Source organism: Homarus americanus, unplaced genomic scaffold (genome assembly GCF_018991925.1).
Source record: "Homarus americanus isolate GMGI-L3 unplaced genomic scaffold, GMGI_Hamer_2.0 scaffold17726, whole genome shotgun sequence".
Taxonomy (NCBI): Eukaryota; Metazoa; Arthropoda; class Malacostraca; order Decapoda; family Nephropidae; genus Homarus; species Homarus americanus.
Genome location: NW_024729145.1, coordinates 116,862 through 184,210, shown reverse-complemented (window position 1 = coordinate 184,210; position 67,349 = coordinate 116,862). Strand labels below are relative to the sequence as shown.

At 43.3% G+C, this 67,349-nt stretch overlaps 1 long non-coding RNA gene across 1 annotated transcript; it reads right to left on the bottom strand.

Moving 5' to 3' along the window:
* Positions 1 to 12,018: 12,018 nt before the first annotated feature.
* Positions 12,019 to 53,280, bottom strand: LOC121866344. The gene is made up of 3 exons (XR_006088962.1): positions 53,153 to 53,280; positions 43,229 to 43,246; positions 12,019 to 12,471 (listed from the first exon to the last, which is right to left on the bottom strand). It is a non-coding gene; the product is annotated as an uncharacterized LOC121866344 (long non-coding RNA).
* Between the last annotated feature and the right edge of the window lie 14,069 nt (positions 53,281 to 67,349).

Genomic DNA, 67,349 nt, shown 5'->3' with positions numbered 1-67,349 from the left:
CTCAGTGTGCTTCGTTCAGATTTTTGTGTGCTCCCCAGCACTTCCAGTGCCTCAGACACTCCCAGTGCCTCAGACACTCCTATGCACCCCAAGACTCCAGTTACCCCACTGGCACTCCCAGGTACACCTCAGCCTCCGAGGGTCTCAACTTCTGGCCTCCAGGTACACCACAGACTCCAGGGTGCCTCCGAGCCTCCCTGGTCCATCAGCCACATGAGTCCTCCTCGACACTGCCAGGTGCCTCAGACCTCTGGATTACACCCAGGCACTCCAGGTGCCTCAGCCTCCCAGGTGCACCTCCCCAGCCTCCCAGGTACCTCGGCCTCCAGGCCACCTCAGACCTCCAGGGCCACCTCTGGCCTCCAGGTGCTCCTCCTGACCTCCCGTTTTATCAGACCTCCCGGTGCCTCGGCCTCCCAGGTACCTCGGTCCTCCCAGGTGCCTCCTGGCCCCAGTCCCACCTCCGGCCTCCAAGGAACACCTCAACCTCCCAGGTGCACTCCCATGCCTCTGGCTCCTGGTGCCTCAGAGCCTCCTGGTGCCTCTGGCCTCCCAGGTGCCTTGTGCTCCAGGTGTCTGACATGGTGCCTCTGACCTCCCAGGTGCCTCCGGCCTCCAGGTGCCTGGCCTCCAGGTGACTCTGGTGCCCCTCGGCCTCCCAGGTGCCTCCCAGCACTCCAGGTACACAGGTGCCTCAGCATCCCAGGGCCTCTGGCCATCCCGGTGCTCTGTCCTGGTGCACCTCAGACTCTGGTGCCTCTGGCCTCAGGTGCCTCCCAGCACTCCCAGGTGCCTCAGCCTCCAGGTGCACCTGGCCTCCAGGTGCCTGGCTCTCCCGTGCTCCTGCCACTCCCAGTACCTCAGGCCTCCCAGGTGCCTCTGGCTCCCAGGTACCTCTGGCCTCCCAGGTGCACCTCTGGCCTCCCAGGTACTGCCCCAGGCTCCCAGGCCTCTCACCCAGGTACCCTGGCTCCCAGGTACCCCTGGCCTCCCAGGTGCTCAGCACTCCCAGGTACAGCCTCCCAGGTGCTCCTGGCCTCCTGGTTCACCTCGGGCCTCCCAGGTGCTCCTCTGGCCCTCCCAGGTGCCTCTGGCCTCCCAGGCTCACTCCCAGGTGCTCGACCTCCTTCCACCTGGCCTCCCAGGTGCACTCAAGTTCCTCTGGCACTCAGGTGCCTCCGGCCTCCCAGGTACACTGGCCTCCCAGGCCTGCCCAGCACTCAGGTACACTGGCCTCCAGATCCAGCCTCAGCCTCCAGGTACACCACCTCCAGGTGCCTCTGAGCTCTCTGAGTGCACCTCAGACACCAGGTGCACACCTCAGGTGCCCCAGGTACCTCAGGCCTCCCAGGTACCTCAGGGCCTCCTGGGGCACCTCTGGCCTCCCAGGTGCCTCGGCACTCCAGTGCCTCCCAGCACTGGTACCTCAGACATCCCGTTACCTCTGGCTCCAGGTGCCTCTGACACCAGGTGCCTCAGGCTGGTGCCTCTGGCCTCCCAGGTGCCTCAGGCCTCCAGGTGCCTCTGGCCTCCCAGGTACACCTGTCCTCGACCTCCAGGTGCTCCTCCTGACACTCCGTGATGCTCACTGCACTCCAGGTGCCTCAGGGCCTCCCAGGTGCCTCAGACCTCCCATCAGACCTCCCAGGTGCACCTGAGACTCCCAGGGCACCTCAACCTCCCATGCCTCCATTGCTCCTGGTGCACCTCAGGCCTCCTGGTACCTCTCCACTCCAGGTGCCTCTGGCCTCCCAGGTGCACCTCTGACCTCCAGGTACTTCAGCCTCCCAGGTGCACTCAGCCTCCCAGGTGCATCTCGGCTCCCAGGTGCCTGACACTCCCAGGTGCCTCCGACACTCCAGACACACTGGCCTCCCAGGTGCCTCTGACACTCCAGGTGCCTCTGGCCTCCAGGTGCCTGGCCTTGGGCACCTCAGACCTCCCAGGTGCCTCAGACCTCCCAGGTGCACTCAGACCTCCCAGTGCCTGGCTCCCAGGTGCCTCTGGCCTCCAGGTGCCTGGCCTCCCAGGTACACCCCTAGCCTTGGGTGCCTCTCACACTCCATGTGCCCTCAGGCCTCCCAGGTGCCTCTGACCTCCCAGGTACCTCGGACTTTCTGGGTCCTCTGGCCTCCAGGTACACCCCAGCTCCCAGGTACCTCTGGCCTCCAGGTACCTCAGCAGCCCAGGTGCCTGTGCCTCTGGCCTCCCAGGTTTCAGCACTCCCAGGTACGCAGCTTGCTCCAGGTACCTCAGACCTGCCTTGACTCTCCCAGGTGCCTCTGACACTCTGGTGCACCTCTGACCTCCCAGGTGCCTGTGCTCTGGCCTCAGACCTCCCAGGTGCCTCAGCCTCCCAGGTACCACCTCCCAGGTGCCTCCTCCCAGGTGCCACCTCAGCCTCCCAGGTGCCTCCACTGACCTCCAGGTGCCTCAGACACTCCAGGTGCCTCTGACCTCCCAGGTGCCTCGGCCTCCCGGTGCCTCAAGCCTCCCAGGTGCAACCTCCCAGGTACCTCCTGACTCTCCCAGTGCTCACCCTCCTGGTACCTCAGACATCTCGTGCCTCTGGCCTCAGGTGCCTCAGCCAGGTGCCTCTTGCCTGGTGCCTCAGCTCTCCCAGTGCCTCGTGCTCCTGTGCACTCCGTGCACCTCAGGCCTCCCAGGTGCCTCCCAGGTGCCTCAAACACTCCCGCCTGGCCTCCCAGGTGCTCGCTCCCAGGTGCCTCCCGGCCTCCAGGTGCCTCAGCACTCCAGGTACTCTGACTCCCAGGTATCTGGCTCCTGGTGCCTCTGAGCCTCCCAGGTGCCTCAGGCACTCCCAGGTGCCTCTGGCCTCCAGGCACCTCCTGGCCTCCCAGGTCCTCAGCCTCGTCACTGACTCCAGTGCCTCTGGCCTCAGGTGCACCTCAGCCTCCCAGTGCACCTCAGCCTCCAGGTGCCCTCAGGCACTCCCAGGTCTTCGAGCCTCCAGGTGCCACCTCTGGCCTCCCAGGTGCACCTCCCAGCACTCCCAGGTCTTCCCAGCTATCCATATGCCTAGCACTCCCAGTGCCTCTGACACTCCAGGTACCTCACCTCAGGTACTCTCAAGCACCTGCGTGCACCTCAGAGCACTCACGTGCCTGGCTCTGGTGCCTCGGCCTCCCAGGTGCCTCCCAGCCTCCAGACCCTCCTGGCCTCCCGTGCCTCAGACACTCCCGTGCCTCTGGCCTCCTGGTGCTCCTCTGACCTCCGTGACCTCCTCCCGGCCTCCTGGTCCTCCTCTGACACTCCCAGGCCCCTCAGGCCTCCAGGTGCCTCAGACAGCCTCCCAGGCATCTCAGGCCTCCCAGGTGCCCCTGGCCTCCAGGTGCACCTCGGCCTCCACCTCAGCCTCCTGGGCCTCGTCACTCCTGGTACCAGCCTCCCAGGCCTGTGCTCCCAGGTACCCCAACCTCCCAGTACCACCAGCCTTCCCAGGTGCCCTGGCCTCCAGGTGCATCCTCAGGCCCCAGGTACCTGGCCTCCATTTCAACACTCCCAGGTACCACTCCCAGGCCCCAGCCTGGGTACCTCATGCTCCAGTGTCAGCACTTGGTGCACCTCAAGCACTCCAGGTCACCTCAGACACTCCAGGTACCTCAGGCTCCGTTTTTCAACACTGGTGCTCTCCAGTGCCTCCCACCCCTGGGACTCCAGGTGCCTCTCACCTCCAGGCCTCAGGCCTCCCAGGTGCCTCAGCCACTCCCAGTGTCCCCTCCAGACACCAGGTACCTCAGACACTCCCAGGTGCCTCTTGGCTCCCAGGTACCTCATATCCTAGGCCTCCTCAACCTCCCAGGTGCACCTCAGCACTGTACATCTGGCTCCAGGTACAATGGCTCCCAGGTACAGCTCTGGCCTCCAGGTACCTCAGGCCACTGGTGCCCCAGCTCTCCCAGGTACCTCAGCACCACCGATGCCTCGACATGCCAGGTACCTCCTTACCTCCCAGTACCTCCCGTGCTCCCAGGCCTCTGGCTCCCAGGTACCTCAGGCCTCCCGGTGCCTCTGGCTGTTCCACCCAGCTCCCAGGTACCTCTGACTCCAGGTACCTCGCTCCCAGGTACTCACTGGCCTCCCACAGGCCTCAGACCTCCCAGGCCCCTCCCAACCTCCACCTCTGGCTCCCAGGTGCCTCAGCCTCCCAGGTGCCTGGCCTCCCAGGTGCACTGGCTCTCCCGGTGCCTCGCCTCCAGGTGACCTCAGACGCTCAGGTGCCCTCAGCCTCCTGGGCCACCTCTGGCACTCCCACCGTGACCTTGCAATTACCACCTGGCCTCCCAGGTGCCTGACTCTCTGGTGCCTCAGACTCCTGATTGCTCTCTATCCCAGACCCACCTCAGGCCTCCCAGGTGCCTCAGGCCTTGGGTGCCTCATGCTCTGACACCCCTGGCCTCCCAGGTACACCTCTGGCACTCCCAGGTGCCTCTGACACTCCCATGCCTCAGGCCTCCCAGGCCTCCAGCTCCAGGTGCCTCAGGCCTCCAGGCCTCTGACCTCCCAGGTACCACAGCACTGGGTGCCTTCGACACTCTGGTGCCACCTCTGTGCTCCAGGCCTCAGCCCTCCCAAGTACTGTCTCTGACCACCTAGCCTCCGGTGCCCCTCAGACCTTGGGCCACCTCAGACCTCCAGGTGCCTCGAGCCTCTCAGGTGCCTCGGCATGGGTACCTCAGGTGTCAGGTGCCTCAAGCCTCCCAGGTTACATGACACTCAGGCCCTCAGGCTCCCAGGTGCACCCCCTGGCCTCCCAGGTGCCTCTGGCCTCCCAGGTACTCCTGACACCTCCCAGTGCCTCAGACCTCCCGTGCACCTCTGGCCCGTGCCTCGGCCTCCCAGGCACCTCAGCCTCCAGGTACCTCGGCACTCCCAGGTACCTCCAGCCTCCCAGGTGCCCACCCCCAGCCTCTGGTGCCTCTGGCCTCCCAGGTGCCTCTGGCCTCCAGGTGCCTCGGGCACTCCCATGCCTCAGAACTCCCAGGTACCTCTGACCTCCCAGGTGCCCTCTGGCCTCCCAGGTCAACTTCGGCGCCCATGTGCACCTCTGGCCTCCCAGGTGCCTGCCTTCCTGGAGACCTCAGGGCCTGGGCTCCTCAGGCACTTGGGTGCCTCAGACCTCCCAGGTGCCCTCAGGCTCCAGGTGCACCTCTGACCCCAGGTACCTCTGGCCTCCCAGATCTCTGGCACTCCAGGTGCCTCAGGCACTCCCAGTGCCTGTTGCTCCTGGTACTCCTCCTGGTATCCAGGTGCTCCTCTGACACTCCGAGGTACTCCTCAACACTCCCAGGTACCTCAGGCCTCCCAGGTACAGCCTCCCAGGTACACTCAGACTCCCAGGTGCACCCTGACCTCTGGTGCCCTCAGCCTCCGCCACCTCCCAGCCTCCAGGTACCTCAGTACTCCTGGGCCTCAGCCTCCCAGGTGCCTCTGGCCTCCAGGTGCCTCAACCTCCCAGGTGCCACCTCCCAGGTGCACCTCCTGGTGCCTCTCTGTGCCTGGCCTCAGGTGCCTCAAGCCTCCAGGCTGCAGCTCCCAGGTGCCTCTGTGACACTCTGGTGCATCTCAGCCTCCCAGGTGCAACTCCCAGCTGGTGCCTCAGACCTCCAGGCCCCTCAGACCTCCCAGGTAGCCTCAGACACTTAGGTGCCCCTGACTCCTCAGGACTCCAGTGCCTCTCCTCCCAGGTGCCTCAGGCCTCCCAGGTACCTCAGCCTCCCAGCATGCCTCAGACACTGCGTGCCTCAGACACTCCAGGTGCACCCGCTGACACCCAGGTGCCTCCTGGCCTCCAGTGCACCTCAGCCTAGGTGCCCTCTGGCACTTGATTGCACTCTGACACTCCCAGGTACTGTGGCCTCCAGTGCATCAGCCTCCCAGGTGCCTCAGACACTCAGGTGTGACCTCCCAGGTACACCTCTGCACTCCAGGTGCCTCTGTGGTATTGAGCCTCCTTCTGTCCCAGGTACACCTCCGATCTCAGGTGCACCTCGACCTCCCAGGTGCCTCAAGACACTCCAGTGCCACCTCCTGGCCTCCAGGTGCCTGGCCTCCAGTGCCTCTGGCTCCCAGGCCCTCAGCCTCCAGGTGCTCCTGGCCTCCAGGTACCTCAGGGCCTCCCAGGTGCCTCTGGCCTCCAGGTGCACCTCCCAGCCTCCCAGGTGCCTCTGGCCTCCAATCTGCCCCAGCACTCCCAGGTGCACCTGACACTCCCAGGTGCTCCTGACACTCTGGTGCCTCAGACGCTCCAGGTGCCTCGGCCTCCAGGTGCCTCCTGACACTCAGGTGCCCATGACACTTGCTGTGCTCCAATTTCCACTGACTCCCAGGTGCCTCAGACACTCCCAGGTGCCTCTGGCCTCCCAGGTGCCTCAGACCTCCCAGGTGTATCAGGTTATCCCAGGTCCTCCGATACTCCCACGTGCACCCAGCATCCCAGTTACACCTCTGGCTCAGTGCCTCGACCTCCCAGGTGCCTCAAACCTCCCAGGTGCCTCAGGCCTCCAGGTGCCTCAGACCCACTCCCCAGTGCCTCCCCAATATCTGGGCACCACCTTTTCCAGGTGCCCAACATAAATTCCCTCTGTCCCGTTTCCTCCCCAGCCCTCAGTTACTAATTCCATTCCTAGGCCTCCCAGGTGCATCAGGTGCCTCAGACCTTGAGTAAGTTCAGGTTATCAGACAACGGAAGCCGAGAATGTGGTATCAAACAACAGTGGAGGTGATTGGAGTTAATATTCCTATATTGACAGGACATCCAACACAAAGGCAATGAATATGGATGATTGGAGGCCAAATAAGATTCACTAGTATATAGAGAAGGTAGGGGGCGGGGGGGCTCAGACAGGGAGCCACGCAGAGTTGAAAAAACTATACAGCTTTAACGCTCTTCCTGAGAAAATAATACTCCGCCTGGTTACATCACTTATCGTACCGATATTAGCTTACCCAGCAGTACCTCATCATACTTTGAACACCACCCTATTATTAAAATTACAGACTGTCCAAAATGTAGCCCTGAGATTCATCACAGGTGAAAGATACCCCTTCGCCAGAACCACAGCCGAGATACATAGAGACCTGAAAATAAGAGCCATCAACCAGCAGCTGCACACCCTGGCCAGCAGTCTGGCAAAAGATAGAACGATCAGAGCAATAACTCCTTCAAAGACTCCCACCAGACAACGACAACCACCATACATGGTTCCCAAAAAGTTTGCAAATCTCAAAAGGTCCATTAAAACCCCTGATCTACACGGCCAGGCAATAGACAACCTACCTAGACCAGCATCCGCCAGTAGAGTCGGCGGAATGTGAAATAAGGCCCTCAAAACACCCATATATGGGATACAGTAAGCTGTCTAGTGCCTGTACCGACAGCTACCAGCCAACCAGAAACTAGGTCTAAGAAAACCATTCATAATAACTAACAATAACTAACCCAGGACACAATTCTAAAGCACAATTAGCTTAGCTAACCCGTAACAAGGCGGTCAAGCCCGCCTCCTTCTACCTCCTAAATCTCGTCAGTTTCAGAACTACTAACCCCCCTCTAATCTTTCTTTCTCTACAAAAAAAAAGTATGAAGGTACTTTTGCGTCAACCAACCATTGTTAAGAATGGGAATCCCAAAACGACGGCGGATGGAGGGAAAAGGAGGGGACCTATGGTGGCATGTGTGTGGAGGGGGGGTCCAAATCATACAGTTTGTGATGATCATACAGTTTGTGTTGGAGTTTAAGCCATACAGCGGTGGTGAACGGGGAGGGGAGAGGATGCTATATATCAGCGGTGGTGGTAAAGAGGGTGGAGTCTTTTGTATTAGTTAAGGTGGTAAGGGAGAGTTCCCTCCCCTCCCTTCTTTTTTGTCGTGTATACAAACAGGATGGGGTGTGGGTCCCTAACATCAGTAGGCCTAGAAGAGGGAGAGGCGGCTCCCTGGCGTCAGTATGCGGAGGCCATATGTGTAGTGGCACATAACACACGTAAAGAGGGGAGGTGGTGCTAGAGGGGAGGTGGTGCTATGTCCATATAACAGTGAGAGAGGAGTGAAGGGGTCTAATAATGGTGGTGGTGGGAAAGGTGAGGGGTTCCTACATAATGGTGGTGGAGGAAGTGAGGAATTTTTACATAATGGTGGTGGAGGAAGTGAGGGATTTCTACAAAATGGTGGTGGAGGAAGTGAGGGATTTCTACAAAATGGTGGTGGAGGAAGTGAGGGATTTCTACATAATGGTGGTGGAGGAAGTGAGGGATTTCTACATAATGGTGGTGGAGGAAGTGAGGAAGTTTCTACATAATGGTGGTGGAGGAAGTGAAGGATTTTCACATAATGGTGGTGGAGAAGTGAGGATTTCTACATATGGTGGTGGAGAAGTGGGATTTATAATGGTGGTGGAGGTAGAGGTTCTACATAATGGTGATTGGAGTGAGGATTTCTATAATGGTGGTGGAGGAAGTGAGGGATTTCTACATAATGGTGGTGGAGGAAGTGAGGGATTTACATAATGGTGGTGGAGTGAGGATTTCTACATAATGGTGGTGGAGGAAGTGAGGATTTCTACATGGTGGTGGGAGGAAGTGAGGATTTCTACATAATGGTGGTGGAGGAAGTGAGGGATTTCTACATAATGGTGGTGGAGGAAGTGAGGGATTTCTACATAATGGTGGTGGAGGAAGTGAGGGATTTCTACATAATGGTGGTGGAGGAAGTGAGGGATTTCTACATAATGGTGGTGGAGGAAGTGAGGGATTTCTACATAATGGTGGTGGAGGAAGTGAGGGATTTCTACATAATGGTGGTGGAGGAAGTGAGGGATTTCTACATAATGGTGGTGGAGGAAGTGAGGGATTTCTACATAATGGTGGTGGAGGAAGTGAGGGATTTTTACATAATGGTGGTGGAGGAAGTGAGGGATTTCTACATAATGGTGGTGGAGGAAGTGAGGGATTTCTATATACTGGTGGTAGGAGAGATGAGGGGTTCCGACATAATGGTGGTAGATGATGAGGGGTTCCGACATAATGGTGGTAGGAGAGGCGAGGGGTTCTTACATAACGGTGGTAGGAAGGATGAGGGATTACTGCATAATGATAGTGGTGCAGGAGGTGGAGGGCTCCTACAAAATGGTAGTGGAGGTAGTGAGGTATTCCTACATAATAATGACGGAGGCGGTGAGGGGTCCCTACATAATGATAGTGTGGAGACGGGGGATATGGGGGAACGAATATCGGAAAGGTGTAAGGAAGACATGGAAAACTCAATGATGTAAGAGAAATTCCGAATGGAGGCAAAGGATGGAGAAGAAGAACGGGGAGAGGAATGGAAAGGAAGAACGGGGAGAAGAGACGGAAGGGAGGGGTGGAGGGAGAGGAAGGCTTTAAATATACTCTGCAGCAGAGTACTTCTGGAATATAACATTAAGGCAAGGAAGGTCGGTGACACACAAGGTTCAGAGTCCAGGGAAAAGATGTAGCTACCTGAGACAAGGTGGGCGGGGAGAAGCACCAACTGGGAAGAAGATAATAGTTATGGGGGCGGGAGGGATGATGGGTAGGGAGAGAAGACTACAGTTGAAGAAAAGGTTAAGTGAGGAAAAGGATGTCACATGGGTAACAGTGGGGGAGAAAAGAGGAAAATAAAAACAAATGTAAAGACGGAAGAGAAGAAGAGGGAATACTGAAAGAGTTTGTGAAATAAACGAATAAAAAAAGTAGAAACGGCCAAAATTTTTAACGGTAAAAAAAATATAGCTCTCCAGAATGCCACTAAAAATTGCCAAGAAACCCCCTTTGGAAATACCAAGTGGCTGGGCTAAGACGACCAATGTGCGACGGCTGGGGAAGCCAATACTGGGTATTTGCACGTCCGAATAACCAATATGGATGGTGCAGACAAGTCAACGTGGAAGGGAGTAAACCTAATAAGGCTGGGTTAGGAAAACCTATATGGCAGAGTTGAAACTGCAAAATAATGAAAACCATGGAAAGCCTATGTGGGACTACTGGAAGAGTCTATGGGAGAGTTCTCGACGACCCCCACTTAAGAGGATTGGAAAAGAGAACATGGAAATAATGGAGATGCCAGAATATGAATAATGGGAACTCTCTTAGGTACGAGGACTGGACAAGCTAGGGTGGATAGCTGAAAAATCCCTTACAGGAAAAGTTGGGTTGGTGCGTGTGGGTGTGTGCGTGTGCTGAGAGGAAATACCGATGTGGTGAAGAAAGATTACAATGACTTAGTACAGAATAGCCGGAGATACCAACAGCAGAGAAAGTAGTCAAGAGATGAAAAGCTGGGCACACCAACATTATAGACTCCGGTAGCAAGGAAGTTAGACAGAGGGGGGGCGGAGGGGGGAATACAAGTTATTAGCAAATGGAGGTACTGTATATTAAGTAATTGAAGTGAGAGAATATCACCGTGTACAGTCACTCAAAAACTCTCTCTACTTGTGTGTGTCTGTGTGTGGGGGGGAGGGGGGCGTCGATAAATTTCAGAATGAACACTACGACTCCTGTTGGCTCGGTAGCGTTGTCATAATCCTTCGTCCATTGTGTCATTTAAAAAAAAAAAAATTGTATCGATAGTTTTTGGAGTGATTGTACATTAAGGAATGGACCGCCACATGTGTGTTAGGGCAACTGATGTGTAACAATGAAGGAAATTAGCAAACAAACAAAAATACGGGAGTGTCAGTGGGTCTCACAAGCCTTGAACCCTTACGTACACTAGTGACAGCATGCCCGGCACGGGTTTCTACCGCCTTTCACTTTCCCAACTGTTATGTTAGAAACCCATTCTGCGGCAGGGTAGACTGGGAAAGTCCGACCATTGAACTCAAACCAACAACTGTCAGATGAGGAACAGTGTGTTCTATCCGGCTAGACCGCCGCACCCAAAGTGTCCAATAAATCAATAAATACAAGTCAAGATAGTCAGACCAGCAATAAACAAGGGCGACCAAGAACGACTATCACCAGCTTTAGTGACCACTGGCTGGTGTGCAAGTCGGTAGTACAACAAGGTGTCGGTGTAAAGAGGTCAAGGGTAAGGGAGAGCTGGGAGAGAGAAGAGGGGGTGAGGGAGGGAATACAATGAGGATCAAGGCAGGGTCAAGCACGGCAAGAATCTTAACTGGCTGGCAGAATCGCTACTCAGGATGTCTGTCAGTCAGTCAAGGTGCACACTATTAACGCAACTTAAAGCTAAAGCATGGGTCTGGGGCCCTTAAATGACGAGCAGTGACCAGTGAGACAAGACAGTGGCGGGACTATGGTAAGCAGTGAGACAAGAAAATAAATGGCAACGACGAAATACATTAATGGCGGCCAAAAAAAAAGTCGATCTGAAAACATATAAAAAATTCAGATAGGTTAAAATCATCCAGCAACAACACATGATGTCAGAGAATAAACTGAGCAAACCTACAGTTCAGTTCAGGTGGTGAAGGAGGGTAATCCAAAGAGTCAAAACAGAAGAGGCGAAAACGTGGAAGAAACATGACGGGAAAAACATTGAACGGTGATGGCAAAAGACACCTGCCTTGGTGAGTGAATGGCACTGTGTGAAGTGACAAGGGAGGGAATAATGGAGTTACTAAAGTAGATGAGGTCTTTAAACCAGAGTGAGAATTAAATTTGGTAAAACACAAGTTTGAGGGTAATGGATGAGAAAGGTGAAAGTAGACGTGGAAAAAGAAAGATGAATATGGAACTGTCCAGGAGTGAAGCGGAACATAAATGTGTTACTGATAAATATAATACGAGACTCTGCATCTATTAATATAAAGAGGCCAATACAGTACAGGGAAGAAAACAATTTCCCATTGGTCTCTTAAAAGTTCACCTACGGTAAGTGGTGCCACTATCTATAAAAATATTTTCATAAAACATGAGGTGAGTAAAACAAACCCAGAGGTGACAATTATGTAGAACACATTTAAAAACACATCGAAAGATAATGAGGAGCAGATGACAAAAGACTCCCTGAGGACAATATATTAACACACAAAAGTATTCAATGGAATTAACACAAGTTGATGAAACCAATACTTTTTAAGCGACTACAGTTCTGTACGTACGTACGTACGTACGTACACACACACACACACGCGCACATACACAATCTTGGGGAATCGTCTGACCTGCTGCTTACCTACGGTAATCAAAACTTACACTATACAATAATACAAGCTGGACTTGTTTGGGTTACTCTGATTGGTGTACAGGTAGGTAATATGGCTTATTTGTATTGAGAGTAAGTGAAAGTAAGAGAGAGATTTATCAACTATAAAAGAAAAGTTTAGACACATTATTGGTACACCGAGAAGAAGAGAGTAAGAAAATAACAAGTGTCCAGACAGTCACACGCGTGGTCAGGAGGCGAGGCAGCAAGAGAGCGAGAGTGGTGGACTGTTTACCTTTGTTCCAGGGTTCAGGTAGCCTCTGAAAAACACAAAGAGAAAGGAAAAGTCAGAGATGGAACGGGCAATAGACTATAAATAATATGGAGCGAGAATCAGCCTGATGCACCACGAAGATATAAAAACAAATTCAAAAAAATTATCAAGATTTAAGATGACAAAATGACCAGGCATTATCTCGCTTAGAATACTTAAAAGAGAATAAAGGATAATAAGACCATTTAATAAATGAATAAGTAGTATCAAACACAAGAAATTAGTATCTTATGTTTCACAGGAGAGTACACAAGTTCAACACCAATAAGATATACTTAAAAAAGATAAGTGAAATGTTAAATAATTTCGGCAGAATGGACAGGAGTTTGTTGTAAAAGTAAAGAATCCATAGTTCAGTATTGTATAGTATAGTGGTCCTGTAAAAAAAGAAAAAAAAGAAGCAGAATACTGTATAATATTGGAGTCAAATGTGGATTTTAGTGTGGGCGAGGACTGATACTGGTGAGGAGGGTGAACCAATGTTGCCTAAAGGGTTGGGTCCATCTTGTATCATGCAGGGGTAGCAGCTGTAGCCTCCTATTCCAAATCAGTAGTTGGTGGGCGGCTCTTTAGGACGGGACAAAACTTCTAGAGGCGCGTCACTAAAGACTCGAGGGATAGTTAGTTCTCTCTTGTCTTTAATATAACCACAAACCATAGAGACGAGGGACACATCGGGATTAAACTAAACAATAAAAAAATACAAAAGGGAACAAACATGTGAGGTGCTGTCCACTTCCGGTTGGACGCCTCAACAACACAGCCAACTGGAACAAAGGCTGTAACATGATGTATTAATTTACCAGTGAGCATACGACAGGTCACAGCACTGCCAAGGGAGAGCGAGTGAGGAATTGATGAATCGACAGAACACCACCAGATGTAACACACGGACAATCACACACACTTTGAAGGTCAGGGATAAGATGATACGAGAATATTATAGCAGAAAGTTTGGGTGGAAGTGAAACTGATTAACCCAAAAGTGGCAACATGAATAAATAATCAAGGCTAAGTGCTGTAGTGGCCTGGGAACGTATGAGCAGGTTGAAACAGGAGGGCTTTACAGCTCAGTGTGAGTGGCATGCTAAAATGCATTTCAAATAGTTTAGAGTCGAGAGTTGACGGAAAAGCCGGCGGAACAATGAAACATCATATATCACACATAAGGACAGTTCATCCTACACAACACATTCATTAAACATCTATTATAATAAACCCTCCCTTTTTAAAGAAAACAAATACTGTATAATGCAAAAGCATTATAAAACTCCTTTATGTTTACCTAACACTTGACCAGTGATCTGTAAATCAATAAGTGTATGGCCAGCTCACAATAATAAGTTTAAGACAAATACAATCCAGTCCTATCAATACAACTAAACATCAAGCGTCCTTTGACACAATTATCATAAGTCAGTCTTGATGAAACAAAACCCATTTCCTCTAACATGTCTCCATAAATATACAGTGTCTAAGAGTAACTGGGGTAGAACATAAGGCATACTTGTACACGTGACGTAAAAAACCCAGTGTTGTCATATACCCCAGACTGCTCTGTGTCATTTCATACTGACAAGGTATTGCGATACAGACCAATTCATTTCATAATGAAATAAAACTCGTTCGTGCTACTTTTGCAGGTAAGTCGCGATATCTACGACAAGAATCAACATGTTAGAAACAGTGAGAGGCAGTAACGTTGCCGGAGCAGCTCTCACTGCTCAGCGAGGGAGGACCCGGCACATACCGCCAAACCCTGTGAGTACTGTAGGCCTAAAACAAGTTTCTCAGATCGTTGATTTTGGAATACTTTCTTGGAAAATTAAGAGTTGAAAAAATAATAATAAAAGTCTGAAGCAAAAATGAAAAAAATCGTAAGTACACCATAAAAAATTCAAAACTGCCACCACTGTGTAAAAAAAATGGTGTCCTATTAATGAAGATTTCTCACTTTGTCTAACGGGTGAACGTGACGGCACGGCCCATTGGAGGCACAGCGAGCACAGAACACTGACTATTAATGAGGTGTACAGTTTGTGAGGAGGAGGTAGGCTGGCACTGCACTCTACCGTCTTCATGTCTTCACCTTCAAAGTCTGGCATCCATTCAAGGCTCGATGGCTTAACATAACACTCAGCACTGACTTACAAAAATTGCGTCACAACCAGATATTAAACGCTATAAAATGATGCAATTCAGAAGAACACCCACAGTCTGGAACACCCTACAGCCTGGAGCACCTCACAGTCTGGAGCACCCCACAGCCTGGAGCACCCCACAGCCTGGAGCACCCCACAGCCTGGAGCACCAACACCTTAGAGGATTGGTAAAAACAGCCCGACAACATTTAGAGTGGAGGACTGTAGTCGCCAACCCTCAGATAAGAAGGAACTCTGAGAAGAAAACTTTAAATACTAGACCAACTCAGGACAGTGGCAGGGATTTAAACAGGATAAGAATAGACTCGGGTAGGGTGGGAGATGGGTGCACCTGGCGGGTATGTACAGTATAAGGTGTGGCGTGATTCAGGGAAGGCGATACGAATTTTCTATCTACTGTATTGGAGGAGGAAGGTGGATCAATTGTGACTGATTGGAGGAGGATGTGGGGGAGGGAGGTGGTGGTAGTGTGGAGTATATGGGAGGAGGGTGGTGGTGGTGTGGAGTACTGTATATGAGAGGAGGGTGGTGGTGGTGTGGAGTATATGGGAGGAGGGTGGTGGTAGTGTGGAGTATATGGGGAGAGGGTGGTGGTAGTGTGTGGGGGATGGTGGTGGTGTGGGTATGGGGGGTGGTGGTGGTGTGGGTATGGGGGAAGGTGGTGGTATATGTGGAGTATATGGGGAAGGTAGTGTGGAGTATATGGGAGGGTGGTGGTAGTGTGGAGTATATGGTGGTAGTGTGGGGTGGTGGTAGTGTGGAGTATATGGGGGAAGGTGGTGTGTAAGTGAGTATATGGGAGAGGTGGTGGTAGTGTTGAGTATATGGGGGAAGGTGGTGGTAGTGTGGGTATATGGGGAGAGGGTGGTAGTGTGGAGTATATGGGGGGAAGGTGGTGGTAGTGTATATGGGGAAGGTGGTGGTAGTGTGGGTATATATGGGGTGGTGGTAGTGTGGGTATATGTAGTGTGGGGAGGTGGTGGAGTAGTGTGGAGTATATGGGGGAGGTGGTGGTAGTATGGTGGTGGTGAAAGGTGGTGGTCCAGGAGAGGGTATAAGTACCAGCCCGACAAAATTTATAACGTAACCTTTTTACAACAGCCCCTCCTCATATAAAACAGACCTACTTTTTTTACACCCCTCTACAACCCACCACCCTCTACAACCCACCACCCTTCTCACTTCTACAACCCACCACCCCTCTACTCCTCTACAACCACCACCCTCCTCTACAACCCCCACCCTCTACAACCCACCACCCCCCCTCTACAACCCACCACCCCTACAACCCACCACCCCCCTCTACAAACCCCCCCCTCTACAACCCACCATCCCTCCTCTACAACCCACCATCCCTCCTCTACGTAATACACACACCGAAATTATCATGTAACGTGTTCACTGACGACACTAAAGCTCTGGTCAATCTCTACTTGTAACACACAATATCAGCCAAGGCAAGAGATAGCTACAGTCTCAGTGCCAACGATCCATCTACTGCTGTACGGTAGACACAAACACTGAAGATGGTGGCAACTAATTTATCTACTGCATTATCTTCAGTTTTTTTGTACAACTGAAATAATTTAATGTACCGTATCAGACTCTCCGAATGTTTACAGTGTTTTGGAAAGTCGATCTATTTGATAATGTAATTAAGATTGCCGAATACGTTACGAATAACACAAAAATTCCCGGGAGAAATGTGAGCACCACGAGAAAATCAACAAGGGAACAAGTAACAGCTTATCTCCTGTCGTATCTTACGCTACTAAATCACAAACAACGGCACCCACAAAGGTCGAGTCAATACTGTACTGTATTGGAGGAGTCAAATGTGAAGGTCTCGACTTACAGGTAAAGTAAGTTTGGAGTCCAATAGTCTGAGCCTGGAGCACCCCACAGCCTGGAGTACCCATAGCACCCCACAGCCTGGAGTACCCATAGCACTCCACAGCCTGGAGTACCCATAGCACCCCACAGCCTGGAGTACCCATAGCACCCCAGCCTGGAGTGCCAGCACTCCACAGCCTGGAGTACCCATAGCACCCACAGCCTGGAGTACCCATAGCACAGCCTGGAGCACCCCATAGCAACCCACAGCCTGGAGCACCCCATAGCAACCCACAGCCTGGAGCACCCCATAGCAACCCACAGCCTGGAGCACCCCATAGCAACCCACAGCCTGGAGCACCCCATAGCAACCCACAGCCTGGAGCACCCCACAGCCTGGAGGAGACACGTTTGACTCAAAGTGCACACCATATCGCCCTTGACAGGAACACCGCTGCGATAAGGCCTGAACCAACACAATGCTCCACTCCTGAGATAAAGCAATAGCTAGCCAGCGACCGTCCCACACAGGAGACCTTTACTAGTATTTTGTTACATTGTAATTCACCTTCACCGCTGATTATTAACTACCTTACCATCTAGTTTTTGCCACAAGTTAACAATCGTATTATACACCCCAAAGGATGAAACTCATCAAATTTGGCAATCTTATCTTGAGCAAGTTCTACCGTAGCCAAAGATAACATTGGTCCTTTTGTGTGTCCAATACAAAGGTTATAAACTTTCCGTAGAGTCGACAACTAAAATTATTTACGAGTGTTTCCTGATCTATGTTCAACAACGCAAGTACGGTATTATGTTCTTTCCATTCAACACAAACACACGGAGCAGCGAGTATCTTATTAAAAAAGAATAAGCTGCAAAGGTTGTCTAGTCCATCCGGTGGCAGGTGATAATACAGTTCTCTCGTATGACTACTACCACACAGGGCTTCCGTAACATGAGCAGATTGAGCACTGTACAAAAATATAATTGCTAATATAATTTTTCAATGGATTAAAACCCACTACCAAAATATGAAAACGTATGAATCCCATTGACTGAAATTTCACAAGTCCCGATGTCCTGTTAGGCTAAGTTCAGTTTGCCTCTGGTGGACCTTTTTTCCTATAACTGCAGTAGACTGGCAGCAGGCAGACTGTGTATTCACCCGAGTCACGTACACTGGCTGCTTAACAAGGTTCACTCTCACGTGTACATAGATCACAAACATAAACACCAATTAAAATGCGAGTGTGTACAGCTGTCACGTGAGCTCCATGTGGGACCACCACAACCTCCTCGTACACAATCACAAACATTTGTGAACAAGGAGGAAAACTTTTCGTCTAATTTAGCGCGTCTTGCTCAACCCATTGGTTAAAAAAATGGCAAGAGGGAGGAAATGGAGACGGGATGGGCCCCGAGTTTGGAAATATCAAAGAATGCTGAACAACTGTATAAACTACAGATTTGGTCAAAGCCAAGATGTAACTCTTACTCCGAGTAAAGCTTCTGGTAATGAAACAACAAAAGAAGCATTATCACGCATATTTTTAAGACAACTTATGCACATTCTAACAGCACATACAAAGAAAAAAATCTCTCTACGAAGAAAATAACACTGAAAAAACGGCCGTGACTTCGAAGACGTATATCGTATCACTAGGATCAAGGCAACAGGTAATGTAAAGTTTCCCCTTAACTAAAGCATAAAGCACATGCTATCTACATGTACTACCCATACCTAAGTACATGGCCATTACGGTATACTCCAACCTCCCTCTCCAAACTTCCCGTAACCTCAGTACTTTTCGCCACCATCCAATGGGTAGCTATATAGTATATTCCATACTCGTAGCCCAAGTGTATGAGAAGACACAATAGTGCTGACTTCACCGCCACATCGAGAGATACGGATGTGTACATAGGCAGTGATATAAAAGGGTCATGTTGACAACTTAACTGTCTAAAAATTATAGGAAAAAATAGTGGGGGACTGTCTTTTTTTCCAGCTGCACATCACAAATCTCGTGACACGATAAATTTCAAGATCTGACAAGAGGATTAACGAAACAATAACGAGGATAATGACACCAACATTGATGAAGAAAATGATAGCAACGACAATGGAGACAAATGGATAAAACTCCTCCCTCCGGATGAAGGGGGAGACTTCACGAACCACGACATAGGCGCCCGCGGGGAAGAGCCAATCATTCCCCTGAATGGAACGAGATGGGGTAATACATTTTGAAACGTTGGAAATGACAAGCGCAGAATTCTGGATTCTCGCTCTCCTGCCACCTAGAGGTACAGTATATTACCCTAAACACTGTAAAAACCTTGAAACTACTCGCCCATCAACCTTACCAACAATTAATCCTAGTTTCATTTTTTTATTCCCTTAACCTTGATGAAAACACCAACAAATTCTTAAAATAATTAATAAGTTTACCATCCTGCTGCCCAACTAAACACCCACCACGATTCATTGTCAAAGTCGCCCCTCTTCATTCTATTCATTTAAATTTTGACCCACATAAACCACAGGTAATAACCTCCGGAAGTTCTTTAACTCCAAAACCAGTTCTTGACAAGATCACCCTCACCTCTCCCACCACCCCTCTATGGGCACCATTAATCTTGAAAGGTTTTAACCCATTGAGTGGCAGAGTTTCTCTCAGCTCAATGAAATTGTGTGTCGCTAGTCGAAATAAAATACTTGAGTGCGACACTACTCCTTAAAGGGTTAAACTACCGTACTGAGGCCATATACTACAGCACCCCAACTTGAATATGCATCCACTCACTCACACGAACAGTAGTTCAACCACTCACTCTCACACGAGCAGTAGTTCAACCACTCACTCACACGAGCAGTAGTTCAACCACTCACTCACACGAACAGTAGTTCAACCACTCACTCTCACACGAGCAGTAGTTCAACCACTCACTCTCACACGAGCAGTAGTTCAACCACTCACTCGAGCAGTAGTTCAACCACTCACGAGCAGTAGTTCAACCACTCACTCACACGAGCAGTAGTTCAACCACTCCACAAGCACGAGCAGTAGTTCAACCACTCACTCTCACGAGCAGTAATTCAACCACTCACACGGCAGTAGTTCAACCACTCACTCACACTCAACCACGAGCAGTAGTTCATCACTCACTCACGGCAGTAGTTCAACCACGAGCAGTAGTTCAACCACTCACTCACTCACTCGAGCAGTAGTTCAACCACAGTCACTCACACGAGCAGTAGTTCAACCACTCACTCACACACAGAGTAGTCAACCACTCACTCTCAACCACTCACTCACACGAGCAGTAGTTCAACCACTCCACACTCACTCACACGAGCAGTAGTTCAACCACTCACTCCACACGAGCAGTAGTTCAACCACTTCACTGAGCAGTAGTTTCAACCACTCACTCACTCACTCACTCACACAGTAGTTCAACCACTCACTTCACACGTAATCACTCAACCAGTAGTTCAACCACTCTCCACACGAGCAGTAGTTCAACCACTCACCTCACACGTAGTTCAGAGCAGTGGTTCAGTCACTCACACGAGCAGTAGTTCTCACTCACACGAGCAGTAGTTCAACCACTCAACTCACTCACTCCGAGCAGTAGGTTCAACCACTCACTCACACGAGCAGTAGTTCAACCACTCTCTCACACGAGCAGTAGTTCAACCACTCACTCACACGAGCAGTAGTTCAACCACTCTCTCACACGAGCAGTAGTTCAACCACTCACTCACACGAGCAGTAGTTCAACCACTCTCTCACACGAGCAGTAGTTCAACCACTCACTCACACGAGCAGTAGTTCAACCACTCACTCACACGAGCAGTAGTCCTCTAAATTGTGACTGGTGAATACACAACATTTTCTATTTTTATTGTACATTTCGTCAACACTGTTTAGATCCACATATTCCCATATATAAATCTTGATTGTTTGTCCCCTACAGCTATTATCTTTGTTGTTTTAAACATAAGAACACAAGAATTAAGGAAACTGCAGCGCCAATACTAGGCAGCCCTGTTTACACCCAACCGCTCATACAGTATATTTGCCCAACCTATGTTTGAAGATTCCCAGCGTTTCGAGTTAATGATGGTGTTTGGTAACTTGTTCCACTTATCCACTACTATTATTTCCAAACCAATGTTTACCGTATTGCCGCCTAAACCTAAATTTGTCTAATTTAAAACTATCTTACACTTATACAATTCGATCACATCGCCTGCCACTTTACATCTCAAAGATATGTAAATTCAGTTCTTTTAATGTCTATACACAAGGTCCCTAATGCTCAGGTTTAACTCTAGTCATCCTTTTCTAAATACTCACATAAAAAACAATGTACAATTTTATTTACACATAACATTACATACTGGTGATACAGCTACACCCGTCATGTGGTTTGATGCCCCATTCATCCCGACTACTACGGTTTCTTGCTGTCTATAGGTTTCCGCGTCTTTATTTTAACTTTGATATTTCTTTTTCTGTATCGTTTTCCTTTTTTTTATGTTCCATCTTCCTACAAACTGCCATACACCTCTACTTCCTACTTCGTCTTCCGCTGTGCTCTAATTATCCTTGCACAGTTTATCCTCATTTTTTCCCTGTTGCCTCACCCAAATCCACTATCAAAAGCAGGATAAACCCGGCAAGGCTTCACTGAAAAACATACTGGTTCTACTAACTCCGAACCAATGAACCAACCCGATGTCACCACAGACTTCAGCCCAAGGACCCTCCTCTTGTTTTGAAACTATCAGACACGAATTTCCGTAAGAAAGGAAACCAATGCGAGACTTGTGCGAAGGTTATCCTGTGTTAGGCCATTCTGTGTCTCCGCCTTAACAACACCACGACACGGAGATAACATCAGCGGCAGCCTACATGCCTCACAGATGGCGGAGTAATTCTTGGGTGAGCGTGTTAGTGGCAGTAGTCATGCCATGGTCCACCTCCCGGGTTCTGTAGCTACCTGCCTCTACTTATGTCTTCTCCTCAGCTCACTGGATGGACCTCTCAACTATGACATCAAAACTTTCTTCAATATCTCAAATTCTTAAGTTTCCTTCAACTTCTCCGTTACATACAAGTAATTTCTTCAGTTTTTCTTTCCAAACCGTCATCAGTCACTGTTTCAGCCCAGTTACACGGACAAACGCTTCTGAATCCCTTTACTGCTGTCTAATTGGCGATCGCTTTGTTGGTTCCTGTTGGGCCAGGTGTCTCCATCAATGTTACCCAACAGTGAGTACACTCATATTCCCAACAGTAAAACAAACACATGGGTAACAACTCGTTTCCATATTAAGCTAAAGCTCATTATAAATAAAGGCAACTGCAGTAGGCTTATTGGCCCACACTGTTGACATCCAACCCTTATCATTCAATATCTACCCGACGAGTTTCAGTTGATGCTGGTGTTTCCTAACTTGTTCTATTTATTCACAACTCAATTTCTGAACCAATGTTTACCTTTCGTCATGGCGCCTTTTTTTTTTACTTCCTTTCATGGAGCGCGTCCCAATTTTATCTATTTTGCTATTCCTGTTTTCTAATAGCCGTGAACTAGTGCCTTGACGGTGTTTGTATACCTGACGTGATAATTAAAGACACGAAGCGCTGGCGAGGATTCATGTAATTAATATATATATATATATATATATATATATATATATATATATATATATATATATATATATATATATATATATATATATATATATATATATATATATACCGAAGCAGCAATGAATCGAAGAGGTGCGTTAATCATTACCTGAGTGGGAGTGTCGTGAACCACTACTAAGAGGCTCCCACGACTATCATCCTGCAGGTGTGTGACATTCTTAGCACAGCCAAGGAGGTGGTGGTCCGCGTGTCAGACTCTTACGGTAAGTCACGAAGGTGGCCGTAAAGCACAAAGGCATGTCTGCCCTCCCCTCTCCCTCATACACAAACGTCATGTAATAGTGGAATTATTTATTACATGCGTGAACACTTTCTACTGCCAGGTCAACAGATACCTTAAACCTGCTCTTACAACCTCTACGTCTCACAGGGTTTTTTTTCTTTTTAATTAATATAGAGTTCTGAAAGATGGTCACAAAACATATACCTTTCAAAAAATAAAAGTAGAAAACACTTTTAATTTCAAATTGAAATTAGCACCCCAGCAGATATTAAACTCTAATCCGAAACTTTAATCAGCGATGGGTCTATACGGGCTACTTTCATTTGAAGTCTGCAAAAGAGGGTCGAAAAAAATATGAATTCTAACATTTTATTCGTCACTCGGGCTTCTTGGAGCATGAACTAGCGAGGCTCTCCCTCCCACGTTACACCGACACGGGATGTACGATAACTCTTGAGGTTTTTAGTACACTTAGGTAATTAAACAGAATATAGATAGACATAATCCGCGCAGACGTATAAATTTTTCGCCACGCTCAGTCCTACCATCCATCCCTCCCCTCCTAAATGGTTCAAAGAGATTCCGTCACCGATTCAGTATAAACCAAACTTAATCTAACCATGGCTTCATCGCCTCGAAAGTTGCAATATTATTTACTAAATTTAATAAATATAACACAGTATTCAATAGACCGGTGACGAGCTGTCTGCCCACCCTCTCAACTATTCAGGAGCCACAAAACAGCCTTTCAACTTAAAGAATACCGCCAAAAATAATTAAACACCCAGTCGCCGTCACTATTGTCTTTACAGATGAATATGCACCACTCACACCACCGATTATCATGACAGCAAGCTCCCTGTAACAATTACTATTACCATAACATCTGGTACAGTAGTTCCTTTGTGTCGCCGTCAGGTTTAGCGAACACATTCTCTACTTGACCACCCACGTGCCTTACCCCTAGCTAACGCCTGGTGTAGTGGAATCTACTACCTGCTCCTCCACCTGTTACAGTAAAGTAGGTATATTACGAGAAATATCTGTTACAACTATTCTATTGTGTAACTTCACCTGTTGGCTATCAGGAAGATATATATCACTGAAGCTGTAAACTAGCTACACATACACAGTACACACACACTTTTTTTTACCATAAACCACTCATATATGCAGTAATACGAGCAACATTTACCATACATACATGCAGTAATACGAGCAACATTTACCATACATACATGCAGTAATACGAGCAACATTTACCATACATACATGCAGTAATACGAGCAACATTTACCATACATACATGCAGTAATACGAGCAACATTTACCATACATGTAGTCTCGTTCAAGATTCTTCGAACACTGCTGGAGACAGCTGGCAACAAAAAGGCCGTTTGTTTACCATAGTACGTAGTAATAATTATGAATGAATGTAAAAGCCCAACCAATAATTAAGCAATGGGGGACCAAGTAACCAATCACCGATCACTTTTACATTCATACATAATTTTTAATACGTACTACAGTAAACAAACGGCCTTGAGTTGCCAGTTGTCTCCAGTGTTCGAAGAATCTTGAACGAGATTATACAATGTCTGCCTTTCACGAAAAATAATTTGTTCAACTTCGGTTTTTCACACAATAAACCGGACAACTTTCTAATATTCTTATCAAAATAGTAGGTTGAATTGGCCATCAATATCTGTGAAATGTAGAGCCGTGGACGGGAACACAAAGATTTATGTAACATCCTGGCTTTTACAATCAAAATACTGGAGCAAGTTGGGTGACCGTCGGCTGCCGAGTCACCGTGTTGTGTTAGGTAACTGGAGAATTCATGCAACAATGTGCTTCTCCTACACAAGTAAACCGGTAATGAGGGTTGGCGGTCGACTACTGCGAATCGTCAAAATACAACCACCGACCCAGCAGGCCTATTATATAGACAGGAACTGGAAAAATCCTCAGAATGTTACGCCCTTTAAACAATCTAAATAATGTACAGTAGTAGGGCTTGGTTGGCGGTGGGCTGGCGTTTGTGGCACCCACGAGAAACAAACAATGTGGGTAAACAACAAGCACCTACAGGTACGACCAACTTCAGATGGCAGCGTTTTACGACTTGGCAGGTCATTTCGATTTGATGTCGGGACGAAAACTAATAATTATGTGTACGTCATATCCTTTCCTAAAGGGGAGAGGCACAAGGCGAGACGCGAGAAATAGGGCGGAGGTTAGAGGAAGATGCACTTGGATGACGGGAAGGGGCGGGGAAACACGTACACTGTTTACGTTAGGTTATTAGAAAGGAGGATGGGGAGTTGAGGAAGTTCGAGGAGGATAGAGGGAGACAAAAAAATAAAGTTGGGGAGAATAATATTAAAGTGGGAAATCGACAATTGTTTGGAAATATGAAGATAGAATGAAAGAGTTGGCGAGTTAAGGAAATAAGAGGCGACGTAACGTGGCAAGAAAGTGAAATAAAGTGATGTTAAGATGACGGGACGGTATAGAAGGTGGAGTAGGGGGATGATAGGACAGTATGGAACAGGTCTGTGTAGTGAAGGAAAGGAAGATTTCACAGCGCCACAATAAAAGGTTGAGTGCTTTTCGCTAAAAATCAACTACAGGTACAATTATTTACCAAAACACTATTGCACCCACATAAAAAAATATATACATGTACAATAAATATATAAATGTGCTTGCCCTAACAGGAAATGTAGTAATGCCGGAAATGGACTAAACGTATGAACGAAGATGCAACAGGGCCTACTATACTATTATGGGCATAAAATGGCCCACACATACGCACCTATTTTACATATTCAGCAAGGTGGCTCAAGGGGCCCAACTCGACGGGCCCCTCATCCATCAGTGGAGAGTGATACCCCCACCGGGACAGCGAGAGTCTCCTTCCACTTCCTACCTCCATTACACAGGCGTGTGGTCGAACAACACTCCCCACCAGCGTTTATGTTGACACCTACAGTGACGTACTAATAGATCTATGAAAATTTGGGGGACGCATCTAGAGAAATAATACCGAGTGAACAGACAGTCCCCCACCACCTGTAACTCCCTGCCATCACCCACACACCTGACTTCCGGCCATCAAGAGTCTGTATCCATCCATACTGGTCCTCCACCCATTTGGTTCCTACCACCCAGTGTCCACCCACCACCACACTCCCTCGCCCAGTGTCCACCCACTACCACACTCCCTCGCCGTGTCCACCCACTACCACCTCCCTCGCCGTGATACCCACTACCACACTCCCTCGCCCAGTGTCCACCCACCACCACCTCCCTTCGCAGTGTCCACCCACTACCACCTCCCTCACCCCAGTGTCCACCCACTACCCCCTCCTCGCCCCAGTGTCCACCACTACCACACCTCCCTCGCCCAGTGTGCCCCGCACACACTCCCTCGCCCAGTGTGCACCCACCACCACACTCCCTCGCCCCGGTGCCACCCACCACCACCTCCCTGCTTGAGTGTCCACCCACCCTCACACTCACTCGCCCAGTGTCCACCCACCACCACCTCCCTCGCCCAGTGTCCACCCACCACCCACCTCCCCTGCTTAGGTATTACCCCACCCACCACTCCCTCGCCCAGTGTCCACCCACCACCACCTCCCTCGCCCGAGTGTCCACCCTAACCCTTACCACCACACTCCCTCACCCCACCACCACACACCACCACACTCCCTAACCACACCCCCCCCTCCAGTGTGTCCACCCATCACCTCCATCACCCAGTGCACACCCACCACCACACTCCATCCTAACCACCACCACCATGCTCCTAACTCACCACCAGTGTCCACCCACCACCACTCCCCTCGCCCAGTGTCCACCCACCACCACACTCCACCACACTCCCTGTACACCCCTACCACTCCCTCGCCCAATGTCCACTCCTGGCCACCACCACACTCCACCCCTTCCACCCACCACCACTCCTGCCACCAGCCACCATGCTCCTAACCCCACACACCATACTCCTAACCCAGTGTCCACCCACCACCACCTCCCTTACACCCAGTGTCACCCACTACCACACTCCCTCACCCAGTGTCCACCCACCACCACACTCCCCTCGCCCAGTGTCCACCCACCATCACCTCCATCACCCAGTGTCCACCCACCATCACACTCCGCCACCCAGTGTCCCACCCACTACCACACTCCTGCTTAGTGTCCACCCACCCATCACACTCCATCGCAGTGTCCACCCCACCACCACACACTCCCCTCGCCCAGTGTCCACCCACCATCACCTCATCACCCAGTGTCCACCCACTACCACCTCCCTCACCCAGTGTCCACCACCATCACCTCCATCACCCAGTGTCCACCCACTACCACACTCTCCCTCACGGTGTCACCCACCACCACACTCCCCTCGCCAGTGTCCACCCCCACTACCACACTCCCCTCACCCAGTGTCCACCCACCACCACCTCCCTCACCCAGTGTCCACCCACCACCACCTCCCTCACCCAGTGTCCACCCACCACCACACTCCCTCACCCAGTCCACCCACCACCACTCCCTCGCCCAGTGTCAACCACCACAATCGTGAGCCTCGCAGTGTCCACCCACCACCACCTCCATCACCCAGTGTCCACCCACTACCACACTCCCCTCACCCAGTGTCCACCCACCCATCACCTCTCCATCTTAGTCCACCCACCCACCACCTCCCTCGCCCAGTGTGCTACCATCACCTCCATGCCCAGTGTCCACCCACTGCCACTCCTCACCCAGTGTCCCACCCACCACCACCTCCCTCGCCCAGTGTCCAGCCACCACAATCGTGAGCCTCATGGTCTCCGCCACATCACCCTCCCTCGCCCAGTGCCCCACACCCACCTCCCTCGCCCAGTGTCCACCCACCACCACCTCCCCTCATGAGTGTCCACCCACCACCACCTCCCTCGCCCAGTGTCCACCCACCACCACCTCCTCGCCGTGTCACACCACCACCTCCCTCACCCAGGTGTCCACCCACCCACCACACCTCCCTCGCCGTGTCCACCCGCACACCACCCTCCCTCGCCAGTGTCACCCACTACCACCTCCCTCACCCAGTGTCCACCCACTACCACCTCCCTCCCACCACCCACCACCACCTCCCTCACCCTGTCCACCCACCACCACCTCCCTCCCACCACCACCACCACCACCTCCCTCCCACACCACACCACCACCACCACCACCACCTCGCCTCCACCCACCACCACCACCTCCCCTCCCACCACCCACCACCTCCCCTCACCGCCACCACCACCACCTCCCTCACCCACCACCCACCACCACCTCCCTCCCACCACCCACCACCACCTCCTGTCCACCCACCACCACCCCTCACCACCACCACCACCACCACCCACCACCACACTCCCTCACCCACCACCCCACCACCCACCTCCCTCACTCACCACCACCACCCTCACCTGTCCACCCACCACCACACTCCCTCCCCACCCACCACCACCACCACCACCTCCACCTGCACCACACTCCCACCCACCACCACCTCCCTCACCCCCCTCACCACCCACACCACCTCCCCTCCCACCCACCACCACCACCACCTCCCTCCCCAGTGTCCCACCCACCACCACCTCCCTCACCACCACCACCCACCACCACCACTCCCTCACCCAGTGTCCACCCCCCACCACCACTCCCTCGCCCAGTGTCCACCCACCACCACACTCCCCTCGCCCCAGTGTCCACCACCACCACACTCCCTCGCCCAGTGTCCTGCCACCACCACACTCCCTCACCCAGTGTCCACCCCACACCACACTCCCCTCACCCCGAGTGTCCACCCACTACCATGCCTGCCCAGTGTCCACCCACCACCACACTCCCTCACCCCAGTGTCCACCCCACCACCACACTCCCTCACCCAGTGTCCACCCACCACCACACTCCCTCGCCCAGTGTCCACCCACCACCACACTCCCTCACCCAGTGTCCACCCATTACCACACTCCCTCACCCAGTGTCCACCCACCACCACACTCCCTCGCCCAGTGTCCACCCACCATCACCCAGTGTCCACCTATCACATTCCGTCAATGTCCACCCATCATACTGTCGCATATATTAGTGCCTTATGTTATAAGTAACTCACAGTACCCTTACTTAGTGGAGTATCAACTTGTGTTGTTCTTACTCCCACCCCTTCTTTACACCCACCCTCACCAGCTGGCCACGCATCTCTACAGCCTCACACTTTTCATCAACCATTGAACTTACTCTGTTGCCTCACACACAAGAGTACTCCAAATTCATCCATTCCCACAAAAGCAGCCCTAAACCACTCTTCTTTATATCGCTCATCTAGAGGGTGTTTCTGAAATGTTTCATAATTCAGGGGGTGTATTCCTGAGACATACATAAGGATAAATGCCCCAAAGTTTCTGAGCTATAACACCTGAAGCTGGGTCCGGAATGCGAGAATAAATGAAATAATCCCTCTTGCTAGAACAATTTGTACACAATCAGAGGAATCTGATATGTTTTTTTACGGTCCGACTAATTACCCAAATGTACCCAAATGTAGCAAAATGTAGTCGCAATGAAGTCAAATAATGGTCCAACATGAATAAATCGGACTGCTCATCACTTCTCAACGAGTATTTGGTGTCACAAAGTCACCAAAAAAAATGGAAAACTTACTTTAATCTGAGTTAATAGATCGCGTGCATGTACCGAGGGAGCGAGGAATTACCCAAATGTAGCCGCAATGAAGTCAAATGATGGTCGTACAAGTGTAAATCGGGCTGTAAATCACTTCTCGATTATTATTTGATGTCATAAAGTCACAAAAAATTGGTAAACTTAATTTAATCTGAGTTGTGTTGTGTTAGGTTAGGTACATGCACTTGATCTATTAACTCAGATTAAATTAAGTTTACCAATTTTTTGTGACTTCGTGACACCAAATACCAGTCGAGAAGTGATTGGCAGTCCCATTTATTCATGTAGGACCATTATTTGACTTCATTGCGGCTACATTAGGGTACATTTGGGTAATTAGTCGGACCCGTTTTTTTACAGTAAATATTCAAAGTTCCGCCCTTCTCGATAGTTACCACTTACTGTAAACAGGGCTAGATATTTTGCTTTAGTGTCCAAATAATTGTTGCAGTCCTAACCTAACCAATTGTGTTATAAGTCCGAAACTATGGGGTATTGACACTATGGTCATGGAGTCATTTATCCTTATGTCAGTAATACACCCTGTATACACAACACCCCCAGCTTGTCGAGAAAGCATCTTCCAACTAACACCAGTGGCCTAACCCACATTAACTTCCCTCCCCCAAACTGACACTCACTGTCAGTCTTGCCCTTTAGTTGGCCACTGTATATAAATATTAAACGCTTTTGTCGAAGATAAATTTATCTTACGGTTCAACTATCTGTAATACACATACAAAGCGATAGTATACCACAATATCCTCCGTATATAAGTGAAACACAGGAAAAGAGAGGTTACATCTCAGGATGTGTCAATAAAAGATATTGGTCCTGTGTTTTATTATAAAGATGTTCCACAGAACCAGTTGGAAATATCAATAATAAAATAAGTGAGGTTCACAACACCCACTTGACCCCACAATAAAATTTTCACAAACAGCTGTACATATTGTTTATGACAAGATTTATAACCTTTCACTGAAACCTTAAAGATCTAAATTCATAGACGGACAGTAGCCACTCCCCTAACCTCTAGCCAGACGGTGGGAGACTTTATAAGTATCAGTGTTAAAGAGGTCCCTACACAAGCCACTTTATGGAACTTTGTGAGCAATGTATATACAGTAGTCGACTTTAACAGTGACCATGGGACCATAAATCACCCACTAGCACAAACAAATTTACCTGGATCGGAGAAATATATCTCCTCAATCCACCTGGATTTCCATAAATTGGTAAAAGCTTGCCTTAAGAATTCAGTCGCCTAGATATTAAGTTATTTTGGGTCCCATACACACTATAACCCCCCCCCCCCCTCCATAAACAACATACTGTAGGTGGCCCTGATCTCCCAAAATGACTTCTTAAGAGCAGAGAAACACATTAACGTTAGTAATCTGGAACTTATTTTTCACTGGTGAAAAGCACTGTACACACCTAGACCTTCAGCACTGAAAGGTAACTAAACCCTTACCATTAATGTAAACATGAGACTTATGAAGAGTTGTTGTAAGTTCTCATAATACAGTACAGTACTGACATTTCCATACAGGTAGTTCTGCTATAACGCGATAATTGTGTTCTTGTAAAATATCGTGTTATAGAAAATCGCGTAATAGAAATAACAGGGCTTATGGAGAAAATAGGGTTAGGTGCAGATTACTCGAAATCGAAAAAATTTAGTAGTTAGCCTAACACAAAGGATAGCACAGTCTAAATAAATGTTACATTCATATCTAATAATGAAATCATACAGTAAATGTAACACTTTACTTGATGGGGGAGAAGGGTGATTTTGAGGTTGATAAAATCGAGCTTCTCTTCAAGTGTTATATCCTTTCTTTTACGATCATCACCGGGAATTCTATCACCAGAACGCTTCTTGTTGATATTCTTCTTTACTATATTCACAGTTAATACAGTGGGGTATGCTATAACGAACGGATCCTACTACGAATATTCCTATAACGAACGGTTTTACCTATAAAATTGAGAATGCTATAACGAACGAAACTCCTACAACGAACATTATTTAATTTTTTTTTTCTAATTTATTGTTTTTTTATTACAAATATTAATGATATTCTTTATTTCAGGGGTTTAGATGCATATTTATGCACTTTTTTACAATTTTTACAATTTTATATTATATTTTTCAGTGTTAAGTGGTTGTATTTGGGGGCCTGGAGCGGATTAATCCTATAACGAACGAATGCTATAACGAACAAGGTTCTAGAACCAATTAGATTCGTTATAGCATACCCCACTGTACCACAAAATTGGAGAAATAGTAAGCAAAAATCGCGTTATAGCAAACAAGCGTTCGCGTTATACAAATATCGTTCCTAATTCATAAATCGCGTTCGACCAAATTTGCGTTATCTAAACACGCGTTATAGCAGAACTCACTGTACTTTATTATGATTTGCTATTATATATTGCAGCTTACAATTTATGCATTAAACCGCTGATAACAAATACGTATGACATTCAAATCCACTTACCAGTTAATCTGTCAAACATAAGGAAAAACAATATCTTTTCTCGTTCAAACAATATCTTTTCTCGTTCAATGTGCCGAATGAACATCAAAGCCAACAAAAGTGGAGCTCTACTCGTGGTCCTCCTCACTTGGAATATGCCAGTTTATTACACTATAGTATTCCCTAATTACCAATTAGGATGGCATTTACCAGGGCTGTGGAGTCGAAGACAAAACCTTCGACTCCGACTCCTCAAATTTTTATGCTTCCGACTCCGACTCCTTGGCCAATTTGTAACAACTATTTCTACCATCCTAATTGTAATTTGTATGTTGTAACCTGCGTAGGTAAAAAGTAAAACACCGTGGCTATACTGCTACAGCTTTATTAATGATCTGGACGATATTTAAGAACTACAAAAAGATGATAGGCTTGACTTTCAAAGTTTCAATCAAAAGAAAAATAAATTTATTAAGAATTCAAGATATTAACTAGAAAACACCATTTACATGTATATCTAAAAGTTCGATCTCAGCATATGAATTTTGTTTAAGCTCATAATCTGATGTGGATCTAAATGATGATCCTACAATTCCTTTTAAAGTAAAGTTATATATTTATGTACATTAAAGAAATGAATACCTTATTAAGGAAAATGGATAAACCTTACATGATTAAGTTATTAAATTAAATTTGCCTTAATCTCACCAAAAACAGGTTGTAGCTAATTGTTTTGTAGCTGAGAGCCTCTGTGCAGTTTTCAACGAAACAAAATTTGATATAATTCAAAATTTCAAATGGTAAAGAAGAGACTATCGTCCAAAATTATAGTGCTATACTGTGCCTGCTACAATAAATTCATAATAATGCTTATAAAATGGAAATAAATTCTTTTAATAATTTAAGAAAATTAGTGGGATCAGTGGAATCACTGCAATGAATATGCCTGAGTTCATATATTTGTTCTTAGGAACAGAATAGCTTCAGTCAGATCTTCCTTCATGGAAGCCCTTAAATCTGATCTGATTATTTTCAGTGCAGAAAACAGTCTTTCTACACTGACCTGAGTGGGTGGCATTGCTGTCACAGCTCTAGCTACATCTTTTACAATCTCTGGGTAAGCAGGTATGGCTTCTTCCACTGTCACTTCTGAAGACCGGTCAAATTTCTCCACTTCCATCAGTGCACCAAAGAAATCTTGCTGAAATCTCGTATTTTTAATGTCTACCGCTGCTGCGTTTTCACTCCGATGTCGCTTTACCTTTGCTTGTTCTATTGTGTCCAAGTAGGAATCAAAGTCTATTTCCTTGTTTGAAGATGCTGAATCTGAATCTGAGCTACTTGACTTGTCAATGTTTCTAACTTGTTCAGGTTCATGAATTTCAGTTTGTGACTTCATTTCTTTTATGCGTATAGCACACCACAGGGCCTCGGAAAGAAACAACTACGACATTCGTCATATTGACATTACACTTGTCTCTGAGGGAAGGCTCGAGTCACGTGTAACAGGATGCCAACGTTTGCTTGTATTAAATTATTTTTACTAATAAAAGGGGGTTCTGATAAGGCCATCCATAGGGATATAACAAAGTAATTAATTCCTTTGGACTATTAATCTGTTACTTACCCATCCAAACACACACTAACTCCTTTATAATGTTAATTACAATAAAGTTATATAAAGTAAGGGTTGCCATTTCTGGTTAGTAAAATACCGTGCTCCTCAACGGACAGTATTGCGGTCCCTATCTCTGCCTATCTATCTATCTACCTACCTATCTAAGCAATGCACCACTTTATCTATCTATCTACGTTAGATATATATAGGTAGATAGATAAAATTGTGTAATAGTACTGCACTGTACACATGATATGAAAATATATTTAGTATATATAATTTGCACATCAATAAAACTCTTCCAATCCTTATCTATAGAGAAAGCTCCCACTGAAGTTCTGAACTGTCTTAGAGGTTGTATGATAGAATAATAGATGTAAAAATGTGAAGTAAGTCTGAGGAAATTGCTAAGCTACAAATTACTCTGTGATTTATATTAGCATTACATTTTCAAACTACACACAGGATGGCAACTGTTCCTGCAGTTGACTAAATAAAACCAGAAGTTTCATTTTTTTTCTATCAACCCTCTTATAGTGGGCTGAAGGGATTTAATATAATTAAATAATGGAGGGAAATACTCAGATACTAATACTATTACTAAGCTCGTGAAGAAAATGGCAATTCAGTGCAATCAAGATTCAGCTGGAGTCGGAGTCTGGAAAATTTTACCGACTCCGACTCCACAAGCCGAAATTTCCTCCGACTCCACAGCCCTGGCATTTACCATACACAAAATCTTGGATTAACAGAACACTGCCTCAATATACATCACCAATCAATCACATGATACCTTCCTCAGACCATCACTCTTAAATAATATTGACAGACTGTCTTTATCAATCCCTTGTCTTTGCCTACCAATCTTGTCCTCAATTTTTTACTCATTTTATTATCACAACTGAAATCATATAACCAAAGTACCTAATTTCCTAACCATAAATTCAAAATATCTCTCATTGCTTTATCCAATTTTCGGCTTTCTTCACCTTGTTTTCAATCGCAACAAGTATAATTTATATAGAGATTCTCCTGCAGCAACACACCTTGAAGGCCTCTAATCTACCCCATAGTGGGCTTAGTCTCCACACTCCTGACCCCACACAACACCAACCAGACATAAAATTTCAGTCTTTTCTTAAATTAAAATGAATGCCCCCTATTCACAGATATCTAAGATTATCAATGAGCTTTTTGTTTCAGTTATTTTTTATTATTTCTATTCCATATCCACCACCAGATTTCCCGCCCACTTCATTTCCCTATTGCCTACCACAATATTTCTTTTGGAAACAATGGCAACATCAACCTTTACAGCATTAATTCTGACCCCACATTTTCACCTAACTTCACTAATCTGTAGACCAGTTTTTGTACCATCGCACAGTACCTATTTACTATCTCTAGTAATAGCAGTATGTACCATCTGTAAACTAAAAATTTTATGTTCTTCCTCTCTACTTAAAATTTGATACAGGTTGACAATCCCTTATCCGAAATCCTTGGGACCAGATGCATTTCGGTTTTTGGAATTTTTTGGATTTCAGAATGGTTAGTTTTTTTTTTTTTTACAGGGATCAGCCCACCTGGGCACAGCAGGTCACTGACTCACATTGGGGCCTGGGGGCTAAAATATAATTATTATTATTATTATTATTATTATTATAATAATAATAATAATAATAATAATAATAATAATAATAATAATAATAATTATTATTATTATTATTATTCATAGGTCTAGGTCATGTTTCTCACTTGATCTTTTTTTTCATTCTTGTATTTCTTTATTATTATTATTTCATTATTACAGTATTATTGTTATTATTGTTATCACTTATTTTATTTTTGTGTATTTTATATTAAAATTTTTATTTACTATGAACAATTATTATTATTTCTGTATTATCATTATTATTATTACCTGTATTATTATAATTATTATTACTATTACATTTTCACCCCCCAGGCCCCGATGTGCGTCAGTGACATGTGCCTGGGTGGGCTAATACCCCCCCCCCCAATAAAAAATTGCTCCACAAAATTTTTTTCGGTTTTCAGAGCTTTTCGGTTTTCGGAATTTCGGATAAAGGGTTGTCAACCTGTATTAAAAATCTGAGTAGATATTATACAATGTTAGAGACTGCACACAGCCTTTTCTTAACTCCTTGTATAACCTTTAATCAACTAAAAAGCTGATCACATGCAATACCTGTACTACAGCTCCCTTATGCCTGCACAATCTTTAGAATTTTAATATCACCGTCAATAAAGACTAGTCTTCCATACATATTTAAGGTTTATTTTGCTCAGACCTATAAAATACATTTTCACTTCAAATTCCCAAATCAAAAATACAATTTGCAGTTCCTCTTCTGTTTCTAAACCTATTTCAATTTTCAGGTGACACTGATTTTCTTGGTTTATATTTATTTAAAATTAAGTTTCATGACATTTTAAATGCTTGACTTGGGAGACTATTTGCCCAAAGATGGATGCATTCTAAGGCTCCCGGATTTCTATAAAAAAAAACTCTACAGCTATATAAAATAAATCAACGGGGAGGTCATTTTTAAGCACGTTACAGTACTATATCAATACATTATATAAAATTCCATTGCTGTCAATGATAAATTCTGTAGAAGCTCAATCCACCCCACAAACTTTCTTCTATCCACGTTCTTTAAAACTTCATAATACAGCCAGTGTCAGACTGTTTACTCTCTTCTCCTATAAGCCTTTTCTCATCCCATAATACCAGTACAGTATTTTTGGGCCCTCATCCCACTACTCTTTAATTTCTAGCTGTAAAAGTCCTCCCTCCAACCTATACCAAAGTTCTATCTCTGCCTTTTCTTTAATCCCATTTGACTTCTTTCTTCCCAAATTTTCTCATAGGCAGATCCTAGTTTCGGTTACTGATTTCTTGTACAGGGTACTATACTGTATTTCTTGAAACTAAGTGTCATCTATTTCACCCTGGACAAAATTATTCCCATTATCCTGCGGTGAATTCCATGCCCATAATAAAGAGGCCTTGGGCGATTTTAAAACATAAATCATCTTGTTTTCTTTGCAACATTCTACAAACTGTTCACATCTTTCATTTTGATTACCTAAATCATCTGGTACAGTAATGTACTTGCGGCACTACTTCCCTTTTCCTTACCTTTAAATAAAAATCACCAATACAGTATTAAGTAAATATTCACCATACAACCCTAAAAATACAAGAGAAAATTCTAACAACTTTCTGATGCTTTATGAGTCTGGCAATTAATCAGGACCAATAATGTATATAATTAAATCTAAAGCAAAATTCAGAACCAATCCTTTATGCTCAGCAACCATGCCCTACTGTATACAGTACTGTAAATAGCATGAAAGCAATCCTGTTGATTCTAAGTCACCAAGCAAATAATCCAAGAAAAGTAACATGCAATACCTGTACATCATAATACTGAGGTGTCTAGAGTAGGAGGGACGAACTATTTATAATAGTTTTTGGTACAACAGGCTTGTCATTGTATTATGCACACCTTCTACACAAAAATTATCAATATAGAACATAACTGAGGCAATTCTATCAATATTCCATGGCGCTGTGTGATTTTAGTTCTAAAACTTTGACGTGCGTTTACTCAAAACTATGATTTGGCGAGTTCGTCATTCCTACGCTAGACGCCTCATATTATTACAGTACTACTTGATAATTACAAAAATTGCGAACAAACTACACAATCTGCTTATTCTATTTTGAGGATCCAATGCAATAATTGTTTTGCAATTATAATTTAACAGTACGTACTATACAGAACTATAGGTAAATCACAAATTTATACATACAGTACAGTTACTTCAAGTTTAAAAAATGCCACCATGAATAACAAATGCAAGGTACAGTACTGTACTTATTGCTGAACCATATTCTGTATAAAAAAAAGAAGCTTACTATTTAATCTTTCCTGTTTTCTTGTCATGTGTACAGTGTAAGTAGTCATTTTCTTCAACACACTAGTTACTTACTATTTATTGCTAAATACTGTACTGCATAAGCAGAAACTAACATCTATGAGAACCTACATAAAATATAAAAATTTTTAAGTCCAAAAATGGTTGATGACCCCAAGAATCCTGATGTCTAATACTGTACTGTATGACAGTACAGTACCTTCACCTACCTAAACCTTAAGCGTGGAGAATACTGTATATTTAACGGTACTCTTCACAGGGTACTAGATGCCTGCTGATGTTCAATTGTTTTCAAGTTTTCTCATCATTATAACAAATGCAGACAGGCCTAGGTACTGCTATCACCAGCCCACTTGTCATTTGAAAAGAAAAAAACAAGCATTCTGCAATACGTATACTGTATTTCTTTTGTTTCAGTGACCTAACTTAAACCAGTAAAGTAAGCCTTAGTCTACAATTCACTTCTTTCTTCTATAATTATCTTCAGTGACAATCCATTTACATAGGGATTGTTACATTACATTATATAAACTTGTTCGTTATCACAGCCTTAAACCATACACCCAGCAGCCTATAGTTCATAGGTTATTGACATTTAACTTTAGATATCTAATGATAATTTTTGAAAGCTTCACATTGTAAAGAAAATGATAGAGTAAAGTACAGCTACAGTATTCTTTTTGTTCTTCATCTCCCTTTATAAAATTCAAAATGTAATGTAGTTGTACTCAACTGAATTTTAACCCTCTACTTGTTTATCGTAGATATTTTGAGATATGTCCATCAGTCCTTATAAAGATATGTATTTTTTCTGTATAGTTTATTACTGTATATGCATAACAATTTCACTGATTAAAAATTATTATTACTACCTGTACTATTCCAACTTTGAAAAATGTAGCTTGATCTTCAAACTTCTTTCACTGTAGGAGCCTAATCTTAAAACCTATAGTCTTAAATTTCCAGTAATGTATTGGTACTTGTGTAGTTTTGGAGCTGTACTGTATTTAAAAAAAAAAGGGGGGGGGGGGCTCAATAAGTCACTGCCAATTCTATTACCAACTTGTAAATAGTGCGATGTTCTTTATATCATTATTGTACTAAAATAGTAGCCTGTTTAAAAAACTACAATAAAGTGTATTATTTAACCTTTTTTCTGGTGTGGGGGGAGGGGGGGGGGACAGTCATATTAAATGGCATAAATCTGGTGTTTGGCTGTAGCTAGCACCATCACACATATTGAAGAACATAAGTTAGAATATTTCCCCAAATAGGCAAATATGTAATTATCCTTTACAGCAAAGTAATCAATGTGTTGCTTTGAAATATTATCCCTAGATATCTAAAGTTGGATATCAATAACCTACTGAATATACAGTACGTATATTAATTTATTTTATTAAATAATCTGATGTTATCGCACAATATCCTGAAAGGCACTATGAGATCGTGTATTTTATACGCCGCAGACACTTGGCAGTACCAAATTTGGGGGTGAACGCGTTCGCCCATTGGAGTGTTCCTCCCCCCTCTAGTCCCAGAACCCTTGGGCATTCATTTTAAAGTGTGGAATAATGAAGACAAAATGAAAAAGTCGATGTGAAGATCCATAACATGTAATGCAGGCCTTGTAAGACTACGAAAGACCTGCATACTACTGTACACAGTATATACAACCTGTATATGAGGTCCCCCGCATCATAAGGGTAATTTGCGCCAAAATTTGAAAGCCGAGAAAACCGCGTTTAAAAGTTTTTCCAACTTCTAACAAGCATATACAGACAGACCCCGACTTACGACCGCCGCAGATTTTTTATTAAAAAATTTTTTTTTTTTTCAAATGACACGCATTTTCTATACAGAAACGTTTCCAGTTAATGTAGTCTCCATGTATAATTAGAAAATTATGGGGGCCCCATGTGCATTCAGCTGACTACATTAAAGGTTAAGTGCTGTCACACTGTAACCATTCCTTATTATTTATTACTTTCACTGTACTGTATCCATTCCTCATTATTCATTACTTTTACTGTACTGTATTTCATTGTAGATTATTTATTTAAAAAAAAATTTATCTATGTCGGACTTACGACCTGGATTTGGGTCCCTAACCCCGTCGTAAGTCGGGTGTGTTATGTGTATATATATATATATATATATATATATATATATATATATATATATATATATATATATATATATATATATATATATATATATATATATATATATATATATATATATATATATATATATATATATATATATATATATATATATATATATATATATATATATATATATATATATATATATATATATATATATATATATATATATATATATATATATATTTTAATACAGTACAGTTTTCAGTTCTTTCCTCTATAGTAATTTATCTTGTGTCATCCAACTTTGGGATCACAAATCTATTTACATAGGGATTGCTACGTTACATTATACCTGTACTGTATAAACTTGTTCGTTATCACAGCTTTAAGCTAAAGACTCTACAATACTTGCAGATGGTAGGTAGTGCATCATGAATGCACTGGGTTGTTGCAATGTTGACTTGAAGCAACAAAACTCCCACCCACTTAAGGCTTTTTTTTTACTTTAACCCATATCAGTGTAGATCCTGCCACAACAAAAGAGATCTGACGGAGAGGGGGAATTCTTCGCTCATTGGCTGGAGGGGCCGTGACGTAGATAGCAAACGTTCAGTCATTGGCTGAGAAGGGGAGGAGGCTGCAGGCCGCCCGCTCCTCATTCACTCACTGACGGGAAGAGAGCACCTGACGATGCAAAAGTCTAGCCCATACTGTACTTTCCTGTTTGCCACAAATCGATGTTACACCCTATTTTCAAAGGGCTTTCAACCTTATTTACAGTTTAGTAAAATCTTATCCACTACCATCGTATAGAGCTAGGCCAAAAATAGTGCTTTCCAACAAAAAACCAGGTTTCGCACGGGGTGGTCTGAGTTACCCTTACGATGCGGGGGGCCTCATATATTTTCTGTATACTATAGGTACTGTACTGTACTGTGTACTGTACTGTACAGTAGGGAGGTCCAAAAAATTTGAAGTTGGAATTTTAATTTTGACACATCGGCCTAATACCTTTACCCCAAATATGTCTTCAGGCAAAATTTCAGTTCCTTGTTCCTTATCTCAATATTAAGGGGTCCCGCAAAACTTCAACTTCCCGGTCATCAAAAAAAATTAACACAATCACCTCAAATAAGCTCACGGAAAAGGAAAGGCTGTAGATTCTAAGTTTATTTCAGGAAGACAGCTTTTGACATGGAGGGCACGTCCTTTCTGTGCTCAGCTACAACTTTAAGGAGGTACTGCTTCTGGGTCTCATCCTTGGAGATGGATGAGACTAAAATAACTAAACGTTTTGTGGGACCCCTAAACATACAGTAATCCAATTTTCTTCAAATTTTATACAAAGCTAGTGTAAATGAAATGCAACGAGGGCACAATGTGCTTGCTTGGTTCAGACAACTTTGAAATTTTCACCCTATAATTTGGACCACCCTACTACTACTGTACAATATAGGTATTAAGATTTCTTCCAATTCTCAGGAATGCTGTTGCATCCATGATATGCCTATGTTAATATTCATTGTATAATTAAAAAAAATATGTAGGCTGAATGATCCTCAAATATGAGTTTGCCTGTTTAATGACATATACTGTACAGTACTGCACATCACTGATCCATGACGTGGTGGCACAGTTGTTGAAAGCTACCAGGTGGCTGGCAGAGGTAGACATGTAAACATCTTCAGCACCATGATGCAATGTTAACTTCTGCAGCACCACAACCACATTGTAATGTCAAAGGTTTGGTAATATATTCAAATAGGCCTGTTACCACAGAGATAATATCTAGATAACTTAATTGGTAGTCAACCAAAGGTAAGACCCAGCAAGTTGTTCCCATAAAAAACTTCAAGTTCTTTGTGTTGAATTCACCATTTAAATTACATGTACAGTACAGGTTGGGTATCCTTTATCCGAAATGCTTGGGGCCTTAAGGGTCTCGGATTTGAGGTATTTTCGGATTTTGGAATAGCGTATCTATATCATGTACGTATACAGAACCTGTATATGCAGTAACTTACCTAGCAGGGATGGGGCCCAAGTTTATGCACAAAATTCATTTACATTTCATTTACAGCATATGGATATATATTCTGCAGGTAGTTTTATGAAATATAATTTAATAATTTTGCGTATAAATTATACAATAAGATGTACACTAAAGACCGAGAAAGGTAAGCAATCACTACTGTCTGTTTGGCATCGCCATGACACCTGACTCTGAGACATTAGGCAGCCTGTGTCTTCCCTTTATTCATTACACATACATACTTAATCTTGTAAAAATTACGATACAATGATATCGACTTTCGAATTTCAGAGCATTTTGGACTTGGGAATTTTGGATAAGGGATAACCTGTATTGAAATTTTTGTGTTAGTAGTACTGTATCTAGTTTTATAGTGAGAAAAGTCCTTACATGTGGTGAATTTGTAAAAACTCATTCTCTTCCTGTCCTCTTTTACTATTTACTGCATGTTCACTGTTCTCCCATTTCACCTATGATGACTTTCAAATCTGGCATAATCATTTATGAAAATGTGTTTTTGCTGTCGAGAAAGCATATGTCCAGTAAAACTGTATGTCGTCCATTATGATTTCTTTGTATTTCGTTTTCCATTTCTATAAAAAAGTAGAACAATATATGATGTCGATGGGGACGGCTACACTGATAAAAGGTTGAGCCACTGACCTTAGATGATAAAACATTTTAACTCAAATACAGTACAGTGTGAGACGAATTTTAGTTTTGAAACCCTTCCACAATATATCATACAGTACACTTGTCTTATTGCAGCATTTTATGGGGTACAGACAGTAGTAGCTAGCTAATTAAGATCACTTTTTGGTGCAGTAACTATCACGTGTTTTAATATCTGTTCAGCAATAATGAATCCATTTTTCACGTTGAAAATGCTTGTTAACAAAATTGCAGTGCATATGCTTTTGCCTACATTATATTTTATGCAGTAAGCAAAACTTCATTAACATAAAAGAGGAACTGACTTTGCTCTAAACAGGGTTGGGAAATCTGGTTCCTGGTCCTGCATTGCTTAATATTAAAAAAGCTAACTTGCTAGCTATAACTTGCTAGCTATAAGACTAAGATTTTTTTAATTAGTGCACTTAATTCTACACCAGTGATTGTAGTAACTGGCTGACATGCTATGCCTACCTTTTACTTCCATTAAACAATTGAGTCATAGAACTTATGTTCTACATGAAAATTTACTATTTCATTAAGTTTTTATTATTAAAAAACAAAACAGCCACATCCTTAGATGCCATATAACATCTATGACAATCCAAAAATCCAGAGTATGGAATACTTTGTCAATGGAAGCAAGTCTGACAACAAGTTTGTGATCTTTGCTATTTAACAGCTGAGAGAGATTACACTTCCAAAGTTGTTAATATTCAATACCATGTTGTCCACAAACAAATAATATTTAAGTGTTCCTTAGGCCATCACGAGTGAATACTGCAACTAAATGTGAAAACAATACTACAGTACTACCGGTATACAAGGCAGAGCCACAGAAAAAAGTCATCAGTCCTCGTTCCCAACCATGAACCCTGAGAATGATGAACCAGTGAATCCGAGACATCGCACATTGTTGGGCCCATATATGGCACACTGCGTGACATCTCAGAGTCGCTGGTTCATGAATGGGATGTAGGACAAAACTTTTTTCCGTGACTGTACATGCCTTCGTTAACTATAAAACTAATTTGAAGATTTTCTCTTAACAAATCCAACAAACTTTGCACATTACCAACAAAAGATTAGAGCAATCCTTTAAATGTAAAACAAGCACATAAAAAAAAATCCAGAATTACCACTCTGATGATCATCCATCTCGCTTTGAATACATACCCAACGTCGTCGTTATCGCTGAAAAGAAACAATTTACAAATTAGATTGCATAAAAGTTTATCATGTTAACAGGGCATACCTTTTATGTCATATGTATTGCTTCAAAATGACTCACTGTCTTTGAACAAGTACAGCATCAGACACAGTTCAGAAGAAAAATTAAGCGTTGAGGGATAATATACTGTACTGTTGTTTTATATCCTTTCAATTTTAGCATCTTTAAAATAACTTGTACTTTAGCAACTGTATGGAGAAGTGAAACTGTGCAGGTACTATACTGAGTGCTCCATGATGGCACAAAATGACAGATTGCCTCTTCAATCTTTTACAGTCGAGCTTAACAATAAAATAGACAATACAGTAATTATATTTTTGAGACTGCCAAGTTTTATGCAGTCACACCAAAAAGTTCAGGAAAAAATAAAAAGTACTGATCAAAATTGTACAATAATACATTTCAAGCTCCCACAATTAGGGAGTGGAAGGGGAAACCTACATCTCCCAGTCTCTGTACATGCTTGGCAAGCACCTCAACAGGTACTCCATATACAGGTAAAGTAGTCATTAATTACAAGTACTATAAGAGTTGAATTCCTGAAAATCTTTGCAAAGTAGAAAAATACATTATGACAAACTTAATTTACCCTTAAACAGTGTACAGCATTAAGGGAATGCATTCAGTCATGAATCACTGGGATACATGGGCTGATTTTTTCAGAGTAACTTTTATAAATCAACAACAAAAATCTAAGCTCAATGTCATGGGTTGCGTTAGGCTTACCCACGCAACCAACTCCAAAGTTTGTTTTACCAGAGATAAGACGCCCGGCGAGGCATAACTGGGACATGTATTTTTCAATTAGTGTATGTCAGCCAGCCTTTAGGGGGGTGGGCAGTGAAACAGTGTTGTACTGTTCATCGCTTCACACCCAAAAACCTCATTTTAAGTAGTATCCCCTGAGCCATGGGTTAGTTAAGACGTCGTCTCCATTCTCTCCCTCCTGAAGGGGAGCGGGACACCACACCACACAGAGTCCTCCCACCGCACTCCGTCCTGTGAACCGTCGTCGACACGAGACTAAGCGTGTTAACCATAGGTTTGTTATCCCCGTGGAAATATCACGATTGGATGCCTGGTTGCGACAAGAGCAATCCAGGCTGGCCTATCAAACCTACAGTAAATGGTTAATTAATTCACGCTTACAAAGTTCTCCTGCACGACACCCGTCTACCGTGACCGTGATCGACACGAGACTAAGTGTGTTAACCTAGGTTTGTTATCCCCGTGGAAATATCACGTGTGGAAGCCTGGTTGCGACAAAAGCAATCCAGGCTGGTCTATTGCACCTAATGGTTAATTCAAGTCACGCTTACCAGTTCTACTTGCCGCGACAACCGTCCACAGTGACTGTCAGTGACGCGAGACTATGTGTGGTAACCCAAGAGTACCTTTTTGTTGTTATGGCCGTGGGAAGAAGTTCTTGTGATGAAGCCTGGTTGCAACAAAAGCAATCCAGGCTGGCAGTAAATGTATCACTTGAAGAATTAAGGCTCTGTTAAGTCACACCCATAGTAGAGTAACCACATGTGTCCCCAAGTTGAAAATTCCCTGTTTTAGAAGATTAATTTTATTACAGCGTGAACGTGAGTAAATCATATATCCATGCAAATTGTAAATCATTGTATGGAAGCTTGACAAATAAATGTAAGTGCAATTATCTGCCCGTATCTGTGATCCTATCTTATTATTACTAAAGGTAATGACTGATTGGTTATGACATAGTATAACCAATAACTTAGATGGATGTTGAAAATTAAATGAATTCATTAAATCATCATTTATCAAGTATAAATCATGGAATGTCGAGTGGTGGAGTGAACTTCTACGTAGATACGCCATAATCTCCTGTAAGTAATCAGTGTGAAGGTATCGGACTCTACGGTAAGAAATAAGAAATACGACATATTATCTTTATATAATATAATCCACTCCTACTATCAACGATCCACCCCAAAAACCATGACACTCAAAAATGATTCTTTAGATATCCACATCAATTTGATGAATCCCAAAGGGACTTTTTTTTGTGGCAATACTCTTAGTGAACCAGACTTCAGGAAATGAAACATCTAAAAAAAAAAGAAAGAAAATCCTGAAAAGATCTTTAATAACACGAATGAACACCGAGCACCTGAAGCTGATTGACAAGAGACTACAGTGACCCCTCATTTAACGGAATTTCGGGTAACGAACTGCCTTCCATAAGGATTTTCAATTCGGTTACTGAACAAAAATTCGGTTAACGAATTTCTTACGAACCGACCTCAACATGTTTTCGCTTGCACTGACCGGGCAACCAGCTTTATTATCAGTCATCCAATACATTAATCGGTTCTAGGGCTTAAATTCCTTACTATTTTAGTAAATATCAAGAAGTTTATACTATTCAATAATTTTAAAAGTTTAATATTCAATTTTTTAGTCATTTTAACAATTATTGAACATAATTGAAGGTAAAGTGACTAGTTTAATGCGCGGCATCCACCCTCTTAACACAGCAAACAGGCGTTAGTCTCTCTCTGTTTTCACTGGAGGTAACATCTTGCTTGAGACTCTCTTCAACTAAACGCTTTTTTCTGTTTCCAAGCAAATTATTGGTCATTTTGAAATATATTTTACATATTGACAATATATAATGCAGTGCAGTGTTGATTTAAAGAAAATAATCTTGAATTACACCAAGAGAGCTAAAATTCATGGGTGAAATGGCGCCATGGGGCGACTTCTCTTCCACCCCAATGTCTTCTCTTCTTCCTTCTCCTCCACCCCCATTCTAAATCCCATCATCATCATCCAGGAGCCTTCTACATACACACCTCAAAGTAAGTGAACTTTTCTACCATTTTTGTTGAATTTAGGAAATTTTCGGTGAGCTGGAACCAATTACCCAAAAACCCATTGAAACAATGGTTTCGGTTAACGAACGACCTTCTGGAACGGATTGAGTTCGTTAACCGAGGGGTCACTGTATCTACTAAAAAACCAAGAGTTTCTGGCACCCGAGGAAGGGTCAGAAGCAGCTAAATCAGTACGGTATCTATGTGAACTCAATACCTGTAATACATTAGAAGAAAAACAAATCCAAGATGGAACAAGAGAGTAAAAACCTGGTTATAACAACTGTCACTGTAGGCATGCCGAGTAAGTCAGACTTCAAACTCCTCCCCCTCAACAACAGGACCAAGAAAATATCAACTGAAGAATTTTTTTTCAGTGTTTTATGCTCTTTGGCCTGGGGGGCCTGAAGTGTGGGGTGTGGGGGTGGGGTGTAGGGTGTGGGGGGGTGTGGGGAGGGTGTGTGGGGGGTGTGTGGGGGAGGGGTGTGTGGGGGGAGGGGGTGTGTGGGGGAGGGGGTGTGTGGGGGGTGTGTGGGGGGGGGTGTGTGGGGAGGGGTGTGGGGGGTGTGTGGGGAGGGGGTGTGTGGGGGGGTGTGTGGGGAGGGGGTGTGGGGAGGGGTGTGGGGAGGGGGTGTGGGGGGTGGAGGAGGGGTGGAGGGGGGGCATACAAAAAAGCTAACTACAAAAAAAATTCTTTAATGAGAAGCCAAAAGCTTAATCACCCCTACTTACGAGATGCTGCTTGTAATCAGACTTGATATCGAAACTGTACCAACAATGAGTCATCTTACAAAAAAAACTATTATTAAAACTCTGCCCATCAGGACCTCCTGTTCCACATGTGTTCAATTGGATTTCAGAGCTCGGCAAAGAGGTGAAGGCATTTCTAAATGAAAACACTGATCTACTTTTCATCTTCAGTAAGCCAGGAGTTTGAATCTCAATTGGCCTACTTGATTGAAACATTTAAACCCTCAGTGAGTTGAACCAAATACTACAGAGCAGAGGAATGAACATTATTATTGATGTACAGTAGATGGCATGAAGGCATTCACCGCGAAAATAAGCGTTTTGGGAAGAAAAATCCGTGAAGGCAATTCAATTTCTTTCAACCAATTCTCCCTGGTGGTATAACAAGCTCCAAGAGACTACTGATCACTTCAAAACCTTGAAACAGAGCTCAATATTGTACTGTATATATTTTCCATATATTAAAATGGAAGATGCATGCATGGCCCTGAGAAGAGTTCAATTCAAGTGTTTGAATGACAGTATCCCAGATGATAGCAAAGATGAATTCTTGGAATTGCATGATTCCTCAGCCAAGGATACATTTCAAATTCTCCATATTCCTGCTTCCAGGGCCAAAATGCCTGTCTAACCAAAAGTGAGTGAATCAGCAAGTGGTTATCCTTTTCTACACCACTTGTGCAAAACAGGTTTCTCATCCTTTCCAGAAAAAATATCAAAGGCTCACAATAAGTAAGAAGCAGACCTATGATGCTCTCTCGCTGCTACAGCTCCTTTAATTGAACTACTGCTGTAGTGGCAAACAAGCAAATCTAGAAATTTTACTGAACCATGAAAATATCAGTACAATACAGTACAGGGTTGACAACCCTTTATCCGAAATATTTTAAACAGGGATTAGCCCACCCAGGCATAGATCACTGACCCACATCGGGGCCTGGGGGGCGAAAATGTAATAGTAATAATAATTATAATAATTATAATAATAATAATTATTCATAGTAAATAAAAATTTTAATTAAAAAATACACCAAAATAAAATAATAATGAGAACAATAATAATAATAAAATATAATAATAAAATTTATAATAATAATAATAACAATAATACTGCATTAATAATATAATCTAATAATAATAATAATAAAGAAATACAAGCATGAAAAAAGATAAAAAGTGAGGAACACGACCTAGACCTATGAATTATTATTATAATTATTATTATATTTTCGCCCCCCAGGCCCCAATGTGGGTCAGTGACTTGTGCCCGGGTGGGCTAATACACATCTATAAAAATAAAAAATAAATCTGAAAACCGAAAACTTCCCAAATCCAAAATGCCTCTGGCCCCAAGGATTTTGGATAAGGGATTGTCAACCTGGTACAGTATTAGGGCTCAAAACTCTGATATGTACTCATCTTGAAATGGCAGGCTACCACACCATATTATCTCAATATACAGGTACAGTATATTCAGTAATATTTTATTGCAGACTTCTTTCCTCTTCAGGCTGATGGCAAAGCAATTTTTCAGTTTTGACTACTTAAATTTTTTATCATTCATTATAGTTACCCAGTCAAATGTAAATCCATCAGTAATAAGGATAAGTTCTATCTTGATTTAGTTATCATATCTACGGTATGTGAGGGGGGGGGGGGGACTAATGATTTGGTAATGTTAATGGTTGTGAGGGAAACTGGTGATGGTGTGGTTTAGGTAATTTGATTAGGGCTAGTCAAAGTGTTGGGTTACTCATTCACCAGGATTCGTTTCATTTGGAGCACCAATGAGCCTCGTACAGATTCAAGAATGTCAGCATCTCAGTGATTCATTTAAAGTGTTCGTGGTGTTACGAATCCAGAACGGGTGATGTGCGCGCTGAAAGGTAAGTGGGTTGGTCACAAGACTTCCTTCCCTCAGCCAGCATACATCGGTAAAAGAACCCTCTACAGTACTTATATTATTGATTTGTATGTTATGTTCTTTTGTGATTCATTTCAGCTATGTTGATTGTTGATATGTTTCTATTATGATTTAATGTTCAATTCAGTGTTGTTAGTACTTTAAGTTTGATAATAGGTTTATTACTTTACGATTACTTTACGTTGTTTAGGAGTACTGTACTGTACTCTACCCACGTCGAGGACCAGGTGTGAGAAGCGTCCTCATCAGTGTTTGTCAGTCCTTGTCATCCAGGGCGACTACATGTATGACCTGACCTGCCCGGTCGTGGGGACTTGCGGAGGCCAGCAGACCACAGTTTACCGTACCCCAGTTCAGGGGCGACTTCAGTCTACTAATCCCATCCCTTGTGTATGCTGCTCGGGGAGAGGCAGCTTCACTACTCCGGTCAACCTCTTGTCTCCCTATACCACTTCTGACAACTCGTTGGCTGTGTGTTTGACTTCATGTTTGGTGTCAGCTAATGTTGATATTCCCCTGATTAATTTGTTAAATTTACTTGTGTGTGTGTGTGTGTGTGTGTGTGTGTGTGTGTGTGTGTGTGTGTGTGTGTGTGTGTGTGTGATAATATTGTAATTAAATTTATATTTAAATGGAAAAATTTCCTTTAACACTTCAGAATCAATTGGTGTAACAGTCTACTATCAAAGATCAAATAGAGCTATGACAATGGTCAAATTGGGAACTGAAGAAAAGATTAAGAACACATATGAAATGCTAATCCATATACAGTACTGTAGTTTCTTTAAACCCTTACACACTTAAAAAAATTAAACTACATGACCGTCATATAACACAAGTGTGAGCTACGGAGGTCCTCCCGATGTGTAATTTTCAGGTTTACACGCCTTTGTTTTTAATTCATAGAGCCTCAAAATTTAGACATATTTAGGGAAGGATATCCAGTCAATTTGAATGTGTACACACAAGCATCTCTCACATACCGTACTGTAGCTCCCCACAGCCTGTGGTTCTCCTGCCTAAATACTGAAGCTGATGGGTGACCAAATTAAAACCTGTAGAAGTATGTGTACACAGTATGTGTCCTCGAGCTTATCTGTAAAAGATGTAGAACATGAAGGCACACACTATGGGGATGCCATTTTTAACATTTTATTTGGTTAAAACCAAACGATTTTTTTAAGCATAGAGAGGATCCCATACACAGGTGGTTATTGCCAATAGCATCCTCTACTAAAATTAGAATTGAATTTATTGGTAGTACAATATTGTTATGTAGTTCACCTTTGCACTATAACTACAATAATGCATTTATGAAGTTCTGTTATGGAGGAGAAACCAAACATGGCCAAGAATTAAGATGAATGGGTATCGAATCCCTAGAAAGCATTTAGAGGAGGATGACGAGACTAATCCCGAGAATTAAGAACCTTGAGTACAGACAGATTAAAGCACCTGATTTAGCACTCCCTTGAGAGACATAGAATGAAGGGCGATATGAACGAGGTGTATAAATGAAAGTCAAGGTTAAACAAGATAAAACAAGGGTACTTAAATTAGCTAACCAGGAGCAAACTTGAAGCAATGGTTTTATATTAGACAAATTTAGATTTTGGTTAAGGTTAGGTTTACACACATACCACCCCCCCCCCCCCAACAGGTGGTTTAGCCACATCCTGGTTTCCCTGGTTAGGATAGGTTAGACTTGTACAGTATACTGATATCGGAGTCATTAGGTTCTTGAAGATCTTTTCATTTGGCAGAAATTTATTTCCTCCACCATTTTTGGGATGTTTTTGATAAACTAAAGAACCTTTCCTCTATTGAAATATTTCCTAACTTGGCTCCTGAACCACTATTCTTAAATACATATTACTCTGAAGTTTTCTGAAATAGGTTATGTTAGTTTTAACTTCATTATTTTGTGGGGGTTTCTTTTGCATATACACTGTTTACAAATCAATACCTGTATATACAGTTCTAAGGTTGACATTTTCCGAATCTTTACCCAGTATTTACTTAGAAGCAGCATGTAGGATGTATCCTGCAAACCTTTACGTCTTTCGTAAATAAACAAAATCCTCCAATACTGTACCTACAAGTTACCCTGTAAACCATAGGCTATCTGATGTATGGAGGAATAAATTACAGCCCAGTACTTCACTCCTTTTAACACCAAAGTCCAGGTAAGATTTTTCTCAAATTTCTTAAGTGCCAAGGCCTACTTACAGTCTTAGGAGACTGTAAGTAGGCCTTGGCATTGGCACTTCAGATATTCAAAGTTCTTTTTTTGCATTTTCATCAATGGTTCTATTAACCCTTTAGAGGGCAAAGTATCCCTTATGTATTTTATTCTAGCTAATGCCTGAGGGGAACCTCTGCTCACCAAAGGGTTAACTTTAAGCACCTTAAAGTAATAAATGTTCAATGAAAAGTCATTACAGCTTGATTCGTCATTTTCGTTATTAAAATATTAAAGAAACAGGGCACACATAAACCTCTGCAGACCAAATAATGACCTACAACTGTTATGTTAGAATGGTTCCTTATCAAAAAACAGCTTTTCACATATTGTGTAGTATATCCTAGGAATGTGATACCTTCAGTGACAAAGTTATCAAGCACTTGTCCATGACACTTCATATGAACTTCACCTAATCAGCACAGCAGTACTGGTTTACATAAATTACTGTAAGCAAATTCTAGGATGTTTCAGTAATAATAATGTATTACTTGACAGAAATAAGCAATAAGATGAAGATCATTTGGTAGGAAAATGTCAATGTGTGGTCTGTAATAAATGTCATGATTCATAACAATTCATGAGCCATTTACAATACACACCAAAAATACAGTCATTAAAACTACCTAAAAAAATATCACATTTTCCTTGCAGTTAAGTCCAAACTATCTTCTGATTTCTGATGATACAAGTACTGTAGCTACTGGACAGTATTTCTATTCGTAATACCTACTACATCTGGTAAGAAGCCAAGTACCTGTACGGTCCTTCTAATTATACTGTAATTCATTTTCCAAGTCATAACTAAAATTGAGTTCTCTTACAATGTCCTAAAACTTCACAAGTCATATTTACCTATTACTGAGAAACACATTCTTTGCAACATCTGAATAAGGTTAACATTGAAAGTGCCAGTATAGAAAGGTCTCACCCCCATCAAGTCTAAAACTTAAACTGGTGATATTATCCTAACCACTGACAACTTTTTCCAACATATCAACCAGTTAAAATTGAAGGATTTAAGCTTGGAGAAAATTTTATATGCAAGTGCACTATACAGAACAAGACTTGTTATACACTTATTTCTTCTGAAACAAAAGTCCCAGATTGCCCTTACTTTTTAAAAATATTGTCTGCAGTACACTTTCAATTAATAATCTTAAACACAGTACTGCACTGTTTCTACAGGCCTCTAGCTTCCACCTGTATCAACCAGTTCATCCCATCTACCACCTAAGAGTAATTACATAATATTACTAAGCCATTCATCAGGTACACACCACCTCCCCCTTCCTCATATCACGACATAAACAATAATCATGATTCACTAATACATCTACGATAGCTATACTAAAGCAAATTACCCACAGCAATGAATTTCCCATCCCAGTAAGAAAAGCTAGTATACTTCGCCTAATAGAACAATGACACCTTGCCTGGGTGTGGCACTACTACCTCTGCCATGTGCTTTCATTCCAGTATCAGCAGCATTACTGCCAACACACTTCACAACCTGTTTCCGTCCTGCCGGAAAATGGTTGCTAAGCATCATGGATATACCACAAATACGAGGTATCTGTATACTGTATATGGCGGAGGCTACACTAACTCGAGTAGGTGAACCTGGTGACATGTCACAGAGGCGGCTCCCACCAGCGTTTGGTACTTGTGCTATTCTTGGGTGTTTAACCTTGGGCGTAAAGCATTACACAAGGGAGACGAGGTCGTCTTCACAGCCCTAATTCTGCGTCATTCTTAGCATGGCAAACTGTCCGCCATAGCTGCCGTTTTCAGGGCTGAGGCCAACACCCTCACCCCCTCCCACTAAGCATGGTTCACACTCTCCCTTTCCAAAATGTTGGAAGGGGAGATAGAAAAGTCAGTTTGAGGACATCGCAAAGAAAGGTGGTTACGGTCATGTGTAAGGCAGCTGATGACGCCATGCTAGTAAAATGCGCCCCGTAACCAAGGGGAGGCCGTTGTTCCCGCGCTCTACCAGACGGGATTACTCATCTTCACTGAAAACATTCATTTAACAAGGTCTGACCCATTAATTTACTTCGAAAATACGCCCGTTCCGTCTACACACCATAAGCTACATATTACTCACCCGTTCATCATTGCTGGCTGTTATAAACAGGAAGAAAGCTTGCACAAAACACGGCGAAACAGCGCGCGGACTGTAAGGACAACAAGTGGCAAACACAATATGGCGGGCGGCACGCCTACACCAGGGGCACCTGGCGGCCACACCACCAACCTTGGTGGCCATCATCTCCACGACGCCACACACCAAATTTAAATGTTCATAAACAAAGAAGTCTTATCTACCTTATTATGCATTAGGACTTTCTCCTGAATTACAAGCAGACTAAGGCTACTTCCAATTGCCTTATAAAATGTTCCTTCATTCAATAGAACGAGGAAACCTTGAGTATCACTAACACAAACATACATATGTATGCGGATTATATTAATGTTTAGGTCCTTTTTCAGTCTGTTATTACTTATTAGGTATTAAATCAGATCGCTGCACACACTCATATATATATATATATATATATATATATATATATATATATATATATATATATATATATATATATATATATATATATATATATATATATATATATATATATATATATATATATATATATATATATATATATATATATATATATATATATATATATATATATACTGTATATATATATATATATATATATATATATATATATATATATATATATATATATATATATATATATATATATATATATATATATATATATATATATATATATATATATATATATATATAAAACATTTTATTTTTTACGGAGATTAACCCACAGGTCATCTACCCACATCGGGGCCAGGGGGGCAAAAAAAATACAGATGTAAAAAAAATAAAAAAAATCAAGAGTGATAAATGATATATACATACATGTGTTGTGTTGCCAAAGAAAGAGAAACAATTGAGACCCTGCAATTGTGTGTCACAATTTTTGTGTTACCACTGCAGGAAAAAAGCATAAGAGCCCTATACTGTATTATATAGTGTAATACAGTATATCGACCGTAACCTACATGTACGCTCCTCTTGAGTGGACGGTGGAAATATACAGTGCACTTGTTTGTTTTGTTTTTCCTACTCATTGATTACCATTGTTACCTGCACAGCACTTGTCTATGCACTATTCATCCTGAATCAATATGACTTGTATGTTGATTTTATTAAATGTTTTTGTCTTAATAAAAACAAAAATGATGTCAAGTTGGAAATTGCAGTAGGCCTATTGACTCGTAAGTACTAGATAGTCCTATTTACACCAAACCCTTATCACTCATATATCTGTCCAACCTAAATTTGAAACTTCCCAACAATTTAAAAACCAATGTGTCCCTACGCCAGTCCCTGTGTAGCGTGTTCGGGTCATTGGTACAGTTTGTGGTGAAGTGCTACTGTTGTTTGTGTATGTTATGCATGTTATGTATGTGCGCGATTATTAGTGAGAATATACTGTAAGTTTGTATTTAGCACATTAGTATCAACATAACCCTTCTGAATTACAATAGCATTACAGACCTACACAAATGTGTAACAGAGAGATGAAATTGAAACAAATTGAAACTACCTTGAAGTACTATATGGGATCATTAACTGACCGTGCGTAGTTTTGTGCCATCTGCAATAACTGCAGCATATAAACATGTTCGTATATAGTATACTGTAAGTATGTACTGTAGGCAGCATTGCACGAAAACGGAAATACCTGTTGTTCAAATACTTAGTAAATGTATTTATCGTGACAGCTCCTGTATTGCCATGGGTTTAGTGTGTGGGGGGGGGGGGTATTTGTTTATTAATTTATCTTTATTTGGGAGGGATCTCGCGGGCAAAAATTTTCAGATAGCCCCAAAACACATAGATGGATACAGTATTTATCATGACAGTACCGCACTGAGCATGATAGCTGAGAGGTAAAAAGGCATCATCCCATGTGAGGTGGAACCCTCTTTTTTCTGCAATTTATATACTGAGAAAATGTGTTAGTAGATTTTCGAGCTTAGTGTGGCTAAACTCGCATTCATATACGCATTTCTTTGCGTTGGTTTGTTTTTGCTGAATTTGTGTAGCATTGTTTGTAAATACGTAAGCCATTAACAGATTCGTCTGGGCTATCCTAAGATTGGATATACGAGTACTGTACCATGATTAGTGTGGCTGTTCTGATTATGTATACGACAAACCAATATAAATTTCCTTTTGTTTACATTGTGTCTTTGTTGATGTGTATTTGTTTATTTCAGTGTCCGTGTTTTTCCACTCCTTTAATATACTTTACTCCTATGCTTATATATGTCTTAACTTCTGTATCTACTGTATTTCTCATTTCAGTTTCTAATGACTTTTGAAGATTGCTTCCAAACATATTTATTTGTTTATTCATTATGTATTTGTCTTTTTAAATATCAGTCTTTCTATGGGGTTACAGTACTTTCTATGAGAGCTGTTTTCTTTGCGTGTTTTCTCTCATTTGTTTTACGTGAATTTGGGGAATCCTTTACTTAACTGAGACTATTTACTACTATTTATGTACTTTGTTATTTCATATTTTCTCGTCATTTTTCATGTACAATAATTCTTATTGTTCGTCCTGTACCTTTATTTCAACTGCTTGATACTATATATCTCATAGTTCATTTATCCTGGTAAAAAATATTACAACTGTTACTAGTACTATAAATACTACTGTGACTATTGTGTACTAGTGACTGTTGTGTACTAGTGACTTGTTGTGTACTAGTGACTATTGTAGTGTACTAGTGACTTGTGTACTAGTGACTGTGTATTAGTGACTCTTGTTGCAATGTTACTACTACTACTACTACTAATGTTGTTGCTGCTGATGATATTTCTGCTAAAGCTGCTAATATAACTACTATTGTTACTGCTTCTACTACCTGAACTGCTACTACTGCTGCCACTATTGCTGCCAGGATTATCACTGTTATGTTATTATTACTGTTACTTAAAGAATTTTACTTGTGCTGTAGTTATCACCGCTACTACTACTGCAATATCAAACAGGGAGGTACTACCGCCTGGGAAGATATTGGAAGCATAATGTATTGTCTAATGGTAGACCCTGCTGCCATATGGCATCACGAAAATTATGACCAAGTCCCAGGTTGCTGATCTGAATTTCTGCCTCATTTGCACACAATTGCAAGGTCAGAATTGTTTCCCTTACTTTTGACAACCTCAACATACATATATTGTTTCTCACTTTTGATCTTTTTTTTTCATTTTTGTATATCTTTGTGGTTCTTTATTATTTTTTTTGCAGCGTTGTTATTAATATTATCATTATTATTTTATTATTTATATATTTTTTTATTATAAATTTTACTTATCTCAATTATTATTATTATTATTATTATTATTATTATTATTATTATTATTATTATTATTATTATTATTATTATTATTAGTAGTAGTAGTAGTAGTAGTAGTAGTAGTAGTAGTAGTAGGCTTTGCTCTGCCTCAGGGGAACGAGAGCTTCTGCCCCAACTCCGACAACTGCTGCAGATATTGACTATGAGGCTACTGTCACTGAATGCCGCATAGATCTGCGGCTCAACTAATTTAACACAGATAGGAGAGCTACATATGTATTAGGATATTTAATATTAAGGTAAATAAATGGTGGCGAAGGTGTGGCTATTGGGGGAGGCTGTAGTAGTACTAGTAGTAGTAAATTTTCGCCCCCCCCCCCAGGCCCCGATGTGGGTCAGTGACCTGTGCCCGGGTGGGCAATTCCCCGTAAAAAAAAACCCTCGTCACCCTTTTACTACCTTAATATTAAATATCCTCAAACGAAAGTTGTTGATTTTAAAACCGAAAAACGTTGAGTTGTGTGTTTACATACACCTTGTGACTCGAGAAGGCGTGTGACCTGGACAAATATGGCAGCATACAGTAACTACACTCAGAGTCTAATAATAGTGTTAATACTTTAGTTTACGGGAACAAATAATTACATCATTTTTTTTAAGTTCTAAGATTATTTTCCTTGTTTGTATCTGAGGGTAAACGTGTTGTCTGTTTGTCGTGAGCGTTTGTTTTAAGGAAAATGGTATTTATCTGTATTCAGGGTCTATGTGTGTGTGTGTGTGTGTGTGTGTGTGTGTGTGTGTGTGTACATTTATGTTCCAGTATTTGACTTTCTTTCATCAGTGTTTACATTTTTTTTTGTTTATTTTGTATAATTGAAATTTTATCCAACAATTTTTCCATGTGCGTCTGTATTTTTGTGTATGTATGTATGTTTGTTAATGCGTGTGTGCGTTTTGAGGGTATATACATTTATCATGAATGTGCGCCTGTCCATGTATGTGTGATTAAGAATGTGTGAACAACTGTGCATCCATCGGTAGTGTTTCTAAATGTGTGTGTGTGTGTGTGTGTGTGTGTGTGTGTGTGTGTGTGTGTGTAGTCCCTCTATTAATCCGCTCCTTTACACCAACAAACAGCTTTTCAACTGAGCTAAAAAAACAAACACTAACACGGTTGGGTTAGACCAAAAAAAATACGGTAAGGATTGGGTTAATTTTAATTATTTTAGCTATCCCTTCCTCCCTTACCTTCTATCCCTCCGACCCACTATCTAGCCCTTCCTTCCCTTCTATCCCCCCAAGCCTATTTCCCCTCTTTGTTTGAGCTAATTGCTTTTCTGTAATTATTTTTTGGTCTCCGTTTTTCTTCATTTATTGTTTTTTTCCGTATAATTTTTAATTCTTTATTTTCCTTCTCCTCCAAGAGCTCCTCCATCTCACCTCCCCCTCCAAGAGCTCTCTCCATCTCACCTCCCCCTCCAAGACCTCCCCCCTCCAAGAGCTCTCCATCTCACCTCCCTCCAAGAGCTCTCCTCCATCTCACCTCCCTCCAAGAGCTCCTCCATCTCACCTCCCCTCCCCCCTCTCACCTCCCTCCAAGCCTCCTCCATCCTCCCTCCTCCAAGAGCCTCCTCTCTATCTCACCTCCCCCTCCCCCCTCCAAGAGCTCTCCTCCATCTCACCTCCCCCTACCCCCCCTCCAAGAGCTCGCCTCCATCTCACCTCCTAAGGAAAAATTAACACCACTATTTTTTTTATCTCATTGAAAATTGGAAAGAATTTGAGGAAAAGCTTTATAGTCTTATAAAGGAAATTGGCCAGGATGTGGGGCGAGGTGACCGGGTGTATGGGGGAGAGGGTAGGGAGGAGGAAGAGGACGGAGACAAGGAGTTACGAAGGACGGTGGTGGGCAGGCTGGCGGGAGCTGAGAGAGGAGGTTGTGAGGTCACCGAGAAGGGATGGAGGCAGGTAGGGGTGCATCAAGATGGCGGCTGACTGTGTACAGGTAGGGGCGTGGTGATGGTCCCCGGCAACACGTGCACGGTGGGGTGTGCACCTGGCCGCCGCTGGGTGAAGGGCGTGCTCCTCACTGACACACGTGTCGTGGTGCCCTTGTGTTTGGTCGTACATATACTTCCCTTTGTGTCAGTGTTGTGTGTAAGTATGTGTTTGTGTTTAACCTGAACGTGTGTGCGTGTGCGCGAGCACATGTATCACAGTCTGCGTATGTTTGTGAAAGTGGGTGTAGTTGTATATCTGTGTGTTGTGTGTCCCTACATATAAGTAAGCTAGTGTTCATTTTTACAAGCGTGTGAGTCTGTCTTAAACATCCATCATATGCAACATCCAGGTCCTTACCACACACAACCACCTGGCTGGCTGGTCGCTGTCACCCCCAGACGGACTTTGTCACGCCTCGACCAGATGAAACACTGAGGAAGACCACAGTTGTTACACTTAATGCGATACATCATGCGTCACCGAACTCAGGATGCATCAGTGCACACAACACACAGGATACATCAGTGCACACAACACACAGGATACGTTAGTGCACACAACACACAGGATACACCAGTGCACACAACACACTAGATACATGAGTGCACACAACACACAGGATGCATCAGTGCACCTAACACACAGGATACATCAGTGCACACAACACACAGGATACATGAGTGCACACAACACACAGGACACATGAGTGCACACAACACACAGGATACATGAGTGCACACAACACACAGGACACATGAGTGCACACAACACACAGGATACATCAGTGCACACAACACACAGGATACATCAGTGCACACAACACACAAGATACATCAGTGCACACAACACACAAGATGCATGAGTGCACACAACACACAGGATACATCAGTGCACACAACACACAAGATGCATGAGTGCACACAACACACAGGATACATCAGGGCACACAACACACAGGATACACCAGTGCACACAACACACAGGATACACCAGTGCACACAACACACAGGATACATCAGTGCACACAACACACAGGATACATCAGTGCACACAACACACAGGATACATCGTGCACTAGCCCACAGGATACATCAGTGCACACAGGATACATCGGTGCACACAACACAGGATGCATCAGTGCACACAACACACTGGATACATGGTGCACACAACACACAGGATACATGAGTGCACACAACACACAGGATGCATCAGTGCACACACAACACACAGGATACATCCAGTGCACACAACACAGGATACATCAGTGCACAACACAGGATACATCAGTGCACACAACACTGGATACATGAGTGCACACAACACACAGGATACATGAGTGCACAACACACAGGATGCATCAGTGCACACAACACAGGAATCCATGGTGCACACAACTGGACCACATGAGGTGCACAACACACAGGATACATCAGTGCACACACAACACACAGGATACATCAGTGCACACAACACACAGGACCACATCAGTGCACACAGCACACAGGATACATCAGTGCACACAACTTACCTGGGATACATCCGGTGCACAACACACAGGACTCCATCGAATTTTACAACACAGGATACATCAGTGCACACAACACACAGGATGCATCAGTGCACACAATACACAGGATACATGAGTGCACACAACACACAGGATGCATCAGTGCACACAACACACAGGATGCATCAGTGCACACAATACACAGGATACATGAGTGCACACAACACACATGATACATCAGTGCACACAACACACAGGATACATCAGTGCACACAACACACAGGATACATCAGTGCACACAACACACAGGATACATCAGTGCACACAACACACAGGATACATCAGTGCACACAACACACAGGATACATCAGTGCACACAAAACACAGGATACATCCAGTGCACACAACACGCAAGGGATACATCAGTGCACACAACACACAGGATACATCAGGTGCACACAACACAGGATACATCAGTGCACACAACACACAGGATACATCCACAGTGCACACAACACACAGGATACATCAGTGCACACAGCACACAGGATACGTCAGTGCACACAACACACAGGATACATCCAGTGCACACAACACACATGATACATCAGTGCACACAACACACAGGAATCCATCAGTGCACACAGCCACACAGGATACATCAGTGCACACAACACACAGGATACATCAGTGCACACAACACACAGGATGCATCAGTGCACACAATACACAGGATACATGAGTGCACACAACACACAGGATGCATCAGTGCACACAACACACAGGATGCATCAGTGCACACAATACACAGGATACATGAGTGCACACAACACACATGATACATCAGTGCACACAACACACAGGATACATCAGTGCACACAACACACAGGATACCTCAGTGCACACAACACACAGGATACATCAGTGCACATAACACACAGGATACATCAGTGCACACAATACACAGGATACATCAGTGCACACAACACACAGGATGCATCAGTGCACACAACACACAGGATACAGGACACAAAAATAGACTAATTCCAATCCATCACAAGGCACATCGCGCACAGATGAGAGGTAGATTTCTGGAATACACACTGGAACGGTAGCAAGAGGGAACTGGATTACTGGAACACCCTGGACCATGAAGATTCTCTATTTGGTAATGGAATAAAGAGTTGTGTTCTGACCTCACTAGGGGAAAGGTCACGGCAGGGTTAGCTCCCGAGGGATAATTATCAGATATGGCCAGCGTTATGTGTGGTCTGGGGTCTGCGAGTTTGTTGGCCAAGCTGGAATGGGCCATGGAGGAATTGTAGAGGGCCAAGGAAGAAATAGAGAGGGCCACGTTGGAGAACCTGAAATTAAAAGAAGAGATGGCGAGATTGAAGGGGGAGGCGGGACAGGGAAAGCCAGTGACTGACGAAACTTCAAGCGAGTGGAAGGTTGTAAGGAGAGGGATGACCAAACTGGTGATGAAGAAACACACCAAGGATACGTCAACAACGACATCAGCAGCTAAGTGTACCAACCCGTTCAGTCCCTTGATAGACGAATTGGACGTTAGTACAGTCAGGGACAGGGCTGACAAGGAAGGTATAAAAACTTTAATTGTTGGTGACTCACAGGTAAGGTACTTGGACAGGGCTTTTTGTGGTAAAAACAAAAATAGGATGAGGGTGTGTTTGCCAGGGGCTGGGGTGGGGGATATAATTGACAGGATGGACAATATCTTGTCTGGTAATGGGAACAAACCCATTATCTGTCTCAGTGCAGGAGGCAATGATATTGGCCGGTGTAGGAGCGAGGAGCTTCTTGATAAGTTCAAGGCAGCTATAGATCGTATTAGGACTAAGGGAGGGATCCCTATCATATGTGGTGTCCTGCCTAGAAGGAGAGTTGGCAGTGAATGGTTGTCAAGGGCAGTTGGTGTCAACGACCGTCTTGACAGATATTGCAAGTCAATATCAGTCCCATTCATTGACAACTGGGACAACTTCTAGGGCAGAAGGGACCTTTATGCTAGGGATGGGGTGCACCTGGCTAGGGATGGAGTAGCAACCCTGGCTTTAAACTGCTAGGAGAACATATGAGCACGGGGGTGGAGGAGACTGCAGTGGGAGCGGGTAAACAAAGTGACATATTACAGGGAAATAGTGTTAGGAATGATGACAAAACTAAATTAGACAGGGAGTTTAAAACTAAACGCGGTAAGGGGAGGACTCAGAACACGACTAACTTAAATGTCTACTACGCGAACAGTAGAAGTATGAGAAACAAAATGGATGATATTAGGGCCTTAGTATGTACCGAAAAAATCGATATAATAGCATTCACTGAAACATGGATCAACCTAGACTCACGTGAGTTGCCGGTCGAATACCAAATTGCGGGTTACAAACTGTTCCATACCGATAGGCAGACCAGGAAAGGAGGAGGAGTTCAATCTATGTTAGGGATAATCTGAAGTGTGAAATAAATAAGGAAATAAAAACTGAGCGGAATACAGAAACAATTTGGATAGAATTAATCGACGGTAGGGAAAAATTAATCACAGGAGTAATATATAGACCTCCCAATCTTGATAGAGTCAATGAGAGTCTTATCTGGGATGAAATGCGCAGGGCTTCCATACACAACACAGTCTGTATAGTAGGCGACTTTAACCTTGGCCAAATAGATTGGACTGACCTTACAGGTACCTCAGAATCAGAGGATTTTCTCGAGACGATCCAGCTCACTGACAACGACAGAGAAATGAGCAATAATTTGAATAAATATTTTTCAACAGTTTTCACCACAGAAAATTTAAACATGATACCCCGGGCACTGACTTTATTCAGAGATAGTGAAGAAAACAAATTAAGCGAGATAGTAGTGACAAGTAACGATGTTTGTAAGCAAATAGACAAACTAAAGCCTAATAAGTCACCTGGTCCCGATGAGATATTTGCCAGAGTATTAAAGGAATGTAAGGAAGAGCTTAGTATGCCCTTAGCAAAGTTGTTTAACATGTCCTTAAAAACAGGTGTAGTACCAGAATCCTGGAGGATAGCGAATGTAATACAGATTTTCAAGAAGGGGGATAGATCACTATCCTCTAACTACCGCCCAATCAGTCTAACATCAATAGTAGGCAAATTACTGGAAGCAATCATTTCAAACTCTATTCGAAATCACCTGGAGAAGCACCGATTGATCAATGATTCCCAGCATGGCTTCACAAGCGGACGTTCATGTCTAACTAATCTATTAACATTCTTTTCATCAGTTTTCGAATCGGTGGACGAGGGGCACAATTATGATGTGGTATATCTCGACTTTAGCATAGCCTTCGACAGAGTCCCCCACGAAAGACTAATTAGAAAGGTAGAAGCACATGGGATCAAAGGAAATATCCTTAAATGGATTAGAGCATGGTTACAGGACAGGAAACATCGAGTGAGCATTAATGGCACTAAGTCCCATTGGAGCAACGTCACAAGTGGAGTTCCCCAAGGCTCAGTACTTGGACCATATTATTTATTATATACATAAACGACATAGATATCGGCATCGACAGCAACATAAGCAAATTTGCTGATGACACTAAATAGGACGTGTTATTAAATCTGACGAGGACTCCACAAAACTACAGGAAGATCTAAACAAATTTTTCGAATGGTCTGAAAAATGGCAGATGAAATTCAACGTGGACAAATGTAAAGTACTCAGTATAAGAGATGTAAACAGGGAAACCAGATACCAGATGAACGACGATGCCATAGAGAAATCCGACTGCGAGAGAGATTTAGGAGTAATGATAAGGAGGAACCTTAAGCCAAGTAAACAATGTGTTTTTGCTCGCAACAAGGCTAATAAAGTACATGGGTTCAGACAAAGGAGTGTTAGTTACAAGACTAGCGAGGTCATCCTAAAACTGTATCTTGTTCTTGTGAGACCACACCTGGATTACGCAGTTCAGTTCTGGTCACCGTATTACAGAATGGATATAGAATCCTTGGAAAGAATTCAGAGGAGAATGACAAGACTAATCCCGGGCATTAGGAACCTTGAGTATAGAGACAGGTTAAAGCATCTTAATTTGCACTCCCTCGAGAGACGTAGAGCAAGGGGCGACCTGATAGAGGTGTATAAGTGGAAGGCAGGGCTAAACAAAGGAGACATTACAAAGGTACTCAAACTATCCAACCAGGAGCGAACTTGTAACAATGGTTTTAAATTAGACAAATTTAGATTTAGGCGTGAAATAGGTAAACACTGGTTTGGAAACAGAGTATTGGATGAATGGAACAAGTTACCAAATATCATCATTAACTCGAATACGCTGAATAGCTTCAAACATAGGTTGGATGCTTATATGAGCAATAGGGGTTGGGTGTAAACGGGACTGCCCAGTATGGGCCAATAGGCCCGCTGCAGTTTCCTCCATTCTTATGTTCTTTTAAATGAACTGGCATCTGTGAGGCACTGGAACATGAAGAAAAGATTCTTACATAATGGTGGAATAAAACAATATGAACAGGAAGGAAAAGGAACGGAAGACTGCATAATGTTGGGGAAGGCGGGAAGAAAAAAGTTGTTCATTAATAATATAGACAGTTGTTAGTTATGTTATTGTTGTTGAACTTCTGTATTTGTTGGTGGCTTTTAGGTGTTGTTATTGATGCTGACATTATTGTTGTTGTTGGTGATATTTATAATATTAATATTATTGCTATCAATATTATTGTTATCATTGTCATAACTATTATTACTGTTATTATCATCATAATGATTACGAGTACGGTTGTTTATGATTATTATAATTTATTATCTATATTATAATGATATCAATTATCATTATTATTATTATTATTATTATTAATATTATTATTATTATTATAGTTGCTGTTATCAGCAAAAGTCACCTGTAATATATATTTAAGTAAGAATTGGTTAAGAAGCCCTTGAGTAATAACTACCCAGGTGTACTGTATGTCGCCAATAGTTTACCCTCTTCGTCCTAGGAATAGTGTTGACATAGGATATGTCAAGTTACTTCGTTCAGGTCTTTGTTCATCCTGACAACAACTGCAGTAACGGAAACACTGAGTTACTAGCCTTAGTCTTTGTTCATCCTGGCAAAAACTGAGGCATCGGATGTGTCAACAAAACACAGCTGGCAGTCACGTGGCAGAGGCGACATTTGCTACTACTACCACTACTACCACCACCACCACCACGAGCTGCTCATGAATGGCGCTGTGAAATTTAGTGAATGAGGATGACACTTGGACCAGCATGCTGGTCCCTCTCCCCCTCCCCCCCAACACCCACACTCTGGCAACACACTTTACACGTGGCATTTGCTTTTGTGCATTCGTTTATTTCGGTTTCTCTCGATCCTTCGCTTTACCAGTTACTGTGGAGGCTCCGTGCTAATGCAATGGTACTTATCCAATTTAAGGAACGTGCCGAGAATTTCAAGTTAGTATAACAGTGATTTTGGTGTGTGTGTGTGTGTCTGTGTAACTACCTTGAATCGGCCACGTTACCCGCATGGATGACAGTAGACTGCCAAAGCAGCTACTCTACAGCTATAAAAAGAATGACAGACGTAGTGCTGGCGGGCGAAGGAAGATGTACAAATATACTTTTAAAACAAACCTGAAAAAGTGACAAGTCTACTGACACCCCCCCCCCCTCCCCACCGTGGCGCTTAAGTGCAGCACAAGAGAGTGTCAACACACACACACACACACACACCAACTTAGAACACCTGAAATAACCCTGTAAGTGAGTCAAGCAGGCGTGTCGTCACATCACCAGTGAAGAGAAATTTTTCGTCAGAGATGCTGTGTACACTGTCACTCCCCACACGTGTAATCACCTACTACCTGGTCTCGACAGTGTTGTGCCATACTGTAGGTGTTTCCTTATATGTTGAATATTTGGTATAAGTCTGGATGACTACCTGCCTGAGGGACCTGTCCCAGGAGTCAGTCACAGGTATCTGACAGCCCCCCCTCCCCTCCCCTCCCCTTCCCCCGTAAAAAAACAGACAAACAGAGCCACCACTGAGTATTCCCCCTCCTTTGTATCTCATATCATCGGGGCACGTGCTTCGCGTGGTACCTGGAGACATAATGGGGGGTGAGACAATGAGAACATCATCAAGCGTCACAGTTTGTTTTGCAAATAATTCCTGAACAGATAATATTAACAGAAAAATTACAGAGTATGTGAAGAATTATGTGACATTAGTACTGTGAGGTGATGTGTGCTCTTATCTTCTAATATAGAAGCAAGAATAAGGCTCGAAAACTTATAAATTCCTTCTTTCAAATTTTCTTTTACCTAGAGGTGTAAGGCAGCATATAATTTACACTGAAGCAATGATATATAGTTTGAGAAAATGTCTCCACATCTGTGCTGAGACTCTACCTTAATTAGCTATGTTTCTCTCAACCAAGAGACAAGATGAACGTAAGAGAGAATGAGACTACGGACCCTGGCTGAGATATATATAGTCATTTATAAGTCGCTCCTACCAGCTATGTCGTCGCGGGAAGAATGTGTTATCGTTCAGCCAAGGACGAGGCAGAATTCCCCCGTAAATTCTTTGCTTAAACGATGGAATTTGAAACATGGAGAGAATATTTCTTGTTAATGAAGTCTTCTGATATTTAAGACTGCCTAGATTGTTACCCAGATAATAAAAATAGAGTTGATATATATATATATATATATATATATATATATATATATATATATATATATATATATATTATATATATATATATATATATATATATATATATATATATATATATATATATATATATATATATATATATATATATATCTATATATATATAAATATATATATATATATATGTGTGTGTGTGTGTGTGTGTATTTTTTACATAACACATACACGGCGTAAAGCCCACATCACAGGGCTGTAATTAGCCTGTCTAGAGTTACAAACGACTTGTACTTAATTACATAAGCTTATAATTTTTAGTTACATTCAGTTTATTGAAACATACGAGGACACCTTGTGTGTGTGTGTGTATAGTGTACCTCGTTTTGTGACCAGAAGATTTCCGGAGAGAATGGTGGATACTGAATTTTCCAAGCATCATAGAGGGGATCTTGACCTATCTCTCCGGGGTCAAAGGTTACTGAGGTAAGTGCACACTCAGGAATGTAATATATAGAGGCAACAACTGCAGTCGCCACAACAAACTTGAAACGAAAAAAAGAAAGACATCAAAGGGGTCTCTTGCCTCGGTTCATTCATGGGTGAGCTCGACCTATTTCTCAAAGGTCAAAAGTCAGTGATTCCTGTGGAGTGTAGTGTCTCTGGAGCATATATAGTTATAACCTATATTCTGAT